At 34.4% G+C, this 72,089-nt stretch overlaps 1 protein-coding gene across 1 annotated transcript; it reads right to left on the bottom strand.

The window, feature by feature from the left end:
- Positions 1–17,501: 17,501 nt before the first annotated feature.
- On the bottom strand, positions 17,502–68,858 carry LOC135120979 (uncharacterized). The gene is made up of 5 exons (XM_064045297.1): positions 68,708–68,858; positions 67,492–68,297; positions 48,045–48,417; positions 17,653–17,679; positions 17,502–17,572 (listed from the first exon to the last, which is right to left on the bottom strand). The coding sequence occupies exons 1-5, from the start codon at positions 68,814–68,816 to the stop codon at positions 17,502–17,504; spliced, it is 1,386 nt and encodes a 461-aa protein (XP_063901367.1). The 5' UTR covers positions 68,817–68,858.
- Between the last annotated feature and the right edge of the window lie 3,231 nt (positions 68,859–72,089).

Here is a 72,089-nt window from a genome sequence, read left to right as displayed (position 1 = left end):
AATTGACCTAAACGTCTCCTTTTCCTATTCTGAGTCGATTCTGCATGCTTTAAGTGTGTTTGGTGGCTCAGAACCATCAAAAAACGTTGAAATATAGTTCAAATTCAATAAAAATCGACAAAAATACAGTTTCTAGCTAAAATTTGATGGTTTCGTTGCACTTTCCGAGCCCGTAGGTTATCTGATTGGCTTAAAAGTACAAGAAAACACTTCAAAAGTGACGTTTCTGTAGAATTTTAACAGTTTACTTGTATCTACGAACGCCAGAATGCATAAAATTGACCTAAACGTCTCCTTTTCCTATTCTGAGTCGATTCTGCATGCTTTAAGTGTGTTTGGTGGCTCAGAACCATCAAAAAACGTTGAAATATAGTTCAAATTCAATAAAAATCGACAAAAATACAGTTTCTAGCTAAAATTTGATGGTTTCGTTGCACTTTCCGAGCCCGTTGGGTATCTGATTGGCTTAAAAGTACAAGAAAACACTTCAAAAGTGACGTTTCTGAAGAATTTTAACAGTTTTCTTGTATCTACGAACGCCAGAATGCATAAAATTGACCTAAACATCTCCTTTTCCTATTCTGAGTCGATTCTGCATGCTTTAAGTGTGTTTGGTGGCTCAGAACCATCAAAAAACGTTGAAATATAGTTCAAATTCCATAAAAATCGACAAAAATACAGTTTCTAGCTAAAATTTGATGGTTTCGTTGCACTTTCCGAGCCCGTAGGGTATCTGATTGGCTTAAAAGTACAAGAAAACACTTCAAAAGTGACGTTTCTGAAGAATTTTAACAGTTTTCTTGTATCTACGAACGCCAGAATGCATAAAATTGACCTAAACGTCTCCTTTTCCTATTCTGAGTCGATTCTGCATGCTTTAAGTGTGTTTGGTGGCTCAGAACCATCAAAAAACGTTGAAATATAGTTCAAATTCAATAAAAATCGACAAAAATACAGTTTCTAGCTAAAATTTGATGGTTTCGTTGCACTTTCCGAGCCCGTAGGGTATCTGATTGGCTTAAAAGTACAAGAAAACACTTCAAAAGTGACGTTTCTGAAGAATTTTAACAGTTTTCTTGTATCTACGAACGCCAGAATGCATAAAATTGACCTAAACGTCTCCTTTTCCTATTCTGAGTCGATTCTGCATGCTTTAAGTGTGTTTGGTGGCTCAGAACCATCAAAAAACGTTGAAATATAGTTCAAATTCAATAAAAATCGACAAAAATACAGTTTCTAGCTAAAATTTGATGGTTTCGTTGCACTTTCCGAGCCCGTTGGGTATCTGATTGGCTTAAAAGTACAAGAAAACACTTCAAAAGTGACGTTTCTGAAGAATTTTAACAGTTTTCTTGTATCTACGAACGCCAGAATGCATAAAATTGACCTAAACGTCTCCTTTTCCTATTCTGAGTCGATTCTGCATGCTTTAAGTGTGTTTGGTGGCTCAGAACCATCAAAAAACGTTGAAATATAGTTCAAATTCCATAAAAATCGACAAAAATACAGTTTCTAGCTAAAATTTGATGGTTTCGTTGCACTTTCCGAGCCCGTAGGGTATCTGATTGGCTTAAAAGTACAAGAAAACACTTCAAAAGTGACGTTTCTGAAGAATTTTAACAGTTTTCTTGTATCTACGAACGCCAGAATGCATAAAATTGACCTAAACGTCTCCTTTTCCTATTCTGAGTCGATTCTGCATGCTTTAAGTGTGTTTGGTGGCTCAGAACCATCAAAAAACGTTGAAATATAGTTCAAATTCAATAAAAATCGACAAAAATACAGTTTCTAGCTAAAATTTGATGGTTTCGTTGCACTTTCCGAGCCCGTAGGGTATCTGATTGGCTTAAAAGTACAAGAAAACACTTCAAAAGTGACGTTTCTGAAGAATTTTAACAGTTTTCTTGTATCTACGAACGCCAGAATGCATAAAATTGACCTAAACGTCTCCTTTTCCTATTCTGAGTCGATTCTGCATGCTTTAAGTGTGTTTGGTGGCTCAGAACCATCAAAAAACGTTGGAATATAGTTCAAATTCAATAAAAATCGACAAAAATACAGTTTCTAGCTAAAATTTGATGGTTTCGTTGCACTTTCCGAGCCAGTAGGGTATCTGATTGGCTTAAAAGTACAAGAAAACACTTCAAAAGTGACGTTTCTGAAGAATTTTAACAGTTTTCTTGTATCTACGAACGCCAGAATGCATAAAATTGACCTAAACGTCTCCTTTTCCTATTCTGAGTCGATTCTGCATGCTTTAAGTGTGTTTGGTGGCTCAGAACCATCAAAAAACGTTGAAATATAGTTCAAATTCAATAAAAATCGACAAAAATACAGTTTCTAGCTAAAATTTGATGGTTTCGTTGCACTTTCCGAGCCCGTAGGGTATCTGATTGGCTTAAAAGTACAAGAAAACACTTCAAAAGTGACGTTTCTGAAGAATTTTAACAGTTTTCTTGTATCTACGAACGCCAGAATGCATAAAATTGACCTAAACGTCTCCTTTTCCTATTCTGAGTCGATTCTGCATGCTTTAAGTGTGTTTGGTGGCTCAGAACCATCAAAAAACGTTGAAATATAGTTCAAATTCAATAAAAATCGACAAAAATACAGTTTCTAGCTAAAATTTGATGGTTTCGTTGCACTTTCCGAGCCCGTAGGGTATCTGATTGGCTTAAAAGTACAAGAAAACACTTCAAAAGTGACGTTTCTGAAGAATTTTAACAGTTTTCTTGTATCTACGAACGCCAGAATGCATAAAATTGACCTAAACGTCTCCTTTTCCTATTCTGAGTCGATTCTGCATGCTTTAAGTGTGTTTGGTGGCTCAGAACCATCAAAAAACGTTGAAATATAGTTCAAATTCAATAAAAATCGACAAAAATACAGTTTCTAGCTAAAATTTGATGGTTTCGTTGCACTTTCCGAGCCCGTAGGGTATCTGATTGGCTTAAAAGTACAAGAAAACACTTCAAAAGTGACGTTTCTGAAGAATTTTAACAGTTTTCTTGTATCTACGAACGCCAGAATGCATAAAATTGACCTAAACGTCTCCTTTTCCTATTCTGAGTCGATTCTGCATGCTTTAAGTGTGTTTGGTGGCTCAGAACCATCAAAAAACGTTGAAATATAGTTCAAATTCAATAAAAATCGACAAAAATACAGTTTCTAGCTAAAATTTGATGGTTTCGTTGCACTTTCCGAGCCCGTAGGGTATCTGATTGGCTTAAAAGTACAAGAAAACACTTCAAAAGTGACGTTTCTGAAGAATTTTAACAGTTTTCTTGTATCTACGAACGCCAGAATGCATAAAATTGACCTAAACGTCTCCTTTTCCTATTCTGAGTCGATTCTGCATGCTTTAAGTGTGTTTGGTGGCTCAGAACCATCAAAAAACGTTGAAATATAGTTCAAATTCAATAAAAATCGACAAAAATACAGTTTCTAGCTAAAATTTGATGGTTTCGTTGCACTTTCCGAGCCCGTAGGGTATCTGATTGGCTTAAAAGTACAAGAAAACACTTCAAAAGTGACGTTTCTGAAGAATTTTAACAGTTTTCTTGTATCTACGAACGCCAGAATGCATAAAATTGACCTAAACGTCTCCTTTTCCTATTCTGAGTCGATTCTGCATGCTTTAAGTGTGTTTGGTGGCTCAGAACCATCAAAAAACATTGAAATATAGTTCAAATTCAATAAAAATCGACAAAAATACAGTTTCTAGCTAAAATTTGATGGTTTCGTTGCACTTTCCGAGCCCGTAGGGTATCTGATTGGCTTAAAAGTACAAGAAAACACTTCAAAAGTGACGTTTCTGAAGAATTTTAACAGTTTTCTTGTATCTACGAACGCCAGAATGCATAAAATTGACCTAAACGTCTCCTTTTCCTATTCTGAGTCGATTCTGCATGCTTTAAGTGTGTTTGGTGGCTCAGAACCATCAAAAAACGTTGAAATATAGTTCAAATTCAATAAAAATCGACAAAAATACAGTTTCTAGCTAAAATTTGATGGTTTCGTTGCACTTTCCGAGCCCGTAGGGTATCTGATTGGCTTAAAAGTACAAGAAAACACTTCAAAAGTGACGTTTCTGAAGAATTTTAACAGTTTTCTTGTATCTACGAACGCCAGAATGCATAAAATTGACCTAAACGTCTCCATTTCCTATTCTGAATCGATTCTGCATGCTTTAAGTGTGTTTGGTGGCTCAGAACCATCAAAAAACGTTGAAATATAGTTCAAATTCAATAAAAATCGACAAAAATACAGTTTCTAGCTAAAATTTGATGGTTTCGTTGCACTTTCCGAGCCCGTAGGGTATCTGATTGGCTTAAAAGTACAAGAAAACACTTCAAAAGTGACGTTTCTGAAGAATTTTAACAGTTTTCTTGTATCTACGAACGCCAGAATGCATAAAATTGACCTAAACGTCTCCTTTTCCTATTCTGAGTCGATTCTGCATGCTTTAAGTGTGTTTGGTGGCTCAGAACCATCAAAAAACGTTGAAATATAGTTCAAATTCAATAAAAATCGACAAAAATACAGTTTCTAGCTAAAATTTGATGGTTTCGTTGCACTTTCCGAGCCCGTAGGGTATCTGATTGGCTTAAAAGTACAAGAAAACACTTCAAAAGTGACGTTTCTGAAGAATTTTAACAGTTTTCTTGTATCTACGAACGCCAGAATGCATAAAATTAACCTAAACGTCTCCTTTTCCTATTCTGAGTCGATTCTGCATGCTTTAAGTGTGTTTGGTGGCTCAGAACCATCAAAAAACGTTGAAATATAGTTCAAATTCAATAAAAATCGACAAAAATACAGTTTCTAGCTAAAATTTGATGGTTTCGTTGCACTTTCCGAGCCCGTTGGGTATCTGATTGGCTTAAAAGTACAAGAAAACACTTCAAAAGTGACGTTTCTGAAGAATTTTAACAGTTTTCTTGTATCTACGAACGCCAGAATGCATAAAATTGACCTAAACGTCTCCTTTTCCTATTCTGAGTCGATTCTGCATGCTTTAAGTGTGTTTGGTGGCTCAGAACCATCAAAAAACATTGAAATATAGTTCAAATTCAATAAAAATCGACAAAAATACAGTTTCTAGCTAAAATTTGATGGTTTCGTTGCACTTTCCGAGCCCGTAGGGTATCTGATTGGCTTAAAAGTACAAGAAAACACTTCAAAAGTGACGTTTCTGAAGAATTTTAACAGTTTTCTTGTATCTACGAACGCCAGAATGCATAAAATTGACCTAAACGTCTCCTTTTCCTATTCTGAGTCGATTCTGCATGCTTTAAGTGTGTTTGGTGGCTCAGAACCATCAAAAAACGTTGAAATATAGTTCAAATTCAATAAAAATCGACAAAAATACAGTTTCTAGCTAAAATTTGATGGTTTCGTTGCACTTTCCGAGCCCGTAGGGTATCTGATTGGCTTAAAAGTACAAGAAAACACTTCAAAAGTGACGTTTCTGAAGAATTTTAACAGTTTTCTTGTATCTACGAACGCCAGAATGCATAAAATTGACCTAAACGTCTCCTTTTCCTATTCTGAGTCGATTCTGCATGCTTTAAGTGTGTTTGGTGGCTCAGAACCATCAAAAAACGTTGAAATATAGTTCAAATTCAATAAAAATCGACAAAAATACAGTTTCTAGCTAAAATTTGATGGTTTCGTTGCACTTTCCGAGCCCGTTGGGTATCTGATTGGCTTAAAAGTACAAGAAAACACTTCAAAAGTGACGTTTCTGAAGAATTTTAACAGTTTTCTTGTATCTACGAACGCCAGAATGCATAAAATTGACCTAAACGTCTCCATTTCCTATTCTGAATCGATTCTGCATGCTTTAAGTGTGTTTGGTGGCTCAGAACCATCAAAAAACGTTGAAATATAGTTCAAATTCAATAAAAATCGACAAAAATACAGTTTCTAGCTAAAATTTGATGGTTTCGTTGCACTTTCCGAGCCCGTAGGGTATCTGATTGGCTTAAAAGTACAAGAAAACACTTCAAAAGTGACGTTTCTGAAGAATTTTAACAGTTTTCTTGTATCTACGAACGCCAGAATGCATAAAATTGACCTAAACGTCTCCTTTTCCTATTCTGAGTCGATTCTGCATGCTTTAAGTGTGTTTGGTGGCTCAGAACCATCAAAAAACGTTGAAATATAGTTCAAATTCAATAAAAATCGACAAAAATACAGTTTCTAGCTAAAATTTGATGGTTTCGTTGCACTTTCCGAGCCCGTAGGGTATCTGATTGGCTTAAAAGTACAAGAAAACACTTCAAAAGTGACGTTTCTGAAGAATTTTAACAGTTTTCTTGTATCTACGAACGCCAGAATGCATAAAATTAACCTAAACGTCTCCTTTTCCTATTCTGAGTCGATTCTGCATGCTTTAAGTGTGTTTGGTGGCTCAGAACCATCAAAAAACGTTGAAATATAGTTCAAATTCAATAAAAATCGACAAAAATACAGTTTCTAGCTAAAATTTGATGGTTTCGTTGCACTTTCCGAGCCCGTTGGGTATCTGATTGGCTTAAAAGTACAAGAAAACACTTCAAAAGTGACGTTTCTGAAGAATTTTAACAGTTTTCTTGTATCTACGAACGCCAGAATGCATAAAATTGACCTAAACGTCTCCTTTTCCTATTCTGAGTCGATTCTGCATGCTTTAAGTGTGTTTGGTGGCTCAGAACCATCAAAAAACATTGAAATATAGTTCAAATTCAATAAAAATCGACAAAAATACAGTTTCTAGCTAAAATTTGATTGTTTCGTTGCACTTTCCGAGCCCGTAGGGTATCTGATTGGCTTAAAAGTACAAGAAAACACTTCAAAAGTGACGTTTCTGAAGAATTTTAACAGTTTTCTTGTATCTACGAACGCCAGAATGCATAAAATTGACCTAAACGTCTCCTTTTCCTATTCTGAGTCGATTCTGCATGCTTTAAGTGTGTTTGGTGGCTCAGAACCATCAAAAAACGTTGAAATATAGTTCAAATTCAATAAAAATCGACAAAAATACAGTTTCTAGCTAAAATTTGATGGTTTCGTTGCACTTTCCGAGCCCGTTGGGTATCTGATTGGCTTAAAAGTACAAGAAAACACTTCAAAAGTGACGTTTCTGAAGAATTTTAACAGTTTTCTTGTATCTACGAACGCCAGAATGCATAAAATTGACCTAAACGTCTCCTTTTCCTATTCTGAGTCGATTCTGCATGCTTTAAGTGTGTTTGGTGGCTCAGAACCATCAAAAAACGTTGAAATATAGTTCAAATTCAATAAAAATCGACAAAAATACAGTTTCTAGCTAAAATTTGATGGTTTCGTTGCACTTTCCGAGCCCGTAGGGTATCTGATTGGCTTAAAAGTACAAGAAAACACTTCAAAAGTGACGTTTCTGAAGAATTTTAACAGTTTTCTTGTATCTACGAACGCCAGAATGCATAAAATTGACCTAAACGTCTCCTTTTCCTATTCTGAGTCGATTCTGCATGCTTTAAGTGTGTTTGGTGGCTCAGAACCATCAAAAAACGTTGAAATATAGTTCAAATTCAATAAAAATCGACAAAAATACAGTTTCTAGCTAAAATTTGATGGTTTCGTTGCACTTTCCGAGCCCGTAGGGTATCTGATTGGCTTAAAAGTACAAGAAAACACTTCAAAAGTGACGTTTCTGAAGAATTTTAACAGTTTTCTTGTATCTACGAACGCCAGAATGCATAAAATTGACCTAAACGTCTCCTTTTCCTATTCTGAGTCGATTCTGCATGCTTTAAGTGTGTTTGGTGGCTCAGAACCATCAAAAAACGTTGAAATATAGTTCAAATTCAATAAAAATCGACAAAAATACAGTTTCTAGCTAAAATTTGATGGTTTCGTTGCACTTTCCGAGCCCGTAGGGTATCTGATTGGCTTAAAAGTACAAGAAAACACTTCAAAAGTCACGTTTCTGAAGAATTTTAACAGTTTTCTTGTATCTACGAACGCCAGAATGCATAAAATTGACCTAAACGTCTCCTTTTCCTATTCTGAGTCGATTCTGCATGCTTTAAGTGTGTTTGGTGGCTCAGAACCATCAAAAAACGTTGAAATATAGTTCAAATTCAATAAAAATCGACAAAAATACAGTTTCTAGCTAAAATTTGATGGTTTCGTTGCACTTTCCGAGCCCGTAGGGTATCTGATTGGCTTAAAAGTACAAGAAAACACTTCAAAAGTGACGTTTCTGAAGAATTTTAACAGTTTTCTTGTATCTACGAACGCCAGAATGCATAAAATTGACCTAAACGTCTCCTTTTCCTATTCTGAGTCGATTCTGCATGCTTTAAGTGTGTTTGGTGGCTCAGAACCATCAAAAAACGTTGAAATATAGTTCAAATTCAAAAAAAATCGACAAAAATACAGTTTCTAGCTAAAATTTGATGGTTTCGTTGCACTTTCCGAGCCCGTAGGGTATCTGATTGGCTTAAAAGTACAAGAAAACACTTCAAAAGTGACGTTTCTGAAGAATTTTAACAGTTTTCTTGTATCTACGAACGCCAGAATGCATAAAATTGACCTAAACGTCTCCTTTTCCTATTCTGAGTCGATTCTGCATGCTTTAAGTGTGTTTGGTGGCTCAGAACCATCAAAAAACGTTGAAATATAGTTCAAATTCAATAAAAATCGACAAAAATACAGTTTCTAGCTAAAATTTGATGGTTTCGTTGCACTTTCCGAGCCCGTAGGGTATCTGATTGGCTTAAAAGTACAAGAAAACACTTCAAAAGTGACGTTTCTGAAGAATTTTAACAGTTTTCTTGTATCTACGAACGCCAGAATGCATAAAATTGACCTAAACGTCTCCTTTTCCTATTCTGAGTCGATTCTGCATGCTTTAAGTGTGTTTGGTGGCTCAGAACCATCAAAAAACGTTGAAATATAGTTCAAATTCAATAAAAATCGACAAAAATACAGTTTCTAGCTAAAATTTGATGGTTTCGTTGCACTTTCCGAGCCCGTAGGGTATCTGATTGGCTTAAAAGTACAAGAAAACACTTCAAAAGTGACGTTTCTGAAGAATTTTAACAGTTTTCTTGTATCTACGAACGCCAGAATGCATAAAATTGACCTAAACGTCTCCTTTTCCTATTCTGAGTCGATTCTGCATGCTTTAAGTGTGTTTGGTGGCTCAGAACCATCAAAAAACGTTGAAATATAGTTCAAATTCAATAAAAATCGACAAAAATACAGTTTCTAGCTAAAATTTGATGGTTTCGTTGCACTTTCCGAGCCCGTAGGGTATCTGATTGGCTTAAAAGTACAAGAAAACACTTCAAAAGTGACGTTTCTGATGAATTTTAACAGTTTTCTTGTATCTACGAACGCCAGAATGCATAAAATTGACCTAAACGTCTCCTTTTCCTATTCTGAGTCGATTCTGCATGCTTTAAGTGTGTTTGGTGGCTCAGAACCATCAAAAAACTTTGAAATATAGTTCAAATTCAATAAAAATCGACAAAAATACAGTTTCTAGCTAAAATTTGATGGTTTCGTTGCACTTTCCGAGCCCGTAGGGTATCTGATTGGCTTAAAAGTACAAGAAAACACTTCAAAAGTGACGTTTCTGAAGAATTTTAACAGTTTTCTTGTATCTACGAACGCCAGAATGCATAAAATTGACCTAAACGTCTCCTTTTCCTATTCTGAGTCGATTCTGCATGCTTTAAGTGTGTTTGGTGGCTCAGAACCATCAAAAAACGTTGAAATATAGTTCAAATTCAATAAAAATCGACAAAAATACAGTTTCTAGCTAAAATTTGATGGTTTCGTTGCACTTTCCGAGCCCGTAGGGTATCTGATTGGCTTAAAAGTACAAGAAAACACTTCAAAAGTGACGTTTCTGAAGAATTTTAACAGTTTTCTTGTATCTACGAACGCCAGAATGCATAAAATTGACCTAAACGTCTCCTTTTCCTATTCTGAGTCGATTCTGCATGCTTTAAGTGTGTTTGGTGGCTCAGAACCATCAAAAAACGTTGAAATATAGTTCAAATTCAATAAAAATCGACAAAAATACAGTTTCTAGCTAAAATTTGATGGTTTCGTTGCACTTTCCGAGCCCGTAGGGTATCTGATTGGCTTAAAAGTACAAGAAAACACTTCAAAAGTGACGTTTCTGAAGAATTTTAACAGTTTTCTTGTATCTACGAACGCCAGAATGCATAAAATTGACCTAAACGTCTCCTTTTCCTATTCTGAGTCGATTCTGCATGCTTTAAGTGTGTTTGGTGGCTCAGAACCATCAAAAAACGTTGAAATATAGTTCAAATTCAATAAAAATCGACAAAAATACAGTTTCTAGCTAAAATTTGATGGTTTCGTTGCACTTTCCGAGCCCGTTGGGTATCTGATTGGCTTAAAAGTACAAGAAAACACTTCAAAAGTGACGTTTCTGAAGAATTTTAACAGTTTTCTTGTATCTACGAACGCCAGAATGCATAAAATTGACCTAAACGTCTCCTTTTCCTATTCTGAGTCGATTCTGCATGCTTTAAGTGTGTTTGGTGGCTCAGAACCATCAAAAAACGTTGAAATATAGTTCAAATTCAATAAAAATCGACAAAAATACAGTTTCTAGCTAAAATTTGATGGTTTCTTTGCACTTTCCGAGCCCGTAGGGTATCTGATTGGCTTAAAAGTACAAGAAAACACTTCAAAAGTGACGTTTCTGAAGAATTTTAACAGTTTTCTTGTATCTACGAACGCCAGAATGCATAAAATTGACCTAAACGTCTCCTTTTCCTATTCTGAGTCGATTCTGCATGCTTTAAGTGTGTTTGGTGGCTCAGAACCATCAAAAAACGTTGAAATATAGTTCAAATTCAATAAAAATCGACAAAAATACAGTTTCTAGCTAAAATTTGATGGTTTCGTTGCACTTTCCGAGCCCGTAGGGTATCTGATTGGCTTAAAAGTACAAGAAAACACTTCAAAAGTGACGTTTCTGAAAAATTTTAACAGTTTTCTTGTATCTACGAACGCCAGAATGCATAAAATTGACCTAAACGTCTCCTTTTCCTATTCTGAGTCGATTCTGCATGCTTTAAGTGTGTTTGGTGGCTCAGAACCATCAAAAAACGTTGAAATATAGTTCAAATTCAATAAAAATCGACAAAAATACAGTTTCTGGCTAAAATTTGATGGTTTCGTTGCACTTTCCGAGCCCGTAGGGTATCTGATTGGCTTAAAAGTACAAGAAAACACTTCAAAAGTGACGTTTCTGAAGAATTTTAACAGTTTTCTTGTATCTACGAACGCCAGAATGCATAAAATTGACCTAAACGTCTCCTTTTCCTATTCTGAGTCGATTCTGCATGCTTTAAGTGTGTTTGGTGGCTCAGAACCATCAAAAAACGTTGAAATATAGTTCAAATTCAATAAAAATCGACAAAAATACAGTTTCTAGCTAAAATTTGATGGTTTCGTTGCACTTTCCGAGCCCGTAGGGTATCTGATTGGCTTAAAAGTACAAGAAAACACTTCAAAAGTGACGTTTCTGAAGAATTTTAACAGTTTTCTTGTATCTACGAACGCCAGAATGCATAAAATTGACCTAAACGTCTCCTTTTCCTATTCTGAATCGATTCTGCATGCTTTAAGTGTGTTTGGTGGCTCAGAACCATCAAAAAACGTTGAAATATAGTTCAAATTCAATAAAAATCGACAAAAATACAGTTTCTAGCTAAAATTTGATGGTTTCGTTGCACTTTCCGAGCCCGTAGGATATCTGATTGGCTTAAAAGTACAAGAAAACACTTCAAAAGTGACGTTTCTGAAGAATTTTAACAGTTTTCTTGTATCTACGAACGCCAGAATGCATAAAATTGACCTAAACGTCTCCTTTTCCTATTCTGAGTCGATTCTGCATGCTTTAAGTGTGTTTGGTGGCTCAGAACCATCAAAAAACGTTGAAATATAGTTCAAATTCAATAAAAATCGACAAAAATACAGTTTCTAGCTAAAATTTGATGGTTTCGTTGCACTTTCCGAGCCCGTAGGGTATCTGATTGGCTTAAAAGTACAAGAAAACACTTCAAAAGTGACGTTTCTGAAGAATTTTAACAGTTTTCTTGTATCTACGAACGCCAGAATGCATAAAATTGACCTAAACGTCTCCTTTTCCTATTCTGAGTCGATTCTGCATGCTTTAAGTGTGTTTGGTGGCTCAGAACCATCAAAAAACGTTGAAATATAGTTCAAATTCAATAAAAATCGACAAAAATTCAGTTTCTAGCTAAAATTTGATGGTTTCGTTGCACTTTCCGAGCCCGTAGGGTATCTGATTGGCTTAAAAGTACAAGAAAACACTTCAAAAGTGACGTTTCTGAAGAATTTTAACAGTTTTCTTGTATCTACGAACGCCAGAATGCATAAAATTGACCTAAACGTCTCCTTTTCCTATTCTGAGTCGATTCTGCATGCTTTAAGTGTGTTTGGTGGCTCAGAACCATCAAAAAACGTTGAAATATAGTTCAAACTCAATAAAAATCGACAAAAATACAGTTTCTAGCTAAAATTTGATGGTTTCGTTGCACTTTCCGAGCCCGTAGGGTATCTGATTGGCTTAAAAGTACAAGAAAACACTTCAAAAGTGACGTTTCTGAAGAATTTTAACAGTTTTCTTGTATCTACGAACGCCAGAATGCATAAAATTGACCTAAACGTCTCCTTTTCCTATTCTGAGTCGATTCTGCATGCTTTAAGTGTGTTTGGTGGCTCAGAACCATCAAAAAACGTTGAAATATAGTTCAAATTCAATAAAAATCGACAAAAATACAGTTTCTAGCTAAAATTTGATGGTTTCGTCGCACTTTCCGAGCCCGTAGGGTTTCTGATTGGCTTAAAAGTACAAGAAAACACTTCAAAAGTGACGTTTCTGAAGAATTTTAACAGTTTTCTTGTATCTACGAACGCCAGAATGCATAAAATTGACCTAAACGTCTCCTTTTCCTATTCTGAGTCGATTCTGCATGCTTTAAGTGTGTTTGGTGGCTCAGAACCATCAAAAACCGTTGAAATATAGTTCAAATTCAATAAAAATCGACAAAAATACAGTTTCTAGCTAAAATTTGATGGTTTCGTTGCACTTTCCGAGCCCGTAGGGTATCTGATTGGCTTAAAAGTACAAGAAAACACTTCAAAAGTGACGTTTCTGAAGAATTTTAACAGTTTTCTTGTATCTACGAACGCCAGAATGCATAAAATTGACCTAAACGTCTCCTTTTCCTATTCTGAGTCGATTCTGCATGCTTTAAGTGTGTTTGGTGGCTCAGAACCATCAAAAAGAAACTGTCGCGGTCGCCATGTGTAACTGTGCTCTAGGTTTCGTGGTCGATTGTAGTGTTTATTTTGCTTTAGTTATTTAAATACTTCAGTGGGTTTTGTTGCTAACGTTAGTTGAAAGGCTCAGGCAGTCTTTTTGAGCTGTTTGGTAATCGTTTAGTTTTGTTTTTAAGTTTTATTACTTTTGAGAATTTTTTTCTTTATTTACAAATTTATTTCTGGTGCTGCCCACCAGGGGCGCCGGCGCCGGCGTGCGCAGTAGTCAGCTGATTTGTGTTTATAAACTTTTAATTAAAATTCATGATGCTCTTTCCTTGTGGTAAATGTCTAGCGGTGATAGATATTGATAGGGCTGCTTTTATAACGTGTAGTGGTACTTGCGATAAGCGGTTTCACACTTCATGTGTTGATGTGCCTGCTGATCTTCATGAGAAGATAATTTCGTGTCCAGGGTTGTTTTGGAAGTGCACGGATTGCTGTCGCAGATGTTTTTCTATTGACCAGGTAGGTCTAATGGACTTATTACAACAGAAATATTCTGAAATGTTAAAAAATCTTGATAAGGTGTTTGAAGATTTAAAATCTAATTTTATCAGAACAGCAGTTGATAAAAATAATGATCCCCAAGTTACTGTTCCTTCCTATTCAGATATATTGAGTAACAATACTCAGCCAGCTATATTAATTAAACCTAAATCTGAACAAACGGCTGTCAAAACGAAAATTGATGTCAAAGAAAATATTAGTACAGTGGATATGCAGTTATCTCTATCCAAAGTTAAGTCGGTCAAAGATGGGGGCGTGGTAGTGGGTTTTTCGTCAAGGGAGGAAAATCTTCGCTTTAAAAAAGCTGCAAAGGAGAAACTTTCTGATAATTATGAAATACGTGAACTAAAAGGTGTTCAGCCTCGTGTAAAAATTGTGGGCTTAAATCAAATTTACAAAGAAAATGAGATTGTTGAGTATGTAGAGCACGCGGTTAGAAACAATTCTACTGACATTAATTTAGCGTCTGAATGTACTTTTATTAAATTATGGCCCACGAAGAAAAATCCTAAAATTTATCAGGTTTTGGTGCAATTAGATAGAAAATCTTATGATTTTCTAATGAATGCTGGGGGACTGTTTATAGGATATGATCACTGTTCTGTTTTTGATGCGGTACAAATCTTAAGATGTTTTAATTGTAATGGCTATCATCACAGTTCCAAAAGTTGTAAAAGCCTTAAATCTTGTCCTAGGTGTGCGATGAACGATCATGCTGTTAGGGATTGTACTGCTGAGCATTTGAAATGTGTTAATTGTTTGACTGCAATAGAGAAAGAGAATTTAGATGTTGACCCCAACCATGCGGCATGGGATGTTTTGTGTCCTGTTTTTATAAAAGCAGTTGAAAAGTTTAAAAAGGACATCCTTTTTAAGCAGTGACTATCTCCCTTTGCAAGGAACAGTGATTTTAAACAGGTAAATCATAACTCCCCACTGTTAATATACTATCAAAATGTCCGTGGCTTAAACTCTAAAACTGTTGAGTTTTATAATAATGTTTTATTGTCTAATTTTGATGTTATTGCATTATCTGAAACTTGGCTTCACCAAGAATTTCAAAATAGTGAACTTTTTTCTTCTAACTTTGTGGTGTTTCGGAAGGATAGGAATTTTAAATCACTGAATTTGTCTAGGGGTGGAGGTGTTTTATTAGCCGTTAAATCCTCCTTATCTGTTAAACCAATTAATATAAATGATGACATTATGAAACTTTTGGGTAAAATTGATATTGTAGGTGTAGAACTTTCTATTGCTGGAAAATCGGTGTTTATTTTTTCAATTTATTTTCCTCCTGATGTTAGTTCTGATCATTTTTCTACTTTTGCTGATGTGATACATTCATTTCATTTTATTTATGGATCCAATATAATATTTATTGGAGACTTTAATATTCCTGATTTTCATTGTAACTATAATTCTGGTCATATTTCAGGTCCGATAGTTCCCATAATGCTTCTAATGGAAAGCTTAAAACTGAAACAATATAATTCTATTCTTAATATAAAAAATAGACTACTTGATTTAGTGTTGTCTAATGTACCTTGCTTAGTATCAAATTGTGAAGACTATATTGTTTCAATTGATGATCACCATCCCCCATTACTAATTACAGTCAATGATTTATGTAAAGCTAAATGTAAATATATAACACCTAAATCTAGAATCTATGATTACAACTTTTACAAAGTTGAGATGAATTCTCTAAAAGATGAGCTTACTAAGGTAGACTGGTCTTTCTTAAGTGAATGCAGTGATGTGAATTTAGCATGTTCCTTATTTTATAATAAGCTGTATGAGATATTTGATTTGATAATTCCAAGACGCCGTCATTGCAAAAGAGAATATCCTCCTTGGTTTTCGAATCAGCTTATTAATAAAATTAAGAAAAAATTTAAATTGTGGCATGCGTATAAAACTCAAAATGATTTTTCAGTTTATGAACAATTTAAAGTCTTAAGGAGAGATATTAAAAGAGAAACCTTGAAGCTATATAAACAATATGTGTTAAACCTAGAAAATAATATCTCAAAGGATTGCAATAAGTTCTGGCAATTTATTAAGTTGAAGAAGAAAGGGACGGGTATTCCTGTTAGTATGACTTACAAAGGAGAGTGTGTTGATGGACCTGAATCGATTGCGAAATCTTTTGCAGCTCATTTTAAGTCAGCCTATTGTTCGAATATTAATAACTCTAATTTCAGATATGATTTTGATTCTCTGTCCTGCTGGTCTTTAAATATGGTGTCAGAACAGAATGTTGTGAAAGCCATTTTAAGATTAAAACCTAAGTACACTGTAGGCCATGATGGGGTTCCAGCTATTTTGATTAGAGAATGCGCTTCGAATTTTAGTGAACCTTTGATGACGTTATTCAATTTGGCGTTAAAACTGAATACATTTCCAAATTTATGGAAATCAGCCATGATCTTACCTATTTTCAAAAAAGATGATCCTACAATAATTGAAAATTACAGACCGGTTTCCTTACTTAATAATTTTTCAAAAATTTTTGAATATCTAATTTTTGACTGTATTCTATATAATGTAAAGAACCATTTATCTGAGTGTCAACATGGTTTTTTTGAGGGCAGGTCTACTGTTACTAATTTGTGTATGTTTACGCAGTTTGTTTCAAAAAATTTAGATTCACGTTTACAGATTGACACTATATACACAGACTTCTCAAAAGCGTTTGACAGGCTCCAACACAAGGTACTTATTGAAAAACTTGGTAAATTGGGCTGTTCTCAAGATTTCTTGTATTTTCTTGGTTCTTATTTAACAGGTCGTAGTCTTTCTGTTTGTGTACATGGTTACTTTTCGGAAGAATTCACAGCTTTTTCGGGCGTTCCGCAGGGGTCTGTGTTGGGTCCGCTGCTCTTTAATATATTTATTAATGACATTACTCAAGTTTTGACTGTGCCATGCTTATTGTATGCTGATGACATGAAACTATTTTCGGTTATAAGAGGTGTAGATGACTGCATAGAATTGCAAAACAACATCAACAGGGTTGTTGCTTGGGGAAAAAAGAACAGCTTGCTTCTGAACGGTAAGAAATGTGTAGCTAAGACATTCAGCAACAAAGTGAGCAATATTCTCTACGACTATGCAGTTGATAATTTAATATTAGATAGACCAGTGACTGTTGAAGATCTTGGTGTGACATTTGATAGCAAATTAAGCTTTACGGATCACATGCTTAAAATCTGCAAAAAAGCATATGCAGTATATGGTTGCATTCTAAGGAATACTAAAGATTTCAATAATATAACAACATTGTTGCATATATATAGGACGTGCATTCGGAGTATAATCGAATATGCAAATATTGTTTGGTTTCCTTATCAAAAGAAGTATGCAAATATGTTGGAAAAAGTTCAAAGACGTTTTTTAAAATATATTTGCTTCAGAGAAGATAGTGTATATCCTCCTTTAGGAGTTGAACAATCTAAGCTACTTGAAAGATTTTCTATTTTAAGTTTATCTGATAGATATAAAACTACCACTGTGTACTTCTTATATAAAATCTTAAATTTTAAAATAAACTGTTCAGATCTGTTATATCAAATTGAATTCCATATTAATAAACGTTTTCTTGCAACCAGAGTGCACAATGTGTTCTACATGTCCACACCTCGAACCGATTTTCTACGATTCTCACCTATGTATAACATGTTGAGATTGGGTAATTCTGCACAAAGGACTGTAGATCTATTTAATACAAATCCTAATCAATTAAGACTAATAGATGTGAAATATTTATAAACCTACTTAATGATGGCATGTTGTGTGTATGTTCTGTAATTGGGTTTTAACCTGTAGAGCATACTAACATATAATAATAATAATAATAATAATAAAAAACGTTGAAATATAGTTCAAATTCAATAAAAATCGACAAAAATACAGTTTCTAGCTAAAATTTGATGGTTTCGTTGCACTTTCCGAGCCCGTAGGGTATCTGATTGGCTTAAAAGTACAAGAAAACACTTCAAAAGTGACGTTTCTGAAAAATTTTAACAGTTTTCTTGTATCTACGAACGCCAGAATGCATAAAATTGACCTAAACGTCTCCTTTTCCTATTCTGAGTCGATTCTGCATGCTTTAAGTGTGTTTGGTGGCTCAGAACCATCAAAAAACGTTGAAATATAGTTCAAATTCAATAAAAATCGACAAAAATACAGTTTCTGGCTAAAATTTGATGGTTTCGTTGCACTTTCCGAGCCCGTAGGGTATCTGATTGGCTTAAAAGTACAAGAAAACACTTCAAAAGTGACGTTTCTGAAGAATTTTAACAGTTTTCTTGTATCTACGGACGCCAGAATGCATAAAATTGACCTAAACGTCTCCTTTTCCTATTCTGAGTCGATTCTGCATGCTTTAAGTGTGTTTGGTGGCTCAGAACCATCAAAAAACGTTGAAATATAGTTCAAATTCAATAAAAATCGACAAAAATACAGTTTCTAGCTAAAATTTGATGGTTTCGTTGCACTTTCCGAGCCCGTAGGGTATCTGATTGGCTTAAAACTACAAGAAAACACTTCAAAAGTGACGTTTCTGAAGAATTTTAACAGTTTTCTTGTATCTACGAACGCCAGAATGCATAAAATTGACCTAAACGTCTCCTTTTCCTATTCTGAATCGATTCTGCATGCTTTAAGTGTGTTTGGTGGCTCAGAACCATCAAAAAACGTTGAAATATAGTTCAAATTCAATAAAAATCGACAAAAAGACAGTTTCTAGCTAAAATTTGATGGTTTCGTTGCACTTTCCGAGCCCGTTGGATATCTGATTGGCTTAAAAGTACAAGAAAACACTTCAAAAGTGACGTTTCTGAAGAATTTTAACAGTTTTCTTGTATCTACGAACGCCAGAATGCATAAAATTGACCTAAACGTCTCCTTTTCCTATTCTGAGTCGATTCTGCATGCTTTAAGTGTGTTTGGTGGCTCAGAACCATCAAAAAACGTTGAAATATAGTTCAAATTCAATAAAAATCGACAAAAATACAGTTTCTAGCTAAAATTTGATGGTTTCGTTGCACTTTCCGAGCCCGTAGGGTATCTGATTGGCTTAAAAGTACAAGAAAACACTTCAAAAGTGACGTTTCTGAAGAATTTTAACAGTTTTCTTGTATCTACGAACGCCAGAATGCATAAAATTGACCTAAACGTCTCCTTTTCCTATTCTGAGTCGATTCTGCATGCTTTAAGTGTGTTTGGTGGCTCAGAACCATCAAAAAACGTTGAAATATAGTTCAAATTCAATAAAAATCGACAAAAATTCAGTTTCTAGCTAAAATTTGATGGTTTCGTTGCACTTTCCGAGCCCGTAGGGTATCTGATTGGCTTAAAAGTACAAGAAAACACTTCAAAAGTAACGTTTCTGAAGAATTTTAACAGTTTTCTTGTATCTACGAACGCCAGAATGCATAAAATTGACCTAAACGTCTCCTTTTCCTATTCTGAGTCGATTCTGCATGCTTTAAGTGTGTTTGGTGGCTCAGAACCATCAAAAAACGTTGAAATATAGTTCAAACTCAATAAAAATCGACAAAAATACAGTTTCTAGCTAAAATTTGATGGTTTCGTTGCACTTTCCGAGCCCGTTGGGTATCTGATTGGCTTAAAAGTACAAGAAAACACTTCAAAAGTGACGTTTCTGAAGAATTTTAACAGTTTTCTTGTATCTACGAACGCCAGAATGCATAAAATTGACCTAAACGTCTCCTTTTCCTATTCTGAGTCGATTCTGCATGCTTTAAGTGTGTTTGGTGGCTCAGAACCATTAAAAAACGTTGAAATATAGTTCAAATTCAATAAAAATCGACAAAAATACAGTTTCTAGCTAAAATTTGATGGTTTCGTCGCACTTTCCGAGCCCGTTGGGTTTCTGATTGGCTTAAAAGTACAAGAAAACACTTCAAAAGTGACGTTTCTGAAGAATTTTAACAGTTTTCTTGTATCTACGAACGCCAGAATGCATAAAATTGACCTAAACGTCTCCTTTTCCTATTCTGAGTCGATTCTGCATGCTTTAAGTGAGTTTGGTGGCTCAGAACCATCAAAAACCGTTGAAATATAGTTCAAATTCAATAAAAATCGACAAAAATACAGTTTCTAGCTAAAATTTGATGGTTTCGTTGCACTTTCCGAGCCCGTAGGGTATCTGATTGGCTTAAAAGTACAAGAAAACACTTCAAAAGTGACGTTTCTGAAGAATTTTAACAGTTTTCTTGTATCTACGAACGCCAGAATGCATAAAATTGACCTAAACGTCTCCTTTTCCTATTCTGAGTCGATTCTGCATGCTTTAAGTGTGTTTGGTGGCTCAGAACCATCAAAAAACGTTGAAATATAGTTCAAATTCAATAAAAATCGACAAAAATACAGTTTCTAGCTAAAATTTGATGGTTTCGTTGCACTTTCCGAGCCCGTAGGGTATCTGATTGGCTTAAAAGTACAAGAAAACACTTCAAAAGTGACGTTTCTGAAGAATTTTAACAGTTTTCTTGTATCTGCGAACGCCAGAATGCATAAAATTGACCTAAACGTCTCCTTTTCCTATTCTGAGTCGATTCTGCATGCTTTAAGTGTGTTTGGTGGCTCAGAACCATCAAAAAACGTTGAAATATAGTTCAAATTCAATAAAAATCGACAAAAATACAGTTTCTAGCTAAAATTTGATGGTTTCGTTGCACTTTCCGAGCCCGTAGGGTATCTGATTGGCTTAAAAGTACAAGAAAACACTTCAAAAGTGACGTTTCTGAAGAATTTTAACAGTTTTCTTGTATCTACGAACGCCAGAATGCATAAAATTGACCTAAACGTCTCCTTTTCCTATTCTGAGTCGATTCTGCATGCTTTAAGTGTGTTTGGTGGCTCAGAACCATCAAAAAACGTTGAAATATAGTTCAAATTCAATAAAAATCGACAAAAATACAGTTTCTAGCTAAAATTTGATGGTTTCGTTGCACTTTCCGGGCCCGTAGGGTATCTGATTGGCTTAAAAGTACAAGAAAACACTTCAAAAGTGACGTTTCTGAAGAATTTTAACAGTTTTCTTGTATCTGCGAACGCCAGAATGCATAAAATTGACCTAAACGTCTCCTTTTCCTATTCTGAGTCGATTCTGCATGCTTTAAGTGTGTTTGGTGGCTCAGAACCATCAAAAAACGTTGAAATATAGTTCAAATTCAATAAAAATCGACAAAAATACAGTTTCTAGCTAAAATTTGATGGTTTCGTTGCACTTTCCGAGCCCGTAGGGTATCTGATTGGCTTAAAAGTACAAGAAAACACTTCAAAAGTGACGTTTCTGAAGAATTTTAACAGTTTTCTTGTATCTACGAACGCCAGAATGCATAAAATTGACCTAAACGTCTCCTTTTCCTATTCTGAGTCGATTCTGCATGCTTTAAGTGTGTTTGGTGGCTCAGAACCATCAAAAAACGTTGAAATATAGTTCAAATTCAATAAAAATCGACAAAAATACAGTTTCTAGCTAAAATTTGATGGTTTCGTTGCACTTTCCGAGCCCGTAGGGTATCTGATTGGCTTAAAAGTACAAGAAAACACTTCAAAAGTGACGTTTCTGAAGAATTTTAACAGTTTTCTTGTATCTACGAACGCCAGAATGCATAAAATTGACCTAAACGTCTCCTTTTCCTATTCTGAGTCGATTCTGCATGCTTTAAGTGTGTTTGGTGGCTCAGAACCATCAAAAAACGTTGAAATATAGTTCAAATTCAATAAAAATCGACAAAAATACAGTTTCTAGCTAAAATTTGATGGTTTCGTTGCACTTTCCGAGCCCGTTGGGTATCTGATTGGCTTAAAAGTACAAGAAAACACTTCAAAAGTGACGTTTCTGAAGAATTTTAACAGTTTTCTTGTATCTACGAACGCCAGAATGCATAAAATTGACCTAAACTTCTCCTTTTCCTATTCTGAGTCGATTCTGCATGCTTTAAGTGTGTTTGGTGGCTCAGAACCATCAAAAAACGTTGAAATATAGTTCAAATTCAATAAAAATCGACAAAAATACAGTTTCTAGCTAAAATTTGATGGTTTCGTTGCACTTTCCGAGCCCGTAGGGTATCTGATTGGCTTAAAAGTACAAGAAAACACTTCAAAAGTGACGTTTCTGAAGAATTTTAACAGTTTTCTTGTATCTACGAACGCCAGAATGCATAAAATTGACCTAAACGTCTCCTTTTCCTATTCTGAGTCGATTCTGCATGCTTTAAGTGTGTTTGGTGGCTCAGAACCATCAAAAAACGTTGAAATATAGTTCAAATTCAATAAAAATCGACAAAAATACAGTTTCTAGCTAAAATTTGATGGTTTCGTTGCACTTTCCGAGCCCGTTGGGTATCTGATTGGCTTAAAAGTACAAGAAAACACTTCAAAAGTGACGTTTCTGAAGAATTTTAACAGTTTTCTTGTATCTACGAACGCCAGAATGCATAAAATTGACCTAAACGTCTCCTTTTCCTATTCTGAGTCGATTCTGCATGCTTTAAGTGTGTTTGGTGGCTCAGAACCATCAAAAAACGTTGAAATATAGTTCAAATTCAATAAAAATCGACAAAAATACAGTTTCTAGCTAAAATTTGATGGTTTCGTTGCACTTTCCGAGACCGTAGGGTATCTGATTGGCTTAAAAGTACAAGAAAACACTTCAAAAGTGACGTTTCTGAAGAATTTTAACAGTTTTCTTGTATCTACGAACGCCAGAATGCATAAAATTGACCTAAACGTCTCCTTTTCCTATTCTGAGTCGATTCTGCATGCTTTAAGTGTGTTTGGTGGCTCAGAACCATCAAAAAACGTTGAAATATAGTTCAAATTCAATAAAAATCGACAAAAATACAGTTTCTAGCTAAAATTTGATGGTTTCGTTGCACTTTCCGAGCCCGTAGGGTATCTGATTGGCTTAAAAGTACAAGAAAACACTTCAAAAGTGACGTTTCTGAAGAATTTTAACAGTTTTCTTGTATCTACGAACGCCAGAATGCATAAAATTGACCTAAACGTCTCCTTTTCCTATTCTGAGTCGATTCTGCATGCTTTAAGTGTGTTTGGTGGCTCAGAACCATCAAAAAACGTTGAAATATAGTTCAAATTCAATAAAAATCGACAAAAATACAGTTTCTAGCTAAAATTTGATGGTTTCGTTGCACTTTCCGAGCCCGTAGGGTATCTGATTGGCTTAAAAGTACAAGAAAACACTTCAAAAGTGACGTTTCTGAAGAATTTTAACAGTTTTCTTGTATCTACGAACGCCAGAATGCATAAAATTGACCTAAACGTCTCCTTTTCCTATTCTGAGTCGATTCTGCATGCTTTAAGTGTGTTTGGTGGCTCAGAACCATCAAAAAACTTTGAAATATAGTTCAAATTCAATAAAAATCGACAAAAATACAGTTTCTAGCTAAAATTTGATGGTTTCGTTGCACTTTCCGAGCCCGTAGGGTATCTGATTGGCTTAAAAGTACAAGAAAACACTTCAAAAGTGACGTTTCTGAAGAATTTTAACAGTTTTCTTGTATCTACGAACGCCAGAATGCATAAAATTGACCTAAACGTCTCCTTTTCCTATTCTGAGTCGATTCTGCATGCTTTAAGTGTGTTTGGTGGCTCAGAACCATCAAAAAACGTTGAAATATAGTTCAAATTCAATAAAAATCGACAAAAATACAGTTTCTAGCTAAAATTTGATGGTTTCGTTGCACTTTCCGAGCCCGTAGGGTATCTGATTGGCTTAAAAGTACAAGAAAACACTTCAAAAGTGACGTTTCTGAAGAATTTTAACAGTTTTCTTGTATCTACGAACGCCAGAATGCATAAAATTGACCTAAACGTCTCCTTTTCCTATTCTGAGTCGATTCTGCATGCTTTAAGTGTGTTTGGTGGCTCAGAACCATAAAAAAACGTTGAAATATAGTTCAAATTCAATAAAAATCGACAAAAATACAGTTTCTAGCTAAAATTTGATGGTTTCGTTGCACTTTCCGAGCCCGTTGGGTATCTGATTGGCTTAAAAGTACAAGAAAACACTTCAAAAGTGACGTTTCTGAAGAATTTTAACAGTTTTCTTGTATCTACGAACGCCAGAATGCATAAAATTGACCTAAACGTCTCCTTTTCCTATTCTGAGTCGATTCTGCATGCTTTAAGTGTGTTTGGTGGCTCAGAACCATCAAAAAACGTTGAAATATAGTTCAAATTCAATAAAAATCGACAAAAATACAGTTTCTAGCTAAAATTTGATGGTTTCGTTGCACTTTCCGAGACCGTAGGGTATCTGATTGGCTTAAAAGTACAAGAAAACACTTCAAAAGTGACGTTTCTGAAGAATTTTAACAGTTTTCTTGTATCTACGAACGCCAGAATGCATAAAATTGACCTAAACGTCTCCTTTTCCTATTCTGAGTCGATTCTGCATGCTTTAAGTGTGTTTGGTGGCTCAGAACCATCAAAAAACGTTGAAATATAGTTCAAATTCAATAAAAATCGACAAAAATACAGTTTCTAGCTAAAATTTGATGGTTTCGTTGCACTTTCCGAGCCCGTAGGGTATCTGATTGGCTTAAAAGTACAAGAAAACACTTCAAAAGTGACGTTTCTGAAGAATTTTAACAGTTTTCTTGTATCTACGAACGCCAGAATGCATAAAATTGACCTAAACGTCTCCTTTTCCTATTCTGAGTCGATTCTGCATGCTTTAAGTGTGTTTGGTGGCTCAGAACCATCAAAAAACGTTGAAATATAGTTCAAATTCAATAAAAATCGACAAAAATACAGTTTCTAGCTAAAATTTGTTGGTTTCGTTGCACTTTCCGAGCCCGTAGGGTATCTGATTGGCTTAAAAGTACAAGAAAACACTTCAAAAGTGACGTTTCTGAAGAATTTTAACAGTTTTCTTGTATCTACGAACGCCAGAATGCATAAAATTGACCTAAACGTCTCCTTTTCCTATTCTGAGTCGATTCTGCATGCTTTAAGTGTGTTTGGTGGCTCAGAACCATCAAAAAACGTTGAAATATAGTTCAAATTCAATAAAAATCGACAAAAATACAGTTTCTAGCTAAAATTTGATGGTTTCGTTGCACTTTCCGAGCCCGTTGGGTATCTGATTGGCTTAAAAGTACAAGAAAACATTTCAAAAGTGACGTTTCTGAAGAATTTTAACAGTTTTCTTGTATCTACGAACGCCAGAATGCATAAAATTGACCTAAACGTCTCCTTTTCCTATTCTGAGTCGATTCTGCATGCTTTAAGTGTGTTTGGTGGCTCAGAACCATCAAAAAACGTTGATATATAGTTCAAATTCAATAAAAATCGACAAAAATACAGTTTCTAGCTAAAATTTGATGGTTTCGTTGCACTTTCCGAGCCCGTAGGGTATCTGATTGGCTTAAAAGTACAAGAAAACACTTCAAAAGTGACGTTTCTGAAGAATTTTAACAGTTTTCTTGTATCTACGAACGCCAGAATGCATAAAATTGACCTAAACGTCTCCTTTTCCTATTCTGAGTCGATTCTGCATGCTTTAAGTGTGTTTGGTGGCTCAGTACCATCAAAAAACGTTGAAATATAGTTCAAATTCAATAAAAATCGACAAAAATACAGTTTCTAGCTAAAATTTGATGGTTTCGTTGCACTTTCCGATCCCGTAGGGTATCCGATTGGCTTAAAAGTACAAGAAAACACTTCAAAAGTGACGTTTCTGAAGAATTTTAACAGTTTTCTTGTATCTACGAACGCCAGAATGCATAAAATTGACCTAAACGTCTCCTTTTCCTATTCTGAGTCGATTCTGCATGCTTTAAGTGTGTTTGGTGGCTCAGAACCATCAAAAAACGTTGAAATATAGTTCAAATTCAATAAAAATCGACAAAAATACAGTTTCTAGCTAAAATTTGATGGTTTCGTTGCACTTTCCGAGCCCGTTGGGTATCTGATTGGCTTAAAAGTACAAGAAAACACTTCAAAAGTGACGTTTCTGAAGAATTTTAACAGTTTTCTTGTATCTACGAACGCCAGAATGCATAAAATTGACCTAAACGTCTCCTTTTCCTATTCTGAGGCGATTCTGCATGCTTTAAGTGTGTTTGGTGGCTCAGAACCATCAAAAAACGTTGAAATATAGTTCAAATTCAATAAAAATCGACAAAAATACAGTTTCTAGCTAAAATTTGATAGTTTCGTTGCACTTTCCGAGCCCGTAGGGTATCTGATTGGCTTAAAAGTACAAGAAAACACTTCAAAAGTGACGTTTCTGAAGAATTTTAACAGTTTTCTTGTATCTACGAACGCCAGAATGCATAAAATTGACCTAAACGTCTCCTTTTCCTATTCTGAGTCGATTCTGCATGCTTTAAGTGTGTTTGGTGGCTCAGAACCATCAAAAAACGTTGAAATATAGTTCAAATTCAATAAAAAATCGACAAAAATACAGTTTCTAGCTAAAATTTGATGGTTTCGTTGCACTTTCCGAGCCCGTAGGGTATCTGATTGGCTTAAAAGTACAAGAAAACACTTCAAAAGTGACGTTTCTGAAAAATTTTAACAGTTTTCTTGTATCTACGAACGCCAGAATGCATAAAATTGACCTAAACGTCTCCTTTTCCTATTCTGAGTCGATTCTGCATGCTTTAAGTGTGTTTGGTGGCTCAGAACCATCAAAAAACGTTGAAATATAGTTCAAATTCAATAAAAATCGACAAAAATACAGTTTCTAGCTAAAATTTGATGGTTTCGTTGCACTTTCCGAGCCCGTAGGGTATCTGATTGGCTTAAAAGTACAAGAAAACACTTCAAAAGTGACGTTTCTGAAGAATTTTAACAGTTTTCTTGTATCTACGAACGCCAGAATGCATAAAATTGACCTAAACGTCTCCTTTTCCTATTCTGAGTCGATTCTGCATGCTTTAAGTGTGTTTGGTGGCTCAGAACCATCAAAAAACGTTGAAATATAGTTCAAATTCAATAAAAATCGACAAAAATTCAGTTTCTAGCTAAAATTTGATGGTTTCGTTGCACTTTCCGAGCCCGTAGGGTATCTGATTGGCTTAAAAGTACAAGAAAACACTTCAAAAGTGACGTTTCTGAAGAATTTTAACAGTTTTCTTGTATCTACGAACGCCAGAATGCATAAAATTGACCTAAACGTCTCCTTTTCCTATTCTGAGTCGATTCTGCATGCTTTAAGTGTGTTTGGTGGCTCAGAACCATCAAAAAACGTTGAAATATAGTTCAAATTCAATAAAAATCGACAAAAAATACAGTTTCTAGCTAAAATTTGATGGTTTCGTTGCACTTTCCGAGCCCGTAGGGTATCTGATTGGCTTAAAAGTACAAGAAAACACTTCAAAAGTGACGTTTCTGAAGAATTTTAACAGTTTTCTTGTATCTACGAACGCCAGAATGCATAAAATTGACCTAAACGTCTCCTTTTCCTATTCTGAGTCGATTCTGCATGCTTTAAGTGTGTTTGGTGGCTCAGAACCATCAAAAAACGTTGAAATATAGTTCAAATTCAATAAAAATCGACAAAAATACAGTTTCTAGCTAAAATTTGATGGTTTCGTTGCACTTTCCGAGCCCATAGGGTATCTGATTGGCTTAAAAGTACAAGAAAACACTTCAAAAGTGACGTTTCTGAAGAATTTTAACAGTTTTCTTGTATCTACGAACGCCAGAATGCATAAAATTGACCTAAACGTCTCCTTTTCCTATTCTGAGTCGATTCTGCATGCTTTAAGTGTGTTTGGTGGCTCAGAACCATCAAAAAACGTTGAAATATAGTACAAATTCAATAAAAATCTAAAAAATACAGTTTCTAGCTAAAATTTGATGGTTTCGTTGCACTTTCCGAGCCCGTAGGGTATCTGATTGGCTTAAAAGTACAAGAAAACACTTCAAAAGTGACGTTTCTGAAGAATTTTAACAGTTTTCTTGTATCTACGAACGCCAGAATGCATAAAATTGACCTAAACGTCTCCTTTTCCTATTCTGAGTCGATTCTGCATGCTTTAAGTGTGTTTGGTGGCTCAGAACCATCAAAAAACGTTGAAATATAGTTCAAATTCAATAAAAATCGACAAAAATACAGTTTCTAGCTAAAATTTGATGGTTTCGTTGCACTTTCCGAGCCCGTTGGGTATCTGATTGGCTTAAAAGTACAAGAAAACACTTCAAAAGTGACGTTTCTGAAGAATTTTAACAGTTTTCTTGTATCTACGAACGCCAGAATGCATAAAATTGACCTAAACGTCTCCTTTTCCTATTCTGAGTCGATTCTGCATGCTTTAAGTGTGTTTGGTGGCTCAGAACCATCAAAAAACGTTGAAATATAGTTCAAATTCAATAAAAATCGACAAAAATACAGTTTCTAGCTAAAATTTGATGGTTTCGTTGCACTTTCCGAGCCCGTAGGGTATCTGATTGGCTTAAAAGTACAAGAAAACACTTCAAAAGTGACGTTTCTGAAGAATTTTAACAGTTTTCTTGTATCTACGAACGCCAGAATGCATAAAATTGACCTAAACGTCTCCTTTTCCTATTCTGAGTCGATTCTGCATGCTTTAAGTGTGTTTGGTGGCTCAGAACCATCAAAAAACGTTGAAATATAGTTCAAATTCAATAAAAATCGACAAAAATACAGTTTCTAGCTAAAATTTGATGGTTTCGTTGCACTTTCCGAGCCCGTAGGGTATCTGATTGGCTTAAAAGTACAAGAAAACACTTCAAAAGTGACGTTTCTGAAGAATTTTAACAGTTTTCTTGTATCTACGAACGCCAGAATGCATAAAATTGACCTAAACGTCTCCTTTTCCTATTCTGAGTCGATTCTGCATGCTTTAGTGTGTTTGGTGGCTCAGAACCATCAAAAAACGTTGAAATATAGTTCAAATTCAATAAAAATCGACAAAAATACAGTTTCTAGCTAAAATTTGATGGTTTCGTTGCACTTTCCGAGCCCGTAGGGTATCTGATTGGCTTAAAAGTACAAGAAAACACTTCAAAAGTGACGTTTCTGAAGAATTTTAACAGTTTTCTTGTATCTACGAACGCCAGAATGCATAAAATTGACCTAAACGTCTCCTTTTCCTATTCTGAGTCGATTCTGCATGCTTTAAGTGTGTTTGGTGGCTCAGAACCATCAAAAAACGTTGAAATATAGTTCAAATTCAATAAAAATCGACAAAAATGCAGTTTCTAGCTAAAATTTGATGGTTTCGTTGCACTTTCCGAGCCCGTAGGGTATCTGATTGGCTTAAAAGTACAAGAAAACACTTCAAAAGTGACGTTTCTGAAGAATTTTAACAGTTTTCTTGTATCTACGAACGCCAGAATGCATAAAATTGATCTAAACGTCTCCTTTTCCTATTCTGAGTCGATTCTGCATGCTTTAAGTGTGTTTGGTGGCTCAGAACCATCAAAAAACGTTGAAATATAGTTCAAATTCAATAAAAATCGACAAAAATACAGTTTCTAGCTAAAATTTGATGGTTTCGTTGCACTTTCCGAGCCCGTAGGGTATCTGATTGGCTTAAAAGTACAAGAAAACACTTCAAAAGTGACGTTTCTGAAGAATTTTAACAGTTTTCTTGTATCTACGAATGCCAGAATGCATAAAATTGACCTAAACGTCTCCTTTTCCTATTCTGAGTCGATTCTGCATGCTTTAAGTGTGTTTGGTGGCTCAGAACCATCAAAAAACGTTGAAATATAGTTCAAATTCAATAAAAATCGACAAAAATACAGTTTCTAGCTAAAATTTGATGGTTTCGTTGCACTTTCCGAGCCCGTAGGGTATCTGATTGGCTTAAAAGTACAAGAAAACACTTCAAAAGTGACGTTTCTGAAGAATTTTAACAGTTTTCTTGTATCTACGAACGCCAGAATGCATAAAATTGACCTAAACGTTTCCTTTTCCTATTCTGAGTCGATTCTGCATGCTTTAAGTGTGTTTGGTGGCTCAGAACCATCAAAAAACGTTGAAATATAGTTCAAATTCAATAAAAATCGACAAAAATACAGTTTCTAGCTAAAATTTGATGGTTTCGTTGCACTTTCCGAGCCCGTTGGGTATCTGATTGGCTTAAAAGTACAAGAAAACACTTCAAAAGTGACGTTTCTGAAGAATTTTAACAGTTTTCTTGTATCTACGAACGCCAGAATGCATAAAATTGACCTAAACGACTCCTTTTCCTATTCTGAGTCGATTCTGCATGCTTTAAGTGTGTTTGGTGGCTCAGAACCATCAAAAAACGTTGAAATATAGTTCAAATTCAATAAAAATCGACAAAAATACAGTTTCTAGCTAAAATTTGATGGTTTCGTTGCACTTTCCGAGCCCGTGGCTTAAAAGTACAAGAAAACACTTCAAAAGTGACGTTTCTGAAGAATTTTAACAGTTTTCTTGTATCTACGAACGCCAGAATGCATAAAATTGACCTAAACGTCTCCTTTTCCTATTCTGAGTCGATTCTGCATGCTTTAAGTGTGTTTGGTGGCTCAGAACCATCAAAAAACGTTGAAATATAGTTCAAATTCAATAAAAATCGACAAAAATACAGTTTCTAGCTAAAATTTGATGGTTTCGTTGCACTTTCCGAGCCCGTTGGGTATCTGATTGGCTTAAAAGTACAAGAAAACACTTCAAAAGTGACGTTTCTGAAGAATTTTAACAGTTTTCTTGTATCTACGAACGCCAGAATGCATAAAATTGACCTAAACGTCTCCTTTTCCTATTCTGAGTCGATTCTGCATGCTTTAAGTGTGTTTGGTGGCTCAGAACCATCAAAAAACGTTGAAATATAGTTCAAATTCAATAAAAATCGACAAAAATACAGTCTCTAGCTAAAATTTGATGGTTTCGTTGCACTTTCCGAGCCCGTAGGGTATCTGATTGGCTTAAAAGTACAAGAAAACACTTCAAAAGTGACGTTTCTGAAGAATTTTAACAGTTTTCTTGTATCTACGAACGCCAGAATGCATAAAATTGACCTAAACGTCTCCTTTTCCTATTCTGAGTCGATTCTGCATGCTTTAAGTGTGTTTGGTGGCTCAGAACCATCAAAAAACGTTGAAATATAGTTCAAATTCAATAAAAATCGACAAAAATACAGTTTCTAGCTAAAATTTGATGGTTTCGTTGCACTTTCCGAGCCCGTTGGGTATCTGATTGGCTTAAAAGTACAAGAAAACACTTCAAAAGTGACGTTTCTGAAGAATTTTAACAGTTTTCTTGTATCTACGAACGCCAGAATGCATAAAATTGACCTAAACGTCTCCTTTTCCTATTCTGAGTCGATTCTGCATGCTTTAAGTGTGTTTGGTGGCTCAGAACCATCAAAAAACGTTGAAATATAGTTCAAATTCAATAAAAATCGACAAAAATACAGTTTCTAGCTAAAATTTGATGGTTTCGTTGCACTTTCCGAGCCCGTAGGGTATCTGATTGGCTTAAAAGTACAAGAAAACACTTCAAAAGTGACGTTTCTGAAGAATTTTAACAGTTTTCTTGTATCTACGAACGCCAGAATGCATAAAATTGACCTAAACGTCTCCTTTTCCTATTCTGAGTCGATTCTGCATGCTTTAAGTGTGTTTGGTGGCTCAGAACCATCAAAAAACGTTGAAATATAGTTCAAATTCAATAAAAATCGACAAAAATACAGTTTCTAGCTAAAATTTGATGGTTTCGTTGCACTTTCCGAGCCCGTAGGGTATCTGATTGGCTTAAAAGTACAAGAAAATACTTCAAAAGTGACGTTTCTGAAGAATTTTAACAGTTTTCTTGTATCTACGAACGCCAGAATGCATAAAATTGACCTAAACGTCTCCTCTTCCTATTCTGAGTCGATTCTGCATGCTTTAAGTGTGTTTGGTGGCTCAGAACCATCAAAAAACGTTGAAATATAGTTCAAATTCAATAAAAATCGACAAAAATACAGTCTCTAGCTAAAATTTGATGGTTTCGTTGCACTTTCCGAGCCCGTAGGGTATCTGATTGGCTTAAAAGTACAAGAAAACACTTCAAAAGTGACGTTTCTGAAGAATTTTAACAGTTTTCTTGTATCTACGAACGCCAGAATGCATAAAATTGACCTAAACGTCTCCTTTTCCTATTCTGAGTCGATTCTGCATGCTTTAAGTGTGTTTGGTGGCTCAGAACCATCAAAAAACGTTGAAATGTAGTTCAAATTCAATAAAAATCGACAAAAATACAGTTTCTAGCTAAAATTTGATGGTTTCGTTGCACTTTCCGAGCCCGTTGGGTATCTGATTGGCTTAAAAGTACAAGAAAACACTTCAAAAGTGACGTTTCTGAAGAATTTTAACAGTTTTCTTGTATCTACGAACGCCAGAATGCATAAAATTGACCTAAACGTCTCCTTTTCCTATTCTGAGTCGATTCTGCATGCTTTAAGTGTGTTTGGTGGCTCAGAACCATCAAAAAACGTTGAAATATAGTTCAAATTCAATAAAAATCGACAAAAATACAGTTTCTAGCTAAAATTTGATGGTTTCGTTGCACTTTCCGAGCCCGTATGGTATCTGATTGGCTTAAAAGTACAAGAAAACACTTCAAAAGTGACGTTTCTGAAGAATTTTAACAGTTTTCTAGTATCTACGAACGCCAGAATGCATAAAATTGACCTAAACGTCTCCTTTTCCTATTCTGAGTCGATTCTGCATGCTTTAAGTGTGTTTGGTGGCTCAGAACCATCAAAAAACGTTGAAATATAGTTCAAATTCAATAAAAATCGACAAAAATACAGTTTCTAGCTAAAATTTGATGGTTTCGTTGCACTTTCCGAGCCCGTAGGGTATCTGATCGGCTTAAAAGTACAAGAAAACACTTCAAAAGTGACGTTTCTGAAGAATTTTAACAGTTTTCTTGTATCTACGAACGCCAGAATGCATAAAATTGACCTAAACGTCTCCTTTTCCTATTCTGAGTCGATTCTGCATGCTTTAAGTGTGTTTGGTGGCTCAGAACCATCAAAAAACGTTGAAATATAGTTCAAATTCAATAAAAATCGACAAAAATACAGTTTCTAGCTAAAATTTGATGGTTTCGTTGCACTTTCCGAGCCCGTAGGGTATCTGATTGGCTTAAAAGTACAAGAAAACACTTTAAAAGTGACGTTTCTGAAGAATTTTAACAGTTTTCTTGTATCTACGAACGCCAGAATGCATAAAATTGACCTAAACGTCTCCTTTTCCTATTCTGAGTCGATTCTGCATGCTTTAAGTGTGTTTGGTGGCTCAGAACCATCAAAAAACGTTGAAATATAGTTCAAATTCAATAAAAATCGACAAAAATACAGTTTCTAGCTAAAATTTGATGGTTTCGTTGCACTTTCCGAGCCCGTTGGGTATCTGATTGGCTTAAAAGTACAAGAAAACACTTCAAAAGTGACGTTTCTGAAGAATTTTAACAGTTTTCTTGTATCTACGAACGCCAGAATGCATAAAATTGACCTAAACGTCTCCTTTTCCTATTCTGAGTCGATTCTGCATGCTTTAAGTGTGTTTGGTGGCTCAGAACCATAAAAAAACGTTGAAATATAGTTGAAATTCAATAAAAATCGACAAAAATACAGTTTCTAGCTAAAATTTGATGGTTTCGTTGCACTTTCCGAGCCCGTAGGGTATCTGATTGGCTTAAAAGTACAAGAAAACACTTCAAAAGTGACGTTTCTGAAGAATTTTAACAGTTTTCTTGTATCTACGAACGCCAGAATGCATAAAATTGACCTAAACGTCTCCTTTTCCTATTCTGAGTCGATTCTGCATGCTTTAAGTGTGTTTGGTGGCTCAGAACCATCAAAAAACGTTGAAATATAGTTCAAATTCAATAAAAATCGACAAAAATACAGTTTCTAGCTAAAATTTGATGGTTTCGTTGCACTTTCCGAGCCCGTAGGGTATCTGATTGGCTTAAAAGTACAAGAAAATACTTCAAAAGTGACGTTTCTGAAGAATTTTAACAGTTTTCTTGTATCTACGAACGCCAGAATGCATAAAATTGACCTAAACGTCTCCTCTTCCTATTCTGAGTCGATTCTGCATGCTTTAAGTGTGTTTGGTGGCTCAGAACCATCAAAAAACGTTGAAATATAGTTCAAATTCAATAAAAATCGACAAAAATACAGTCTCTAACTAAAATTTGATGGTTTCGTTGCACTTTCCGAGCCCGTAGGGTATCTGATTGGCTTAAAAGTACAAGAAAACACTTCAAAAGTGACGTTTCTGAAGAATTTTAACAGTTTTCTTGTATCTACGAACGCCAGAATGCATAAAATTGACCTAAACGTCTCCTTTTCCTATTCTGAGTCGATTCTGCATGCTTTAAGTGTGTTTGGTGGCTCAGAACCATCAAAAAACGTTGAAATGTAGTTCAAATTCAATAAAAATCGACAAAAATACAGTTTCTAGCTAAAATTTGATGGTTTCGTTGCACTTTCCGAGCCCGTTGGGTATCTGATTGGCTTAAAAGTACAAGAAAACACTTCAAAAGTGACGTTTCTGAAGAATTTTAACAGTTTTCTTGTATCTACGAACGCCAGAATGCATAAAATTGACCTAAACGTCTCCTTTTCCTATTCTGAGTCGATTCTGCATGCTTTAAGTGTGTTTGGTGGCTCAGAACCATCAAAAAACGTTGAAATATAGTTCAAATTCAATAAAAATCGACAAAAATACAGTTTCTAGCTAAAATTTGATGGTTTCGTTGCACTTTCCGAGCCCGTATGGTATCTGATTGGCTTAAAAGTACAAGAAAACACTTCAAAAGTGACGTTTCTGAAGAATTTTAACAGTTTTCTAGTATCTACGAACGCCAGAATGCATAAAATTGACCTAAACGTCTCCTTTTCCTATTCTGAGTCGATTCTGCATGCTTTAAGTGTGTTTGGTGGCTCAGAACCATCAAAAAACGTTGAAATATAGTTCAAATTCAATAAAAATCGACAAAAATACAGTTTCTAGCTAAAATTTGATGGTTTCGTTGCACTTTCCGAGCCCGTAGGGTATCTGATCGGCTTAAAAGTACAAGAAAACACTTCAAAAGTGACGTTTCTGAAGAATTTTAACAGTTTTCTTGTATCTACGAACGCCAGAATGCATAAAATTGACCTAAACGTCTCCTTTTCCTATTCTGAGTCGATTCTGCATGCTTTAAGTGTGTTTGGTGGCTCAGAACCATCAAAAAACGTTGAAATATAGTTCAAATTCAATAAAAATCGACAAAAATACAGTTTCTAGCTAAAATTTGATGGTTTCGTTGCACTTTCCGAGCCCGTAGGGTATCTGATTGGCTTAAAAGTACAAGAAAACACTTCAAAAGTGACGTTTCTGAAGAATTTTAACAGTTTTCTTGTATCTACGAACGCCAGAATGCATAAAATTGACCTAAACGTCTCCTTTTCCTATTCTGAGTCGATTCTGCATGCTTTAAGTGTGTTTGGTGGCTCAGAACCATCAAAAAACGTTGAAATATAGTTCAAATTCAATAAAAATCGACAAAAATACAGTTTCTAGCTAAAATTTGATGGTTTCGTTGCACTTTCCGAGCCCGTTGGGTATCTGATTGGCTTAAAAGTACAAGAAAACACTTCAAAAGTGACGTTTCTGAAGAATTTTAACAGTTTTCTTGTATCTACGAACGCCAGAATGCATAAAATTGACCTAAACGTCTCCTTTTCCTATTCTGAGTCGATTCTGCATGCTTTAAGTGTGTTTGGTGGCTCAGAACCATAAAAAAACGTAGAAATATAGTTGAAATTCAATAAAAATCGACAAAAATACAGTTTCTAGCTAAAATTTGATGGTTTCGTTGCACTTTCCGAGCCCGTAGGGTATCTGATTGGCTTAAAAGTACAAGAAAACACTTCAAAAGTGACGTTTCTGAAGAATTTTAACAGTTTTCTTGTATCTACGAACGCCAGAATGCATAAAATTGACCTAAACGTCTCCTTTTCCTATTCTGAGTCGATTCTGCATGCTTTAAGTGTGTTTGGTGGCTCAGAACCATCAAAAAACGTTGAAATATAGTTCAAATTCAATAAAAATCGACAAAAATACAGTTTCTAGCTAAAATTTGATGGTTTCGTTGCACTTTCCGAGCCCGTAGGGTATCTGATTGGCTTAAAAGTACAAGAAAATACTTCAAAAGTGACGTTTCTGAAGAATTTTAACAGTTTTCTTGTATCTACGAACGCCAGAATGCATAAAATTGACCTAAACGTCTCCTCTTCCTATTCTGAGTCGATTCTGCATGCTTTAAGTGTGTTTGGTGGCTCAGAACCATCAAAAAACGTTGAAATATAGTTCAAATTCAATAAAAATCGACAAAAATACAGTCTCTAACTAAAATTTGATGGTTTCGTTGCACTTTCCGAGCCCGTAGGGTATCTGATTGGCTTAAAAGTACAAGAAAACACTTCAAAAGTGACGTTTCTGAAGAATTTTAACAGTTTTCTTGTATCTACGAACGCCAGAATGCATAAAATTGACCTAAACGTCTCCTTTTCCTATTCTGAGTCGATTCTGCATGCTTTAAGTGTGTTTGGTGGCTCAGAACCATCAAAAAACGTTGAAATGTAGTTCAAATTCAATAAAAATCGACAAAAATACAGTTTCTAGCTAAAATTTGATGGTTTCGTTGCACTTTCCGAGCCCGTTGGGTATCTGATTGGCTTAAAAGTACAAGAAAACACTTCAAAAGTGACGTTTCTGAAGAATTTTAACAGTTTTCTTGTATCTACGAACGCCAGAATGCATAAAATTGACCTAAACGTCTCCTTTTCCTATTCTGAGTCGATTCTGCATGCTTTAAGTGTGTTTGGTGGCTCAGAACCATCAAAAAACGTTGAAATATAGTTCAAATTCAATAAAAATCGACAAAAATACAGTTTCTAGCTAAAATTTGATGGTTTCGTTGCACTTTCCGAGCCCGTAGGGTATCTGATTGGCTTAAAAGTACAAGAAAACACTTCAAAAGTGACGTTTCTGAAGAATTTTAACAGTTTTCTAGTATCTACGAACGCCAGAATGCATAAAATTGACCTAAACGTCTCCTTTTCCTATTCTGAGTCGATTCTGCATGCTTTAAGTGTGTTTGGTGGCTCAGAACCATCAAAAAACGTTGAAATATAGTTCAAATTCAATAAAAATCGACAAAAATACAGTTTCTAGCTAAAATTTGATGGTTTCGTTGCACTTTCCGAGCCCGTAGGGTATCTGATCGGCTTAAAAGTACAAGAAAACACTTCAAAAGTGACGTTTCTGAAGAATTTTAACAGTTTTCTTGTATCTACGAACGCCAGAATGCATAAAATTGACCTAAACGTCTCCTTTTCCTATTCTGAGTCGATTCTGCATGCTTTAAGTGTGTTTGGTGGCTCAGAACCATCAAAAAACGTTGAAATATAGTTCAAATTCAATAAAAATCGACAAAAATACAGTTTCTAGCTAAAATTTGATGGTTTCGTTGCACTTTCCGAGCCCGTAGGGTATCTGATTGGCTTAAAAGTACAAGAAAACACTTCAAAAGTGACGTTTCTGAAGAATTTTAACAGTTTTCTTGTATCTACGAACGCCAGAATGCATAAAATTGACCTAAACGTCTCCTTTTCCTATTCTGAGTCGATTCTGCATGCTTTAAGTGTGTTTGGTGGCTCAGAACCATCAAAAAACGTTGAAATATAGTTCAAATTCAATAAAAATCGACAAAAATACAGTTTCTAGCTAAAATTTGATGGTTTCGTTGCTCTTTCCGAGCCCGTCGGGTATCTGATTGGCTTAAAAGTACAAGAAAACACTTCAAAAGTGACGTTTCTGAAGAATTTTAACAATTTTCTTGTATCTACGAACGCCAGAATGCATAAAATTGACCTAAACGTCTCCTTTTCCTATTCTGAGTCGATTCTGCATGCTTTAAGTGTGTTTGGTGGCTCAGAACCATCAAAAAACGTTGAAATATAGTTCAAATTCAATAAAAATCGACAAAAATACAGTTTCTAGCTAAAATTTGATGGTTTCGTTGCACTTTCCGAGCCCGTAGGGTATCTGATTGGCTTAAAAGTACAAGAAAACACTTCAAAAGTGACGTTTCTGAAGAATTTTAACAGTTTTCTTGTATCTACGAACGCCAGAATGCATAAAATTGACCTAAACGTCTCCTTTTCCTATTCTGAGTCGATTCTGCATGCTTTAAGTGTGTTTGGTGGCTCAGAACCATCAAAAAACGTTGAAATATAGTTCAAATTCAATAAAAATCGACAAAAATACAGTTTCTAGCTAAAATTTGATGGTTTCGTTGCACTTTCCGAGCCCGTAGGGTATCTGATTGGCTTAAAAGTACAAGAAAACACTTCAAAAGTGACGTTTCTGAAGAATTTTAACAGTTTTCTTGTATCTACGAACGCCAGAATGCATAAAATTGACCTAAACGTCTCCTTTTCCTATTCTGAGTCGATTCTGCATGCTTTAAGTGTGTTTGGTGGCTCAGAACCATCAAAAAACGTTGAAATATAGTTCAAATTCAATAAAAATCGACAAAAATACAGTTTCTAGCTAAAATTTGATGGTTTCGTTGCACTTTCCGAGCCCGTAGGGTATCTGATTGGCTTAAAAGTACAAGAAAACACTTCAAAAGTGACGTTTCTGAAGAATTTTAACAGTTTTCTTGTATCTACGAACGCCAGAATGCATAAAATTGACCTAAACGTCTCCTTTTCCTATTGTGAGTCGATTCTGCATGCTTTAAGTGTGTTTGGTGGCTCAGAACCATCAAAAAACGTTGAAATATAGTTCAAATTCAATAAAAATCGACAAAAATACAGTTTCTAGCTAAAATTTGATGGTTTCGTTGCACTTTCCGAGCCCGTAGGGTATCTGATTGGCTTAAAAGTACAAGAAAACACTTCAAAAGTGACGTTTCTGAAGAATTTTAACAGTTTTCTTGTATCTACGAACGCCAGAATGCATAAAATTGACCTAAACGTCTCCTTTTCCTATTCTGAGTCGATTCTGCATGCTTTAAGTGTGTTTGGTGGCTCAGAACCATCAAAAAACGTTGAAATGTAGTTCAAATTCAATAAAAATCGACAAAAATACAGTTTCTAGCTAAAATTTGATGGTTTCGTTGCACTTTCCGAGCCCGTAGGGTATCTGATTGGCTTAAAAGTACAAGAAAACACTTCAAAAGTGACGTTTCTGAAGAATTTTAACAGTTTTCTTGTATCTACGAACGCCAGAATGCATAAAATTGACCTAAACGTCTCCTTTTCCTATTCTGAGTCGATTCTGCATGCTTTAAGTGTGTTTGGTGGCTCAGAACCATCAAAAAACGTTGAAATATAGTTCAAATTCAATAAAAATCGACAAAGATACAGTTTCTAGCTAAAATTTGATGGTTTCGTTGCACTTTCCGAGCCCGTAGGGTATCTGATTGGCTTAAAAGTACAAGAAAACACTTCAAAAGTGACGTTTCTGAAGAATTTTAACAGTTTTCTTGTATCTACGAACGCCAGAATGCATAAAATTGACCTAAACGTCTCCTTTTCCTATTCTGAGTCGATTCTGCATGCTTTAAGTGTGTTTGGTGGCTCAGAACCATCAAAAAACGTTGAAATATAGTTCAAATTCAATAAAAATCGACAAAAATACAGTTTCTAGCTAAAATTTGATGGTTTCGTTGCACTTTCCGAGCCCGTAGGGTATCTGATTGGCTTAAAAGTACAAGAAAACACTTCAAAAGTGACGTTTCTGAAGAATTTTAACAGTTTTCTTGTATCTACGAACTCCAGAATGCATAAAATTGACCTAAACGTCTCCTTTTCCTATTCTGAGTCGATTCTGCATGCTTTAAGTGTGTTTGGTGGCTCAGAACCATCAAAAAACGTTGAAATATAGTTCAAATTCAAAAAAAATCGACAAAAATACAGTTTCAAGCTAAAATTTGATGGTTTCGTTGCACTTTCCGAGCCCGTAGGGTATCTGATTGGCTTAAAAGTACAAGAAAACACTTCAAAAGGGACGTTTCTGAAGAATTTTAACAGTTTTCTTGTATCTACGAACGCCAGAATGCATAAAATTGACCTAAACGTCTCCTTTTCCTATTCTGAGTCGATTCTGCATGCTTTAAGTGTGTTTGGTGGCTGAGAACCATCAAAAAACGTTGAAATATAGTTCAAATTCAATAAAAATCGACAAAAATACAGTTTCTAGCTAAAATTTGATGGTTTCGTTGCACTTTCCGAGCCCGTAGGGTATCTGATTGGCTTAAAAGTACAAGAAAACACTTCAAAAGTGACGTTTCTGAAGAATTTTAACAGTTTTCTTGTATCTACGAACGCCAGAATGCATAAAATTGACCTAAACGTCTCCTTTTCCTATTCTGAGTCGATTCTGCATGCTTTAAGTGTGTTTGGTGGCTCAGAACCATCAAAAAACGTTGAAATATAGTTCAAATTCAATAAAAATCGACAAAAATACAGTTTCTAGCTAAAATTTGATGGTTTCGTTGCACTTTCCGAGCCCGTTGGGTATCTGATTGGCTTAAAAGTACAAGAAAACACTTCAAAAGTGACATTTCTGAAGAATTTTAACAGTTTTCTTGTATCTACGAACGCCAGAATGCATAAAATTGACCTAAGCGTCTCCTTTTCCTATTCTGAGTCGATTCTGCATGCTTTAAGTGTGTTTGGTGGCTCAGAACCATCAAAAAACGTTGAAATATAGTTCAAATTCAATAAAAATCGACAAAAATACAGTTTCTAGCTAAAATTTGATGGTTTCGTTGCACTTTCCGAGCCCGTAGGGTATCTGATTGGCTTAAAAGTACAAGAAAACACTTCAAAAGTGACGTTTCTGAAGAATTTTAACAGTTTTCTTGTATCTACGAACTCCAGAATGCATAAAATTGACCTAAACGTCTCCTTTTCCTATTCTGAGTCGATTCTGCATGCTTTAAGTGTGTTTGGTGGCTCAGAACCATCAAAAAACGTTGAAATATAGTTCAAATTCAAAAAAAATCGACAAAAATACAGTTTCTAGCTAAAATTTGATGGTTTCGTTGCACTTTCCGAGCCCGTAGGGTATCTGATTGGCTTAAAAGTACAAGAAAACACTTCAAAAGGGACGTTTCTGAAGAATTTTAACAGTTTTCTTGTATCTACGAACGCCAGAATGCATAAAATTGACCTAAACGTCTCCTTTTCCTATTCTGAGTCGATTCTGCATGCTTTAAGTGTGTTTGGTGGCTCAGAACCATCAAAAAACGTTGAAATATAGTTCAAATTCAATAAAAATCGACAAAAATACAGTTTCTAGCTAAAATTTGATGGTTTCGTTGCACTTTCCGAGCCCGTTGGGTATCTGATTGGCTTAAAAGTACAAGAAAACACTTCAAAAGTGACGTTTCTGAAGAATTTTAACAGTTTTCTTGTATCTACGAACGCCAGAATGCATAAAATTGACCTAAACGTCTCCTTTTCCTATTCTGAGTCGATTCTGCATGCTTTAAGTGTGTTTGGTGGCTCAGAACCATCAAAAAACGTTGAAATATAGTTCAAATTCAATAAAAATCGACAAAAATACAGTTTCTAGCTAAAATTTGATGGTTTCGTTGCACTTTCCGAGCCCGTAGGGTATCTGATTGGCTTAAAAGTACAAGAAAACACTTCAAAAGTGACGTTTCTGAAGAATTTTAACAGTTTTCTTGTATCTACGAACGCCAGAATGCATAAAATTGACCTAAACGTCTCCTTTTCCTATTCTGAGTCGATTCTGCATGCTTTAAGTGTGTTTGGTGGCTCAGAACCATCAAAAAACGTTGAAATATAGTTCAAATTCAATAAAAATCGACAAAAATACAGTTTCTAGCTAAAATTTGATGGTTTCGTTGCACTTTCCGAGCCCGTAGGGTATCTGATTGGCTTAAAAGTACAAGAAAACACTTCAAAAGTGACGTTTCTGAAGAATTTTAACAGTTTTCTTGTATCTACGAACGCCAGAATGCATAAAATTGACCTAAACGTCTCCTTTTCCTATTCTGAGTCGATTCTGCATGCTTTAAGTGTGTTTGGTGGCTCAGAACCATCAAAAAACGTTGAAATATAGTTCAAATTCAATAAAAATCGACAAAAATACAGTTTCTAGCTAAAATTTGATGGTTTCGTTGCACTTTCCGAGCCCGTAGGGTATCTGATTGGCTTAAAAGTACAAGAAAACACTTCAAAAGTGACGTTTCTGAAGAATTTTAACAGTTTTCTTGTATCTACGAACGCCAGAATGCATAAAATTGACCTAAGCGTCTCCTTTTCCTATTCTGAGTCGATTCTGCATGCTTTAAGTGTGTTTGGTGGCTCAGAACCATCAAAAAACGTTGAAATATAGTTCAAATTCAATAAAAATCGACAAAAATACAGTTTCTAGCTAAAATTTGATGGTTTCGTTGCACTTTCCGAGCCCGTAGGGTATCTGATTGGTTTAAAAGTACAAGAAAACACTTCAAAAGTGACGTTTCTGAAGAATTTTAATAGTTTTCTTGTATCTACGAACGCCAGAATGCATAAAATTGACCTAAACGTCTCCTTTTCCTATTCTGAGTCGATTCTGCATGCTTAAGTGTGTTTGGTGGCTCAGAACCATCAAAAAACTTTGAAATATAGTTCAAATTCAATAAAAATCGACAAAAATACAGTTTCTAGCTAAAATTTGATGGTTTCGTTGCACTTTCCGAGCCCGTAGGGTATCTGATTGGCTTAAAAGTACAAGCAAACACTTCAAAAGTGACGTTTCTGAAGAATTTTAACAGATTTCTTGGATCTACGAACATCAGAATGCATAAAATTGACCTAAACGTCTCCTTTTCCTATTCTGAGTCGATTCTGCATGCTTTAAGTGTGTTTGGTGGCTCAGAACCATCAAAAAACGTTGAAATATAGTTCAAATTCAATAAAAATCGACAAAAATACAGTTTCTAGCTAAAATTTGATGGTTTCGTTGCACTTTCCGAGCCCGTAGGGTATCTGATTGGCTTAAAAGTACAAGAAAACACTTCAAAAGTGACGTTTCTGAAGAATTTTAACAGTTTTCTTGTATCTACGAGCGCCAGAATGCATAAAATTGACCTAAACGTCTCCTTTTCCTATTCTGAGTCGATTCTGCATGCTTTCAGTGTGTTTGGTGGCTCAGAACCATCAAAAAACGTTGAAATATAGTTCAAATTCAATAAAAATCGACAAAAATACAGTTTCTAGCTAAAATTTGATGGTTTCGTTGCACTTTCCGAGCCCGTAGGGTATCTGATTGGCTTAAAAGTACAAGAAAACACTTCAAAAGTGACGTTTCTGAAGAATTTTAACAGTTTTCTTGTATCTACGAACGCCAGAATGCATAAAATTGACCTAAACGTCTCCTTTTCCTATTCTGAGTCGATTCTGCATGCTTTAAGTGTGTTTGGTGGCTCAGAACCATCAAAAAACGTTGAAATATAGTTCAAATTCAATAAAAATCGACAAAAATACAGTTTCTAGCTAAAATTTGATGGTTTCGTTGCACTTTCCGAGCCCGTAGGGTTTCTGATTGGCTTAAAAGTACAAGAAAACACTTCAAAAGTGACGTTTCTGAAGAATTTTAACAGTTTTCTTGTATCTACGAACGCCAGAATGCATAAAATTGACCTAAACGTCTCCTTTTCCTATTCTGAGTCGATTCTGCATGCTTTAAGTGTGTTTGGTGGCTCAGAACCATCAAAAAACGTTGAAATATAGTTCAAATTCAATAAAAATCGACAAAAATACAGTTTCTAGCTAAAATTTGATGGTTTCGTTGCACTTTCCGAGCCCGTAGGCTATCTGATTGGCTTAAAAGTACAAGAAAACACTTCAAAAGTGACGTTTCTGAAGAATTTTAACAGTTTTCTTGTATCTACGAACGCCAGAATGCATAAAATTGACCTAAACGTCTCCTTTTCCTATTCTGAGTCGATTCTGCATGCTTTAAGTGTGTTTGGTGGCTCAGAACCATCAAAAAACGTTGAAATATAGTTCAAATTCAATAAAAATCGACAAAAATACAGTTTCTAGCTAAAATTTGATGGTTTCGTTGCACTTTCCGAGCTCGTAGGGTATCTGATTGGCTTAAAAGTACAAGAAAACACTTCAAAAGTGACGTTTCTGAAGAACTTTAACAGTTTTCTTGTATCCACGAACGCCAGAATGCATAAAATTGACCTAAACGTCTCCTTTTCCTATTCTGAGTCGATTCTGCATGCTTTAAGTGTGTTTGGTGGCTCAGAACCATCAAAAAACGTTGAAATATAGTTCAAATTCAATAAAAATCGACAAAAATACAGTTTCTAGCTAAAATTTGATGGTTTCGTTGCACTTTCCGAGCCCGTAGGGTATCTGATTGGCTTAAAAGTACAAGAAAACACTTCAAAAGTGACGTTTCTGAAGAATTTTAACAGTTTTCTTGTATCTACGAACGCCAGAATGCATAAAATTGACCTAAACGTCTCCTTTTCCTATTCTGAGTCGATTCTGCATGCTTTAAGTGTGTTTGGTGGCTCAGAACCATCAAAAAACGTTGAAATATAGTTCAAATTCAATAAAAATCGACAAAAATTCAGTTTCTAGCTAAAATTTGATGGTTTCGTTGCACTTTCCGAGCCCGTAGGGTATCTGATTGGCTTAAAAGTACAAGAAATCACTTCAAAAGTGACGTTTCTGAAGAATTTTAACAGTTTTCTTGTATCTACGAACGCCAGAATGCATAAAATTGACCTAAACGTCTCCTTTTCCTATTCTGAATCGATTCTGCATGCTTTAAGTGTGTTTGGTGGCTCAGAACCATCAAAAAACGTTGAAATATAGTTCAAATTCAATAAAAATCGACAAAAATACAGTTTCTAGCTAAAATTTGATGGTTTCGTTGCACTTTCCGAGCCCGTAGGGTATCTGATTGGCTTAAAAGTACAAGAAAACACTTCAAAAGTGACGTTTCTGAAGAATTTTAACAGTTTTCTTGTATCTACGAACGCCAGAATGCATAAAATTGACCTAAACCTTTCCTTTTCCTATTCTGAGTCGATTCTGCATGCTTTAAGTGTGTTTGGTGGCTCAGAACCATCAAAAAACGTTGAAATGTAGTTCAAATTCAATAAAAATCGACAAAAATACAGTTTCTAGCTAAAATTTGATGGTTTCGTTGCACTTTCCGAGCCCGTAGGGTATCTGATTGGCTTAAAAGTACAAGAAAACACTTCAAAAGTGACGTTTCTGAAGAATTTTAACAGTTTTCTTGTATCTACGAACGCCAGAATGCATAAAATTGACCTAAACGTCTCCTTTTCCTATTCTGAGTCGATTCTGCATGCTTTAAGTGTGTTTGGTGGCTCAGAACCATCAAAAAACGTTGAAATATAGTTCAAATTCAATAAAAATCGACAAAAATACAGTTTCTAGCTAAAATTTGATGGTTTCGTTGCACTTTCCGAGCCCGTAGGGTATCTGATTGGCTTAAAAGTACAAGAAAACACTTCAAAAGTGACGTTTCTGAAGAATTTTAACAGTTTTCTTGTATCTACGAACGCCAGAATGCATAAAATTGACCTAAACGTCTCCTTTTCCTATTCTGAGTCGATTCTGCATGCTTTAAGTGTGTTTGGTGGCTCAGAACCATCAAAAAACGTTGAAATATAGTTCAAATTCAATAAAAATCGACAAAAATACAGTTTCTAGCTAAAATTTGATGGTTTCGTTGCACTTTCCGAGGCCGTAGGGTATCTGATTGGCTTAAAAGTACAAGAAAACACTTCAAAAGTGACGTTTCTGAAGAATTTTAACAGTTTTCTTGTATCTACGAACGCCAGAATGCATAAAATTGACCTAAACGTCTCCTTTTCCTATTCTGAGTCGATTCTGCATGCTTTAAGTGTGTTTGGTGGCTCAGAACCATCAAAAAACGTTGAAATATAGTTCAAATTCAATAAAAATCGACAAAAATACAGTTTCTAGCTAAAATTTCATGGTTTCGTTGCACTTTCCGAGCCCGTAGGGTATCTGATTGGCTTAAAAGTACAAGAAAACACTTCAAAAGTGACGTTTCTAAAGAATTTTAACAGTTTTCTTGTATCTACGAACGCCAGAATGCATAAAATTGACCTAAACGTCTCCTTTTCCTATTCTGAGTCGATTCTGCATGCTTTAAGTGTGTTTGGTGGCTCAGAACCATCAACAAACGTTGAAATATAGTTCAAATTCAAAAAAAATCGACAAAAATACAGTTTCTAGCTAAAATTTGATGGTTTCGTTGCACTTTCCGAGCCCGTAGGGTATCTGATTGGCTTAAAAGTACAAGAAAACACTTCAAAAGTGACGTTTCTGAAGAATTTTAACAGTTTTCTTGTATCTACGAACGCCAGAATGCATAAAATTGACCTAAACGTCTCCTTTTCCTATTCTGAGTCGATTCTGCATGCTTTAAGTGTGTTTGGTGGCTCAGAACCATCAAAAAACGTTGAAATATAGTTCAAATTCAATAAAAATCGACAAAAATACAGTTTCTAGCTAAAATTTGATGGTTTCGTTGCACTTTCCGAGCCCGTAGGGTATCTGATTGGCTTAAAAGTACAAGAAAACACTTCAAAAGTGACGTTTCTGAAGAATTTTAACAGTTTTCTTGTATCTACGAACGCCAGAATGCATAAAATTGACCTAAACGTCTCCTTTTCCTATTCTGAGTCGATTCTGCATGCTTTAAGTGTGTTTGGTGGCTCAGAACCATCAAAAAACGTTGAAATATAGTTCAAATTCAATAAAAATCGACAAAAATACAGTTTCTAGCTAAAATTTGATGGTTTCGTTGCACTTTCCGAGCCCGTAGGGTATCTGATTGGCTTAAAAGTACAAGAAAACACTTCAAAAGTGACGTTTCTGAAGAATTTTAACAGTTTTCTTGTATCTACGAACGCCAGAATGCATAAAATTGACCTAAACGTCTCCTTTTCCTATTCTGAGTCGATTCTGCATGCTTTAAGTGAGTTTGGTGGCTCAGAACCATCAAAAAACGTTGAAATATAGTTCAAATTCAATAAAAATCGACAAAAATACAGTTTCTAGCTAAAATTTGATGGTTTCGTTGCACTTTCCGAGGCCGTAGGGTATCTGATTGGCTTAAAAGTACAAGAAAACACTTCAAAAGTGACGTTTCTGAAGAATTTTAACAGTTTTCTTGTATCTACGAACGCCAGAATGCATAAAATTGACCTAAACGTCTCCTTTTCCTATTCTGAGTCGATTCTGCATGCTTTAAGTGTGTTTGGTGGCTCAGAACCATCAAAAAACGTTGAAATATAGTAAGTAAGTAAGTAAGTAAGTAATTTTATTGTGCTAAAAACATAAAGTTTATACACTCGTCCAAAGTTTACAAGAATGTAATAGTAAAAATAAACATAAAAACCATGCAATACAATACTTATGTAGATTATGAGCTAGCTACATGATAAACAAGAAATTACTCAAAATTATATTGAAAATATTCATTGAAACTATAAAAACTATTTTCGGTTAAGACATCCTTGATTTTTTTTAGAAATTGAGATGGTGGAAGGTTGCGGAAACTCTGAGGTAATTTGTTAAAGAACACTATACAGAAATAGTTCCTGGCAGTTCTGCAACGGTTTATTCTCAAATTTTCGATTAACAAATTTGTGGACCTGGTATTATAGTCATGGAAAGAACTCAGTGTAGGAAATTGATTAATTTGGTTTACTAAAAATTTAAAACAGTGATAGATGTACAAGCAGGGCAATGTCAAAATATTTAAGGATTGAAATGAAAATTTGCAATCATTACGATAACCAATACCTGAAAGGATTCTAATAGCTCTTCTTTGAAGCCTAAAAAGGTTTTGTGACGAGGCGCTGTGTCCCCAGATTAGTATACCATATACTAAGTGAGATTGTATTAGCGCATAATATGCAATTTTTAATATATTTTGATCAACATGATTTGATAAGTTTCTTAAGAGATAAGTATTTTTAGAAATGATGTGAACAATATAATCCACATGTTCATGCCAAAGTAATTTAGTATCTAGAACAATTCCGAGAAACTTGTTAGTACTTTTCGTATCCGCAAAAGACTTATCTTTCTTCAATGAAAATACCATCTGAACTGATTTGTTCTTATTTACGCAAAGTTTGTTGGCGAAAAACCAAGGTTCCGCTTGCGAAGATATATTCATAAGAGTACTTATTACTAATGAAGATGACATTGCCTTTTTACTAAAAGTAGTATCGTCCGCGTACAATATCGTAAAAAAATCAGGGAAATAGTATGGCAGATCGTTCACATAAATTAAGAAAAGTAGAGGCCCTAAGATGGACCCCTGAGGTACACCATACGCGATTTGTTCTTTATCGGAGACTATACCATCAACAGAGACTACTTGCAATCGATTCAAAAGATACGATGAAATTAATCTAGTGGCATCTGGCTGAAAGTTGTAAAAAAAAAGTTTACGGATTAGTATTTCATGAGACATGCAGTCAAATGCCTTACTAAGATCTAGAAAGGCAGACACAAAATATTCACCATCTTGAAAGGATTTAACGACATTATCAATAAAAGATAGAACAGCTTTTTCAGTGGATAAGCCTTTTCGAAATCCAAACTGATTTGTACAAAACAAGTTATTACTAATAAAGAATTCAAGGATTTGTTCTAACATTAATTTTTCGAACACTTTAGACAACACTGGAAGAAGGGAGATTGGTCGATAGTTATCAACTTCATTGACATTACCTTTTTTGTATATTGGACATACTAAAGCCAATTTTAAGCAGTCTGGAAAAACCGAGTCAACAATACATTTATTTATTAATTTGGTCAAAGGTGCAATTAGTATATCCTTTACTGATTTTATAACGTCGACATTGAACCCATAAATATCTTTACTGCTCTTATTTTTTAATTTATTCAATGCCTCACGTACTTGTACCTCACTAACTGTCCTGAATTTAAAGAACATATGTGACGTGTTATTAACAGATATCATAATTTTAACAGGATCAAGATTAGTATTTGGTAAGGAATTAAGAATATTTTTAGCAATGCTCGAGAAATGTAAATTGAATTCGTTAGAGGAAATTTTTGTAGTTTCATGAATAGTACGTTTTCTACTTCTGTTTATTAATGACCACATAGCTTTAGAATTATTAGAATTGTTTTTAATAAAGACATTATTAGCTGCAATTTTAGCTTTTTTAACAGCTTCTTCATATTTACGCTTAAAGTTATTATATATTATTTTCAAACCCAAAGTCCCATATAATCTGTAAGAACTATATATTAGATGCAGAGTTTCTCGCATGATTTTTAAATCAGGGGTATACCAAATTATAAGTAGTTATATAGTGGGGGTTCTAGACCAGGTCAAATGAGGTCAAACTGGTCCAGCTCCCCCATTACTTTTCATCGAGCGGTCATTGACCTTTCATTTGTTGTCGAGCTTGTCGGTGCACGTGGCTGACCTTGCCAGCTGGTCCAGCTCCCCCATTACTTTTCATCGGGCGATCATTGACCTAGTCGTTGCTCGACCTTGGTCGTTTATTGCCCTCGTTCATCTCGAGATCTATCCCCTCTTTTCGTTTAGGTCGGGGAGGGATCTCGGACGCAATCTCGCATCCCCACTTCCGTTTTATACTTGTATAAAAGTCGATGGATTCGTCTGTAGGAATTACGTTTATTGCCCTTGGTCATCTCGAGATCTATCCCCTCTTTTTTTTTTTAGGTCGGGTCGCTGCACGGGGCTGGCCTTGGCTGACTTGCCTTAGGACTTCACGTGCCTGACCTGTACGTTTTGGCAATGCCTTTTACTCGATCGACCTGACCCGTTTTTCCATAGTCAGGTTGGCCGAGCGGTCTAAGGCGTCAGATTTAAGCTCTGATTCTCGAAAGGGAGCGTGGGTTCGAATCCCACACCTGACAGTTTTTTTTTTTCGTTCGTTATTTTGACGTTTTGTGTTGCGATTAAATAAAACACAGTTTAATATAGTATTATTTATTGAGGAAACCTTGAATACAACCAATTGTAAATACATTTAGCATTGTTTAAAGAACAGTAACATTTTTTATTATTAGCAATATGTTTATCACATGCTGGGATTTCTTTAGATAATTTCACAGAGTCTTCAATTGTTTCGAGGTTCACAATTTTGGGGCAGTCTTTTCCTAGCGTTTCCCTAAGGTAATTTTCTTTACATTTTCCTTTTACATATAAGATCTCCACTGCATATTCCTTGATGTATTTGAACAAAATTTCTTTTACAGATATCTGCTCCTTGAAGCCGTCATTAAATCTCAACATGTGATGATAACGTTCTAGATATCTAGCTTGTTTCTTCGTTCTTTCATCGATTTCTTTGAGTTGTTTTGTAGATTTGAATGTTTCGTGTATTGTGTTAATTCCATCGTAAATCGCAAGTTCTTTTACAATGAATTCAGGTAGACAAAAACCTTGTACGTCGACTACAACCAACTTCATCGTATCAATTATGTTAACTGACTGAGAGAAAAGCGACTATGTAATTTTTTTTTTATCAATCCAACTGTTGTGGGTATTATTAAATCCTAACCATTTAACATAAAGTTGATTACCTTTCTTTTTTAAAACTTTTTCAACGAGATATACACCTGGATGCTTAACTTTCAATAGTTCCATTTCATAGAAACCACCTAAAATGTTTTCACCCTTTTCATCTTTCAAAAAATATGTGGTGGGATTAGTGAGATTAATTTTTCTTATTATGAAAATCTCATTTGACCAATTGGGTGTGTATCCCTTATCGAATATTCCGCGATACTTACTTATTCTTACGTTATCACCAACTTTAAATTTTGATTTATTGCTAACTATTTTAATCTGAGTATAAGCAGCTTTTAGAATAGCGTTTTCATTACTTTTGTTAACTTGTGACGGTTTCATTTTTATAGTACGATGATAAGAATTATTATATCGATGTACCACATTTGCCAATAAATCTAACCATTTATAATTTCCTTGCAAACTAAATTCTTTCCACATTAAATTTTTTAATGTGCGATTTACTCTTTCGACGATTGAGGCTTTTTTTAAACTGTAGACATTGTAATGATTAATTTTGTATTTTTTCATAAGATTTTGAAACTTTACGTTGTAGAATTCTTTTCCTTGATCTGTTTGTAAATTTTTGGGTAACCGTACGATTTTGGATAAAATTGTTTCCATTGCAGTGGCGATTTGTTGAGCATCTTTTGACTTTACAGGGACAGCCCACACGTATTTTGAGAAACAGTCAATAACAACAAGTATATATTTGTATCCTCTGTTTATCTTAGCATACGGTATCATTTCCACTAGATCTGCTTGTAATGTTTCATTAATACCTTTTATTATAACCTTGCGTCGTTTAAAATTAATTCTTACGGGTTTGTGCAATTCTGCAACAATATCTCTTTTAATGGGAGTTGGCTCATACACCTTCTTGCGTTTCATTTTTATCAGTCTTATGTATATAATGTGCTTTCTCGGCACTAACTAACGATTCTTCAAAATTAACAGGACATTTTATTATCATTTCTGCGAACAAATTTGGTACATTTTCTGTTTTATTTACAGCATATTTGAACGATATTCGATCACCGTTACGTAGTACAAATCCTTTCAATTCTTCTTTACTAAAAAATTTGTTATTTACATAAACATTTATTTCATTAATGGTAATATTCAATTTTGTAAGGGTTCCAATTTCTAAAGGAAACGTATAGTGCGTTTCTTTAGAATTTAATACATACGTGTTTTCCACGGTTTTATCGGATTCGAAGCGAAATATCAGATTATAGAACATATAGTTTGAAATAGTAATCATATCATTGTCGATAGAACCTGAAAGTTTAGCATGTTTTAACAAATGACGCCCGAATTTATCCAGAGTCATATTAAGCAATAATTTTAGCTTCGCGTAGTTCTTCTATTATAGAAACGATTTCGTTTTGATGACCCGAATGGCCTGCTGTCTGGGAAGCGACTAACAACTTCAGTCTTTCAACTAATTCATTTGGATCTTCCCAATACACATAATCAACTTTATTTGTGTTTACTTCTTTAAATAGTACTTGACCACCTTTCTTCGGTTTTTTATACTTCGTGAGAGTTGAGAATAATGGTCCTATAATATTTTTGTATTTCATCGAACTTGTACCCAATATTCGATCATTTTCATCGAAATTTCTTCGATATGCATTGGTTTTTTCTAAAATTTTTTTGTAAATTTCCTTGTCTTCCGTAGTAAAATGAACAGGCTTCTTTTTAAAAATAAGTTCATAAATTCCAGGAGTCCCTTTAAAGATTTCATTGTCTATTTTTATATCTGGACCTATAAATTGTACCTCCTTCGAACCAATATAAAATTTCTCTGAGAAAGTGTCATGTCTTACGCCTGTTCTGTGATCAAATTTACTTTCTGCATCGTGATGCATTTCGTCAATATATTTTCTGGGTAATTCATCAAAATCATTTAAATATTCGTTGTAAACGTCTGTATCAACGATGTTTTTAATATAATTTTTACTTAACTGAACAGATTTTTCAAGAACCTCATTGAAGTTATAATTATCATTGTCTTCCTCGGGAATGTATTGGAACACATTGTCCTGTGCATCTGTTTTATTTATTGATTCTTCGAAATCTTCCTGTGATAAAACATCATATTTTGAACTAATCGGACTCATTCGATCTTCTTTTTCATTTTTGATGGCATCGATTCTTTTCACAAGGTTAGCAACTTTTGTAGCAATTCTTTTTTGTCTTGGCGTGAAAATTTCTGCTTGCTTTGGTGTAGTAACAATAGTTTTTTTCTCACGAACAGGAGACAGAATTGTATTTTCTAACTTTCGCTTTGTAGGTGTACTGTCCTCAATGTTCAACACATCTTGATTACTTTTTATTGGATTTTCACTCCGTCTCTCAATTAATGTTTCCAAATGTTTAGTGAGGGGTTCATACTTTTTCTCTTCATTTCGTTGAGTTGCTTTAATTAGTTCTAATTTTCTTTGTAAATCTTTTCTTTTCTTAATCAGTTTCCTTTTTAAATCAACCACATCTGATATTTTTGAATCCATGTCTCCTAAGGCTTCCGAAAATACAAATAAACTGAATCTATTTATTTGAATGATAGGCTTATATACCTATGCAAAATTTCACAAACATTCTATAAAAATACTTTATTCAATAGTACAGATGCACATGTTTTGTTTTGCAATGATCTCTTATATGATCTTTATAGTAGCAGTATATACATGGTAAGTTAGGAGTATCTGTTTCACCTCCACATTTTGGACATTTATATTTTACAGGAACTGGCATGTTGAATGTTCAACATACTTCTATAGACTGAAATTATGAAAATGGATCAATAAAATTATCAAATCCTTTTCTAAACCGACCACTACGAATTTCGTTCTCCTTATCGACTACTAAAAAATCATAACTGTTTTGCCAGCAAAATGAACACATTTCTTTAAATTTATCAAATGAGATATCAGTGCCGATATGATCATCATAGATATGGCGCAAGTTTAAATTATCTTGCTTAAATAAAATGATAAAATTTGCGTTGTCTCTTATTAGATGCTTAGGAATACATGTGTAGGTTTGACATAAATAAAAACAATCTATATTTCTGTGTCGTCCCATGCTAAAATATTCTTTCATTAAATTTTGCTTGTCACATGCCACATCGTCAAAAATAAAGACAGAATTAGTTTTAGCTTTGTGCGGTGGTGGTATGTTGTTATTGTCGAAATTGCTGAAACTATAAAAATTTATACCTTTAATAGGTTTTAGAAGATTTTCCAAATATTGATATTTTGGTTGGAAAAGAGATTTAGAATACACATAGACATTTTCAAATCTTAAACCATTTGGATGTTCGATTAAACCTATCATAACATTAGTCTTTCCGCAGTTAGACGGTCCGACAATAATACATCTTACTGTAGATGGTAAAAGATCCCCATGTCTTTTATTCCCACTATTAATTTTGATATCGTTATTATTTATCGGCAATTTGAGGTTTTGAGGTGTCAAACGCATTTCGACATCTGATTAAGAAACTGACATGTGGGGGGGTATAAATACTAAATTTTTCTACGTTTCCGTTAGTAGTTTAGCTGATCCGAAAGTTTGAGTATAAATGAAGATTACGAAGCGAAAAAGGAACAGTCGTCGGATTGAGACCTACAGAAAGAGATATTGTGGACGTGGGATCGTAAATTCGGTTATTAATAAATTACCGTTTGAACTTCATATTCCCGGTTATAACTTTTGTGGACCAGGAACTAAATTAGAAAAACGATTAGCAAGAGGAGATAAAGGCCGGAATCAATTAGATGAAGCTTGCAAATTTCACGATATAGCTTATGGTGAACATAAAGATTTGGAAAATCGACATAAGGCCGATAAAGTTCTGTTAGATAAAGCGAAACTTAGACTACGTTCTTCGGACGCTTCTTTGGGCGAAAAAGCTGCTGCTTTAGGTGTTGCGGCTGCGATGAAAGCTAAAATAAAACTCGGTATGGGTTGTCGAGTCAAAAGACAAACTAGCAAACGTGGAAAAGTCTTGAATTTTAATGATTTAAGAAATTCCGCCAGACTTGCTTTAAAAAATAAGAAATTTAAGAATATGAACGATGCTGTAAAAGTGGCCATGAGAGCAGTAAAATCATCAAAAGGAAAAAAGAGAGTGAGACCTGTTCGTCACAGACGTATAATACCCATACCGAAAAGTGGTGGATTTTTACCTCTACTACCAATATTTGCCGCTTTAGGCGCTCTGGGATCTCTAGGTGGTGGCGCAGCAGCCATTGCAAAAGCTGTTAACGATGCTAAATCAGCTAAAGAACAGTTGAAAGAAAATCAACGACACAATCAGAAAATGGAGTCGATAGCTGTAGGAAAGTCAGGAAGTGGATTATATTTGAAACCATATAAAAGAGGATATGGTCTTTTTTTAGCTCCATCAAAATTTCAAAAGAACTCCCGATAAATATTCCAAAACATGCTCTCACCAACATCGACATTTACAAATATGTAAAGCGTTTGAAAATTCCCCGCTTCAGAGGAGTTTTTATGAAAAATTCACTTCCAAATAAAGTACGCCTTAATGAGTGTGGTATATTAAATTTAGACAATAAGGAAGGTCCTGGAACACATTGGACAGCTTATAAAAAAACTCGAAACGAAGTTATATACTTTGATAGTTATGGAGATTTGAGACCACCTCTTGAACTGATCAAATATTTACAAAGCAACGGTTTCTGTAATATAGTATATAATTATGAATCTTTACAGGCTTTTAATAGTATTAATTGTGGACATTTGTGTTTAAGATTCCTATATAACTGCTACAAATAAAATTGTTTGAAATTCGAGCGTTTTAGTTGAACTGTTAGTGTCGTCGAAGTAAGTTGCACGATGTCCAACGTATTCTCATTGGATGGAAACAGTTCTGTACTTTCGAGCAGATACTATCCACCAATTATCTTGGAAGATTATAACTATGCTTTAGGATTAGAAAGTTTGGTTACTTGGAATTCTTTTCCAAATATCGATAGCAATAACAACAAATTTTATTTTTTTACACCAGACAAAAAAGAGCATTACATAGAAATTCCCGAGGGTTCTTACGAGATAGAAGACATTGAGTCGTATTTAAATAAAGAAATCAAAAACTATATGGAACATTATTTTCAATACGAAATTGACAAACACGGAAATAGAATAAAGAAATTTAAAATGTTAACACCAAGCTTAATAATTAGAGGAAATAATAATACTTTAAAATCGGAAGTTAAATGTACTCTTGATATAAATTTTTCAAGAAAGGATTCGTTAGGGAATTTATTGGGATTTAAGGATACCATTCTGAAAGCGCATAAAACTCATATATCAGATTTTCCAGCAAAAATTTTAAAGGTAAATGCTCTTTGCGTTTATTGCAATATAGTAACTGGTTCATACAAGAACGGAAGTCCCGTTCACGTTATCCATCAATTTTTTCCAACAGTACCACCCGGTTACAAAATAGTGGAACGACCATTAAATGTGATATATCTACCAATTAATACGAAACAAATAGATGAAATAATCGTTAAAATAACAGATCAAGAAGGTAATATTGTTAGTTTCAGAGGTGAAGAGGTAGGTGTACGGTTGCATCTTAAGAAGGTCACGTGATGGGTATTATATTTAATGAAAATCTAAAAAACCGAAATTCGGTATATATAAGTAGGACAATGAAAAAGAGATCAGTCAGTCCTTTGAGAAGGGTCAAACGTTTAACTTTAGGCAATCGTAAATTTCTTGAATCTCTAGGATTAACGGTCTTGAAATAATATTTTTATTGAATATATAAATCAGCAATGAATTTTGAAATATTAAACGTAAGCGAAAAAGCTGCCTATGATCATTCAATTTATTATGGAGAAAGACATACACACCTACCTTATTCTAACAGTTCATTTAACTACGATGATGAAATAAGAATTCCTATTGAACATCAAGATTTATACACTTTTCCACATTTGAGTACATTGCATATAGAGGGTAAGGTTATTGTGAAGAATGAAATCGACGAAATTGTACAGAAACCAGAAATCAAATTTGTAAATAATGGCGTTCTTCTGATGTTTAATCAAATAAGATATGAAATTGCTGGGGTCGTTGTGGATAGTATTAGAAATCCTGGGTTAGCGTCTACCATGAAAGGATATGTAACGTATAACAGTAATGAAAGCGTAGCTCTAGAGAATGCTGGATGGTTTCCCAAAAAAGATTCGAATATAATTAAGGAAAATGGAACTTTTGAAGTTTCGATTCCATTAAAAATGATTTTTGGTTTTTGTGAAGATTTTAAAAAGACCATTTTGAATGTAAGACAGGAGCTTGTTTTGGTTCGTTCTAATACCGATGTGAATGCTTTAATTTCCTCAAATGATAAATACAAAATTAAAGTAGAACTTAGTAAAATATGCTGGAAAATGCATCACTTGTCCGTGTCCGATGCCGAAAGGATCGCATTAATCGATATTGTAAGAAGCAACAGGGAATTGGATATTATGTTTAGAAGTAAAGAATTACATGAATTTGCTCCACCAGTACAATCGATAACAAATACTTGGACTATTAAAACTTCCTTAGAAAAACCTCAGTACATACTTTTTGCATTACAGCAAGGAAGAAAAAACCAATTGAAGAAAAACTACAGTCAGTTTGATCATTGTAATCTGAGAGATGTAAAATTGTACCTTAATGATACCATGTATCCCTACGACAACCTGAATGTTGATTTCACAAATAATCGGTATGCAATTCTCTATGATATGTTTAAAGAATTCCAGACATCGTTCTTATCCAAACAAACCAGCGAACCATTATTCGATAAGGATGAATTTAAAGAAAAGACGCCTATAATAGTAATCGACTGTTCTAAACAAACGGAAGCTTTGAAGAGAGGCCCCGTTACAATCACTTTGTGGTTTGAGACGATCTCTGGTATTCCTGCAGACACTACAGCCTACTGTCTTATTCTTCACGACCGAATGGTAAAATACATCCCTGCACAAGATGTCGTCAGAGTGTTGTAAATAATTTAACCTGTTATTGTATTATTATTATGTTTGGGGGTAAATAAAACTACATATAACCCATTTCTGTGTGTTTTATTCATGGCTACCAGAAATTACATGTAAAGTTTTCTTATAATCATCTAACTTAATCGAGGGCCATTTTGTTGAATCCGGTCCCTCAGTCCATCCTAATGGTATTTCAGGATTGGCTTCTCCTTTGACAATGTTCTTTTTGATCCAGTTGAAAATTCTTCGGTGCTCCTGATTTTGAGAAGGTTGAAATGCGAAAGAATCGTAATTTATTATTTCTAAAGACTCATAGAAAGTACTGAGCGCTTTATGGTTTGCCAAATACGCAGCCCGACACATAAATTCATCCACGCACTGGTCGATCCTTCGATAATTTTTCCGGATATTCTCAACAGGATAGAATATATCTCCAAGATTCTGCCAGCGATTATCACTCAATAATTTATAAATAAAACATTTATACGTTAGAGTATTGTCCAAATAGTTGGTGGTCATCAAAAACTCCAAAGCAGCATAGTTTAAATTTTCAATTTGGTCTCTTTCGCATACATGTAGAAATGCATCAATGTAACCATCGACACATTGTTTTCTTTGTAGCAGAATACAAATGTCAAGTGTATAAAAGTCACTTTCACTTTCGGCAATCCATTTAAACACTTCGTCCGGTACAATAAAATCTTTTTTATCGATGAGATGAAGGAATAAATTTAATTTCGTTCGATCACTCGCAGCGGCTTTAAGATATGTTTTGTACACATTTTCGGATGCACAAAATGCTTGTAAATCAACAAATTGTCTCAAGTCAGACATTGTTGTAATCATAAAATAACCAACATCGAATAAATCATCTGTGAAATTTAATTGCTTATATATGGCAATCCCCACTTTTTTTAACTTACGTGCGAAATATGATATCCCCAAGGTTTCGTATCCGTTGCAAATCTTGTGACAATCCTTTTATCATCATTTGGGCTGAGAACTACTTTTTCTTGTTTTACTGTGTAAACAGTATGATGTTTGGACTTGATGAGTCTTTGTGATTTTTCGTAACTTCGATTATTAAATAAACATTCTTTGTAATTTTCAAACGTTATTGTTTTAAGTGATGCTTTTGTACTACCTTTGGATTTTTTAACTAATTTTTTATTGAAATCGTCACTTGCAATTCTATATGCGTACATTTTAGATCTGAGACCCACAAATTCTAGCATAATCTTACCGTTATTTTCATCTTTCATTAAACCTGGTACTTTCTTATTTTTCAGTTCTATATCATAAATATTATATAAATCATAGTCAGAAGTATCAAATCGATGTGAGTCTTTCTTAATATATTTGTATATATCGTCTACGTGAAATTCATAAATTAGGCTGTCAGTGTCGGTATAAAGTAACTTAGCATTATTTTTAAATGTTTTTTTAATATAGTCATAATGAAATTCATAGAGAAAAGTTTTAGAAATATCTAAAATGCAAAAACCAACATAAATTGGTTTATTCAAAAATACTTCTAATTTACTCATTTCGATTATTGCTGAATCATCGTCAAATACAACAGAACTGTGAAAATTTGGTTTAGATATAAGAGAACGAACTCCCCATCTTCCCTCCCATTTACTAACCAATCGAATATCGCGATGTTTTCTTACATTTTCCATGCATTTACCATAAATAGCATTAATCATTAATTTAAAAAAATCTTTTTCAAAATCGTTCTTTGCTTGCTGCCTAAGTTTTGTATTTAAATCTATATATTCCTTTAACCACGCAGATTGTTTGAATTTCATAACACGATGTACACATTTTATTTTCATACCAAATTTTGTATACATTTTTAAATTCCGATAATGAATAATATAATTTTTCTTGGGATATAAAGTCAACAATAACTTCTTAAGTTTAGATCTTGAAATGGGCGGTATCATATGCTCTGGAGCTAATGGTAAATCACTATGAATTTCATGTAAATCTATTGGATAATCTAAATCGCATTCAATAATATAACCGATTGCTGAATTTTCTGGGGTATCTAAGATATCAGCTATATTGAAATTTTCTACAAACTCAAATTCTCCATACGGTAAGTATTGAGACATTGCCGCTCCGTAAAGGTTGTTAACATCAAAATACATTAAATAGGTACTATCTTTCGAAGGATCATATTCTTCTTTTGGCATGTATTTGTTATTGGCTTTACCATATCTATTGGAACACTGCGAAACTCCACCTCTAATACCTCTTTCTACAAATAGAACTTTATCTATATCCGTTAAAAGTTCTAGTTTAATTTCTGTTGTTTTTAACATAGCATCAAATGTTAGGCCCGGAGCAGTATAATAATGCAACGGATCAAGTTGATAAGTATTTAAACAAGTAGTTCGAAAAGCTTCAAATACATCGGCTAGAAGAAGCACATCAGTTTTTAAATATAAATCAGAATATTCTCCTAATGTATGAATATTAAAAGTATTCCATACATTGGTAGCATGGGAATAATCTTCATATTTAATATTTTCATCGGATAAGCGACTATAGAAATCCTCCTTTTCGGGCAATTTTGTTTCAAGTAGTTTCTCCCAGGAGTTTATATAATCGTAAGGAAAAACTCCCTTTCTGTTTAACAAATCAAATTCTTCCATATTATTACAATTTGCCAACGTAATAATTTTCTGAGAATTATCTAAATTGGAGGAAAGTTTGTCTAAACTATGTGGCATAAATCTGAAAGAATCAATAAACCGTAAACTAACTTTCGTGTCTTCGACAAATTTAGTAAACGAGATATATCTTTCTTTGTTAATGGGAAGTAACTTAATATCACCTTTTATTGAATTTGAAAGTTCTTTAATAAAAAAATGGGCATCATATCCGCTCATATTATGAAAGACCACGGGTATAACACAAATATCTTTATAATTTAAATTACAACTTTGATGGGCAGCGCCTCTATACATTCCAGTTAAATGACTATGATCGCGTACTTTTATGTTCTTTTCCGAAAATCCTTTTTTACATATATGACATATTTGGGAGGATTCAAACTGCTCACGTTCTTCCGTAGTTAATGTTTCCATAGAAATAACGTTCTGAAATTTATCGTTGCAAAAATGAGCCATTCGATGTAACTCCTGAACGAACCATTGAATGCAATTTTTACCTCGATACAAACGAAATTTAGAAAATGAATTATCATATGAGCAGTGAAAATAGTAAGCAATGCTGTGCGCAATATGTTTTTGATAAGTTTCGGTCTTATTCGTGGTGGACATATGCTGTTTGGTACAATCAAGAAGAATACTCTCGAGATCTGCATAAATAGTAAAAGGTACTTTTTCTTGATGTCTATAATTTTGAAAATACAAGTAATTTTCGTTTTCTGTTGGCAGTCTTATGGAATATTTATTAATACTCTGGCATGAAGTTTTATGTTTTTGGAGCAATTCCTCTGTGGTGAAATGGTTTAAGCATCTTTCGCATATATGAAATTTACATTTATGGAGGGAAAGTTGCGTAGCTAAAAGAGCTGACAAATTTTTGATCCATACGAAATGATAGAGCAATTGTTGATCTTCAAAGTTATCATTACTGTTATTAGTATTTTGTATTTGTCTTTCAGCGGGTAGCATAAGCAAATTAATTGCTTTATAAGAATTTGAAAATCTAGTGCTTAAACGACAAGGTAAAATTTTTTTCTTCTCGATGCAGTATAAATTAATGGCAAGATTGTTGAGTTCCTCAAATTTTTGAATGTCTTTAATTGTGATTGGAAAGTCTAAATTATCATATTTCAACACATTTTTGAAATGAGGATACGATGATTTTCGGTCTGAATGTTTATCGGTAGGAAATAAAGCCGAAACTATGGCCCAAAGAAAACAATATTCATCATTATTTTGTACATTAATTATTGCATGTTTTTTTTTTATAAAATCTGGTGTGGATACAAAAGTTGAATAGCCGAATTTAATTGGGTCGTATTTATTTATGTTAATTTTCAATCCTAAAATTTCATACAACGCCCAACCGGAATCCTTTTCTGCAAATTCCTCTAATTTTTTCATGATTTTATCAATGACGTTTTCTTCGTACCATTCCTTTAAATTTGTGTATTGATCAATGTGCTGATTTTTTGTTGAAAATGTTTTAATGTCTGTTTCACCAGAGTGCGGTTGAATAAAATTTGCCGAAAAAATTACATTTACCTTAAGCATTGAGTTTTTCCGTTCTTTTTTAATTCTAAACATAAAGCATTTAAAAGATTGTTGAAAAAACTGAAGAGGATCTTTAATGTGGTGGTTACTTATAAATCCTGTACGAATTCGTTGTTGAAAACAGGATTCGACATCCTGCCATGTTACATTAGTCACCGGTTTAAATTTGACTGTTTTAATATAGCCTTCACCAGTTTTTATAGATAATTGTTTTTTCTTATTTAAAAGCTTTAGGCGATAAAATTTCAAATACGCCAAACTTGTTTCTAAGGAATTTGCGTTTTCCAACATATTTTCTCGATGGATTTTACATTTGAGTGCTTTTCTAATTATTCTAATACTGGTATTGATATAAACTAAAAAATGTTTAGTTTCTTCGATTGTTTTGATTTTACTTATGTATTCATGAATTAGCTTAAGAGAGTTTTTACATATAGCCGTCACTGATTCTTGTGATTTCATTTTTTGTCGTGAAACTTGCTCACCACAGCAGAAAAAAAGAAACACTACTATTTCCCGTTGACTAGTTTCTTGTTTATATGAGAATTAATTTGCAAGTTACAACTTGCAAGTCGTAGTTGAAAACGTGGTCGTAAAAAATAAATTCAAGTCAGCGAAAAATGAAACATGAGGAAAGCAACTGAAGGAGGGAAAAAAGTAGGGGTGGGGATTAATATAGTGTATAAATTAAAGATCACACAAAAGAACAGATTAATAAGTGTTCTGCAAGTACATATCATAAAAATTAATTAACGACAGAAATGGGTAAGCTTATATATATATATTTTTTTTGTAGTATTTAATTTTTTTTTTGTATAGAGAAATTTGTTATCTGCCCCTATGATGTCAGCCACAGGCTTTTAGAGAATAGGCTGAGAAAGCATATTTTCAAATGCCACCGGGATGCCTGGGAAAGGGAGCGAAAACTCTGGGAGAATGCACTTCCAAGACCATCTACACCACCCCCACCACCATCAAAGTGGTTCAGCCAACCACCACCAACACCACCGCAAGTGGAAAACTGGGACAACGAATTCTCAGGGACCTATGTCCCAAAGTTAGATAGATCCCTGTTTTTAGATAGAACAGCCTTAAACGCCTACCATGCGACATTTAACAAATATATAAGAAAACAATAATTTGTTATTTCTATCGCTATCACCCCACCACCATCATTTACCACACCATCATTTACCACCTCTAAAAATTTCTTCCCTACAAATATCAACGACCACAACTAAGTATTTGTGTCTGTGTACAAGAAGATAAGTCTAAGATGTGTCTGCCTAGCAATGTGTTAATACTATTAAGTGTGCTAGTTGAAAACAACTTGAATATTTACACCACTTCAAATATAAGTCTGCTGTATATTTAGACGTACGAAAAAGAATTTTGGGAAAAAATGACTCCGATCAATCTAATCGAAACCAGTTATCACCTCTTCTATGCGAAAAATATAACAATGCAGAATCATTTGACGTACAAGATAAAAACGGAAGAAGAAAATCACCAATTTTCCAATTGGTTAATAATAGAAAATACTAAGAACAGTGGCAGTTCAAAGGAGGTCATTGATTTTTGTTTAAGAAACGATCGTGTATGGTTTGCTTCATTTTTTGTCATATTCACGATAATGACTGTAATAGTGGGATGTTGGGACCTGGCTGCTCGTTAATGGTGGTGGTGATGGTTGTTGCTATATATATAGAATTCCGCAACAACAAACTATTCATTTCATCCAAACAATGTTCGGCTTAAACTGCACACTTGTTCTATCAACCATTCTAATTCAGAAAGATTTTTATTTATTGACTGATAGCAATGTTACTGATGTCTATCTACAAACTATTGATAGTAGTAAAGAATGTACTGTTAGAAAAATGTTAGAAATTAAAAATGGGCATGAACAACTACGTATGTTTTATTCAAAATATGTATCTTCCTCGAACCAACTGCAATATCGGCTAGAATTAGTCTTCAAAGACAACACTCGATGCAAGTCTCCGAATTACACCATCTTTAACGATTATAGTGGATACAAGAATTCTACAGGTGCAAATGTTACAGAATATTGTTTGGCAAAACCATGGATATGGATATTTACTTCAGTAGGAGCAATTATTTTTGCAATCGTATTTTGTCTGTTACTTTATTTAGTACTAATTTGTTTCAGTTATTTTAGTAAATACAATACTCAAACAAATGTATGATTCAATAAAACAATTAGTTATTATTAATAGTTTTATTTAATGTCCTTTAACATATTTATTTAACAGCATCAGTACTACGATTTAATACAACAATAAGTTATTTAATATGTTTTAAATTATTTGTCCAGCAGCACGATATGACTCATCACGATCTACCACCACAGCAGTGATTTTTGATGATTGTTTATAGGTTTTTGATTTTCGTTTTTTAATGATGTTTTGTTGTTTTCATATAAAATTCAACAAAAAGCCGTTTTTGGTTAACTTGAAATTTTTTTTTTTAATGTCTTAGTATATTTAGTTGTGATGGTAGTAGTCATATAACAATACATATAAAGAACAACCTATTTCGCTTTTTTTTTTTTTTTTTTTTTTTTTAAGTGTTGCATGTTGGGCTTATTCGAATCCTTTTTCGATGGTCTTTTTTTCGACCTGAAAAAATTTTTACGTAGCGACCTCGAAAAAACTAGAAATGGCTCCTGTATCTAGGTCGATGTGGACAGAATCGATTTTTTTGAGCAGACTTATGCGTTCGTTCCAGAAGAAGGTTTTGATGTATACAACCGATATTCTATCTCTTACCATTTGGACACTAGAAACTTTTGCCCTTTTCTCCCTTATTTTCAACTTTTTTGAAAATTTTTTTTGCTCAACATATGGCTTAATTTTTTTAGCTTTTCCCCGTTCCCCTGAGCCGACATGCTACCTCTTACCGCTTACGAACTATGACGTTTTTTCGTTATTACTACTAAACGGTAGCAAAAAATATTTATTTTGCTAAGTGGACCTATAGACTGTTCACTCAGAAATATTTTGGTACAAAAATATATTTTTTAAGTTTTACCGTTTGGGCGCCACAAACTTTTGCCCTTTTCACAGTCATGTCAAAAGTTAGCGAAAAACCGTCGACGGCTGTCGATATTATTTGTTTTTGTCAATCTTTTTTGCTCTATACACGAACCTCCTATCTCTTACCATTTTCGAGTAACAAAAATTTTTTCTATTTAAACGGTAGATACACCTATGAGTCATAATCATTTTTACACACGATTAGATAGTACTTCATGAATATGCATTTGATTTTGTGGAAAAACTAACTTTTCAAAATTTGGATTTTTTTTTTGAGATTTTTTTTGTTTTAATTTTTCTTTGGATTCTTTGAATTTTTTAAATTTTTTTTTTCACCAAAACTTCTAATTTACTTTCCTACTGCTCAAGGAAAACTTTTTTTCGAATTTTGACAACCTTTTTTGACAAAAATTGTTGCGCCCCAAACTCAAATTTTCACATATTTAATTACATGGACCTATTGATTATTCATCCAAAAATATTTTGACACAAAAAACAAATTTTTAACTAATTCCGTTTGGTCACCACAAACTTTTGCCCTTTTCTCCGAAATGCTAAACTCAAACTAAAAACCGTCGACACAGGTGCATGTGTTTCGTATTTTAGGAACTTTTTTGTTCTTTGCACGAACCTCGTATCTCTTACCGTCTTCGAGTAAAACATTTTTTTTTTATATTTAAACAATTATTGCACCTCCAACCCACATTTATTTTTACACAAATGTGTCATTAGTTTATAGGGATGCATTTTTATTTTTTTAACAAACTTTCTGCCCTTTGGCACCCTCAAGCGATAATTCTTTTTTTTTAATATTTCCGAATACGTCCCTGTCTATTGAAGATAAGAGCGTCCAGTTCCGTAAGAATTTGCTGAAACAGCATCGCGTTATTTCATTCTGTGTTGTAATAATGACGGGCGGCGTGTTTCGGTTTATGAATTTTACCGTGAAAAGATTTGGGAAAAAGGTGGTTTTGTTGAACTAAATGGTGGCTTCTGTGAAGTGTGCGTGTATTTGAATGTTTTCGAGGGAGAACGGATGATTTTATTGCCTGTTTTCAATGTCGTAAGTAACAATTTTTTTAATTTTTAACAACACACTCGCCTTCTGACATTTGAGATTTTATTCTAATAATCACTGACAAATAAGCTTAAATCGGCAGAAAGTTGCTGATGAACATTTATTTATTAAGAAAATAACAGGAGTTTTGTCGGAGCAAACACGGCTTTTATTCGTTGCTGTTATTCCCAATTAAATAATTTTAGATGAGACTGGGGAAAATAATACACCAAACGAAATAAACAATATTTATTATAATTTCAATTACAGCTTAAGATTATACAAACTAGTTCGTATTTTATACATTTTAAGAAACTAATAAGTTTTAAATTTAAATCTAATTTACGACGCAGTGGTTTAACCGCAATGTGCACAGTTATTTAACTGATTTTCTTTGCTGAATAATTTTCAATTCTGAATCCAATTTTTCGATTGTTTCTCTAAATTTTCGCTTCTTCTCCATCATTTTTTCGATTAAGGGCTTTATTTGCAATTCGAAACGTTCCACATTCATTTGAAATCTTTTAACATCGTATAACCAAGTATTAATTCGGCTTTCTTTATCATTTATTAAGAAAATAACCGGAACTTTGTCGAAACAAACACGTCTGTTATTCATGACAGTTTGCAATCAAATATTTTTTACATGAGACTGGGGAAAATAATACACCGAACGAATTAAATAATATTTATTATAATTTCTATTACAGCTTAAGATTATTCAATTTAGTTCTTATTTCATACATTTTAATTGCTTCTTTTAAATAACTAATTCGTTTTAAATGTAATTCTAATCTACGACGAAGCAGTCTAACTGCACTTGATTTGTTTTCCACATGAACCAATGCCTTCTTCATTCTTCGATAAATTCGATATTGATGGTTCGACCGATCGGACCTCTATTTACCAAGTACAATTTCAAGCCGTTCACGATCTTCTGGTTCAGATCGCTGATCACTGAGTCGGTGAATTTTTCGGTAAATCTCTGTGGAAGTATCGTTCTAGACTCTTCAAGTTGCACAAATATCTTGTCACCGTACTTTGTAGACAGTTTACTAAAATTTTTTGTTAAAAATTTTTTATTTTCTTCTAAAGTTTTCGCACTCACAAAAGCTTGCAAGTGAGACTCTTTATTCAAGGTAGAAATGAAAGATGACATTTCTAAGTGTTAAATAATTGAATTCAAAAAACTAATTAATTCTTACACACGAATCCATCGACTTTTATACAAGTATAAAACGGAAGTGGGGATGCGAGATTGCGTCCGAGATCCCTCCCCGACCTAAACGAAAAGAGGGGATAGATCTCGAGATGAACGAGGGCAATAAACGACCAAGGTCGAGCAACGACTAGGTCAATGATCGCTCGATAAAAAGTAATGGGGGAGCTGGACCAGCTGGCAAGGTCAGCCACGTGCACCGACAAGGTCGACAACAAATGAAAGGTCAATGACCGCTCGATGAAAAGTAATGGGGGAGCTGGACCAGTTTGACCTCATTTGACCTGGTCTAGAACCCCCACTATATAACTACTATTATATTATGGACCTTGGATCTGTTACACGATAGTTTCTTCTCAGGACAGGCGATATTATAATACAATAGTAGCGTATCTATAAAGATCGAGAACAAATCAGACGCATTAAAGTCGCAATTTTGATCAATGAAACTCCAATCAACTTGTTGTAATAAATTAAAAAACATGATTTTCCCAAACTGTGAGATGGGCCTTACATATTTAGGGATAAATGAGTTATCGAATACAGCTTCCTTTAGAGTAACATTTACACATATTCCAGTATGGTCCGACTGATAAAGTTTAGCAGGTGTTATATTTATCATATCTGAATTAATATTAGTAAACACATTATCAAGTGTGTTGTTATAACGCGTTTTAAATCTGACAGTAGAATATAAGCCGTAGCTAGACAAAAGATTACAAAAATAATTGGCTTTTGCATCATTAGTGCCAAATAATAAGTTAAAATCTCCACCCACTATGACGTATTTAGATTTGCAATGAATTTCATTAAGAAGAATGACTATAGTATCAATAAATTTATGAAAATCGCCTTTTGGCGAGCGATAAACCGTTATTAAAATTAAATCTAACTTAGTGATAAGTACGCCGCATAATTCGCAATCCACCTCAGCAGAAAGTGCTGATACCTTATCAGACAGAATCTTGAAGGGGATACTTTGGTGCATCAGCTGCATGACTCCTCCATGCTTCTTTGAAGACCGCGCAAAAAATGCTGCCGTGTTGAAATCGGGCACATGAATATTATCGATTTCGATATGGTTCAACCAATGTTCACAAAGGCAGATACAATTTATTTTTAGAATTTCCACTTCTGAAAAAAGCATATTAAATTTGTTTCTAATGCACTGTATGTTTAAAAATAAAATTCGAAAACTGGCCCCTTTGAAACAGAAATTTTCTATTAATTCATTAGGGACGTATTCACTTTTTCGTTTTTTAAGAAGTAAAATTTTTTCACTAAAATTCCTTCCGGCCATAATTCCTCCTTGAAGAAATCCTTAAAAATTGTTTTCTCCACTGTGATTTTGAATGACACGCTTTTGGCAGTAGGCCTCTTAGGAAGTTTGTCAACACTAATTTCTTTATCAGAGAATTTAGACTTTAAGAATAGCTTCAAATCGTTATCAGACGTGTTTGGATGTAAATTACCGACATAGATATACCCATTTCGCGGCACAGCCTTTATCAACGTATCATTTTCATTTGTAGCAGAAGCTTTACCTCGAATGAAGTTACGCTTTTTCTTTCTTGAGACAACAGTTTGAAAACCTTCGGCATCATTTAGGGCGTTGTGAGAAGATATTTCTTCATTTTTTTCATTTTTTTCCATGTTCGACGATGCTACGTTTAATGATGGATTAGATGGAATAAACGGGATAACCTTTGGGTCTAAAACGGATTTATTATTGTTAACCTTCGGAATTTTCTGCTGTTTATTAGTTTTTTGGCCGGATCGGTTTTGGACACTCTTATCGCGTGATGTTTTATAGTGTACTTTTTTTTTCCACTCGTTTGTATCGTTTATGCCATCGGAAGATATATCGGAGAACACATCGACATCGAAAGAGGGCACCTTCAACAAATTATTTTTGGGTTATAGTTCAAATTCAATAAAAATCGACAAAAATACAGTTTCTAGCTAAAATTTCATGGTTTCGTTGCACTTTCCGAGCCCGTAGGGTATCTGATTGGCTTAAAAGTACAAGAAAACACTTCAAAAGTGACGTTTCTGAAGAATTTTAACAGTTTTCTTGTATCTACGAACGCCAGAATGCATAAAATTGACCTAAACGTCTCCTTTTCCTATTCTGAGTCGATTCTGCATGCTTTAAGTGTGTTTGGTGGCTCAGAACCATCAAAAAACGTTGAAATATAGTTCAAATTCAATAAAAATCGACAAAAATACAGTTTCTAGCTAAAATTTGATGGTTTCGTTGCACTTTCCGAGCCCGTAGGGTATCTGATTGGCTTAAAAGTACAAGAAAACACTTCAAAAGTGACGTTTCTGAAGAATTTTAACAGTTTTCTTGTATCTACGAACGCCAGAATGCATAAAATTGACCTAAACGTCTCCTTTTCCTATTCTGAGTCGATTCTGCATGCTTTAAGTGTGTTTGGTGGCTCAGAACCATCAAAAAACGTTGAAATATAGTTCAAATTCAATAAAAATCGACAAAAATACAGTTTCTAGCTAAAATTTGATGGTTTCGTTGCACTTTCCGAGCCCGTAGGGTATCTGATTGGCTTAAAAGTACAAGAAAACACTTCAAAAGTGACGTTTCTGAAGAATTTTAACAGTTTTCTTGTATCTACGAACGCCAGAATGCATAAAATTGACCTAAACGTCTCCTTTTCCTATTCTGAGTCGATTCTGCATGCTTTAAGTGTGTTTGGTGGCTCAGAACCATCAAAAAACGTTGAAATATAGTTCAAATTCAATAAAAATCGACAAAAATACAGTTTCTAGCTAAAATTTGATGGTTTCGTTGCACTTTCCGAGCCCGTTGGGTATCTGATTGGCTTAAAAGTACAAGAAAACACTTCAAAAGTGACGTTTCTGAAGAATTTTAACAGTTTTCTTGTATCTACGAACGCCAGAATGCATAAAATTGACCTAAACGTCTCCTTTTCCTATTCTGAGTCGATTCTGCATGCTTTAAGTGTGTTTGGTGGCTCAGAACCGTCAAAAAACTTTGAAATATAGTTCAAATTCAATAAAAATCGACAAAAATACAGTTTCTAGCTAAAATTTGATGGTTTCGTTGCACTTTCCGAGCCCGTAGGGTATCTGATTGGCTTAAAAGTACAAGAAAACACTTCAAAAGTGACGTTTCTGAAGAATTTTAACAGTTTTCTTGTATCTACGAACGCCAGAATGCATAAAATTGACCTAAACGTCTCCTTTTCCTATTCTGAGTCGATTCTGCATGCTTTAAGTGTGTTTGGTGGCTCAGAACCATCAAAAAACGTTGAAATGTAGTTCAAATTCAATAAAAGTCGACAAAAATACAGTTTCTAGCTAAAATTTGATGGTTTCGTTGCACTTTCCGAGCCCGTAGGGTATCTGATTGGCTTAAAAGTACAAGAAAACACTTCAAAAGTGACGTTTCTGAAGAATTTTAACAGTTTTCTTGTATCTACGAACGCCAGAATGCATAAAATTGACCTAAACGTCTCCTTTTCCTATTCTGAGTCGATTCTGCATGCTTTAAGTGTGTTTGGTGGCTCAGAACCATCAAAAAACGTTGAAATATAGTTCAAATTCAATAAAAATCGACAAAAATACAGTTTCTAGCTAAAATTTGATGGTTTCGTTGCACTTTCCGAGCCCGTAGGGTATCTGATTGGCTTAAAAGTACAAGAAAACACTTCAAAAGTGACGTTTCTGAAGAATTTTAACAGTTTTCTTGTATCTACGAACGCCAGAATGCATAAAATTGACCTAAACGTCTCCTTTTCCTATTCTGAGTCGATTCTGCATGCTTTAAGTGTGTTTGGTGGCTCAGAACCATCAAAAAACGTTGAAATATAGTTCAAATTCAATAAAAATCGACAAAAATACAGTTTCTAGCTAAAATTTGATGGTTTCGTTGCACTTTCCGAGCCCGTAGGGTATCTGATTGGCTTAAAAGTACAAGAAAACACTTCAAAAGTGACATTTCTGAAGAATTTTAACAGTTTTCTTGTATCTACGAACGCCAGAATGCATAAAATTGACCTAAGCGTCTCCTTTTCCGATTCTGAGTCGATTCTGCATGCTTTAAGTGTGTTTGGTGGCTCAGAACCATCAAAAAACGTTGAAATATAGTTCAAATTCAATAAAAATCGACAAAAATACAGTTTCTAGCTAAAATTTGATGGTTTCGTTGCACTTTCCGAGCCCGTAGGGTATCTGATTGGCTTAAAAGTACAAGAAAACACTTCAAAAGTGACGTTTCTGAAGAATTTTAACAGTTTTCTTGTATCTACGAACGCCAGAATGCATAAAATTGACCTAAACGTCTCCTTTTCCTATTCTGAGTCGATTCTGCATGCTTTAAGTGTGTTTGGTGGCTCAGAACCATCAAAAAACATTGAAATATAGTTCAAATTCAATAAAAATCGACAAAAATACAGTTTCTAGCTAAAATTTGATGGTTTCGTTGCACTTTCCGAGCCCGTAGGGTATCTGATTGGCTTAAAAGTACAAGAAAACACTTCAAAAGTGACGTTTCTGAAGAATTTTAACAGTTTTCTTGTATCTACGAACGCCAGAATGCATAAAATTGACCTAAACGTCTCCTTTTCCTATTCTGAGTCGATTCTGCATGCTTTAAGTGTGTTTGGTGGCTCAGAACCATCAAAAAACGTTGAAATGTAGTTCAAATTCAATAAAAGTCGACAAAAATACAGTTTCTAGCTAAAATTTGATGGTTTCGTTGCACTTTCCGAGCCCGTAGGGTATCTGATTGGCTTAAAAGTACAAGAAAACACTTCAAAAGTGACGTTTCTGAAGAATTTTAACAGTTTTCTTGTATCTACGAACGCCAGAATGCATAAAATTGACCTAAACGTCTCCTTTTCCTATTCTGAGTCGATTCTGCATGCTTTAAGTGTGTTTGGT

The sequence above is a fragment of the Zophobas morio genome, unplaced genomic scaffold, assembly GCF_036711695.1.
Source record: "Zophobas morio isolate AGI-343-1 ecotype UQ-CSIRO unplaced genomic scaffold, CSIRO_AGI_Zmor_V1 ptg000469l, whole genome shotgun sequence".
Lineage (NCBI taxonomy): Eukaryota > Metazoa > Arthropoda > Insecta > Coleoptera > Tenebrionidae > Zophobas > Zophobas morio.
The sequence above is the reverse complement of the archived record's forward strand: the minus strand, read 5'-3'. Positions and strand labels throughout refer to the sequence as shown.

Bases quoted from the DNA above. Each gene is read 5' to 3' on its own strand.
- LOC135120979 (XM_064045297.1), bottom strand. From the start codon at position 68,816: ATGGAAAAAAATGAAAAAAATGAAGAAATATCTTCTCACAACGCCCTA. The intron at 17,680-48,044 runs GTACTAACAAGT...ACCCAATTACAG, and splicing joins GTCTTTTGCGGATACGAAAA to AACATACACACAACATGCCA. The intron at 17,573-17,652 runs GTAGGTTTATAA...TCCTTTGTGCAG, and splicing joins ACACAACATGCCATCATTAA to AATTACCCAATCTCAACATG.